The sequence below is a fragment of the Symphalangus syndactylus genome, chromosome 19, assembly GCF_028878055.3.
Source record: "Symphalangus syndactylus isolate Jambi chromosome 19, NHGRI_mSymSyn1-v2.1_pri, whole genome shotgun sequence".
NCBI lineage: Eukaryota > Metazoa > Chordata > Mammalia > Primates > Hylobatidae > Symphalangus > Symphalangus syndactylus.
Genome location: NC_072434.2, coordinates 33549849 through 33621937, shown reverse-complemented (window position 1 = coordinate 33621937; position 72089 = coordinate 33549849).

Below are 72089 nucleotides of genomic sequence, written 5' to 3'. Positions count from 1 at the left end.
AAAATAAAAGAATACAAGGATGCCTTAAAGCAATATACAGAAAAAGAAAAACACTTTTAAGAATGGCAACTAATGTGTGAGCAGATATCTCAAAAATAAAAAAGAAGTCAGTACAATGAAAATTTTTTTCATATATTGAGAAAAGTTTTATTTTAAATAACATAACCATTTTCAATAGCTTTCCACAAATGATTAAAAATTTAATTACAGACAGAAGCACATGAAACAATATTAATGCCAGGCTAAATATTATTAAGTAATGAAAAGCATATATAAAAAGCAAATAAGTAATATATACATTGTATATAATAATCTATGTATAATAATGAAATTATTGATTCAGAGAATACTCTGAGATGTAATCATGTATCATGTAAACACAATGAGCGATATTATATTATTAATAAAATAAATTCTCATTAAAAAGAGCAAGAACATACAAGAAATAAATATTATTTTGTAATAGAAAGCGAAATCTACACCAAGGAATTAATATACATTACTTTCATCAGTTATATATTTATCACTATTTTTCCTGTATTAATCCAAAAGAAATACCTAAACAAATACTAAAAACATCATCTAAATTCTAAATAGTAATATAATTAGAAGTAAATAATGAGAAACCCAGAAAATATTTCTATACTTGAAAGTAAAACATGCATAACTTACGCATTTGAACACAAATACAGATATTTCTGAACGCATCAAATTGAAAAGTGGGAAAAATTTAGAATTTAATGAAAACAAAACATCACATATGAATTATAGCTTAAAGAATTATTTAGAGAGAAATTCATCATCTTGAAAGGATAGAGTAAAAGAAGACTGAAAAATTAATGATCTAAACATCTTAATTTATGAAATTAGAAAAAGAAAAATGGTACAAACCTAAAGAACTTGAACCGATATAATATATATGATAATATTTATTAATATAGAGAAAATCAGGAAAACATAAAGAAGATTAACAAAGCTAGAATTTTTCTTGGAAAATATTAATAAAACATCATTTTTTTCTCAAGCATGCTATACACATTAGAATCATGTGGGTAGCTTTTCAAAACATCTTATGTCAAGGTCATATTCCATAGCAATCAAATCAGAATCTCTGAAGGATAAACCCAGCCCTCAGAATTCTTTCCATCTTCCCAAGTGATTGCAATAAGCAGTCAAATTTGAAAAACATGGAAATGGACACAATTCCAGTTTGGTATTAAAAGAAAAGGAGAAATGACAATGAGAGAGAGAGATGATGGAATGACGGAATGTAAAGAAAGAAAACGCAGTGTTCCAGAGATATGGCACTAAGGCATTATTTCAAATTATAAGCTGTCTTTTGAATAAGTTGATAGAATCTCTGAATGTATTAATTAGTATAAATAATGATAAAACAATTTAAAATATTCATGTACCAAAACCTGGATGATTCTTAAGTTGTCTTCTACAATGTCTTCAAAAAATAGGAAGCCCAGAGAAAGAAAGAAAGGAGAGGGGGGCAGAATAAAAGTGAGAGGCGGGGAAAGGAAATGTCTACAATCTATTTTGTTTTCAGATATAAATGTTAACAAGAACATCAGTTAAGGATAGCACAAGAAAGAAAAATAAATTAAATTTGTTTAACTTAACATTAATTGAATAGCACAAAATAAAATATCAGCAAACCAAATAATAATTATGATTTTTCTCAAAAGGCAAAAGAGGATCAAGGTAAAATTTATTAATATGGTACAACATATGGCAGGAATTGAAAGCTATTTTCTAGTATCCATCTACCAGTTCTTCCATGTGACTAAACACAACCTACTAAACTATTTGTCCTACACTTGTCACTAAATGCAGCCAAGTGAATTATTAATAATTCTAGAATTTGTCTTCAGTAGGTTTAGTGGGAGTTTAGAATTTATGTATTTCATTAACTGCAAGTAGAATATTAAATACATTTCTTGTGTTACCCAGAAATCTGGTTGTTCAGTAGGGCATTCATTAATAGTTGGTTTATGTAAAGAAAAAAATACAGTCTTTTAAAATACTTAGATTTATTAAAATATTTAAAACTGATTTCTCTAATTCAAAGAAAAAAATTTATTCAGTGTTTAAACGAACAAAGCAATTCGCTAGCCCTAAACAAGGCCCAAAGATGAGCGAAAATACTCCATTCCTCAGGACATGATACATCCTACAGGAGGGAGAAAATGCATGTGCATCCCTTATTGGAAAAAGAAGTAAAAACTGTTATCAGAGAAGTGAAAGTGCTCCTGGATCTTAGTAGTAATAGGTAATGCTCTTTGTATGGAGAGACCTCTTCATGGAGAAGGTGGCTTTAATATGGTCCTTTAAATATAACATTTAAAGGTCTGATTCATGCGCAAATGTCATGGAAACAGCTAATCTGTAACATGTTTGCCTAAAACATTATTTTGTTTTGCACATGAACACATTTATTTAGTGAACTTCATGTGCTGGCAATACTTTTTCCGTGACCCTTTTACTCACTACAGAATGTCTTTAAATCTTACTAAAAGGTTATTAATAATAAGTAAGTTATTTATCAGAGATGGTATATCTACAACCATCAGTTAATCATGGAAAATAAACTTATATATGCTCAGATGGTTTTATAAGTCAGAAAGGTGAATTATAGGCATTTAGGTAATTTTTAAGGTAGATACATAGCTGTAATTTTAAATTAATCTCATATTTTAATAATAGATGGGTTTGGTTTCATTATGTCTAAAGATTTCTCTTTATATATAAAAAGTGGCGCATTTAAAGAGGATGACTGATTTAACATATTCTCCACAGTGCACTTTACACATGCCAAAGATACACTACATGTTTCAGGACCTATTCTAGAACACCTTTGAAGAGACAATTTGAAATATTGCTTTTATTAATATTCTGTGAGATTTTGAGAGCTTACACAGACACTTAAAAATTGGAGTTGGTTACCCTCAAGGAAGAGCAGATGTTTTGACATACGTTGAGATGAGTACTCTGAACTAGAAATTCAAATCTCCTTCTGGAAAACTTTTTGTGCTAACATATGGTAGACAATGAATCTTAAAAACCATTGGCTATGGACTTGACAGAAAAATGGGATTAGTTAAGATTTATTTACAGAGATTAACCAAATTGAGCATAGAAACGAATGGAATTGGCTGTATTCCTCTGATTTTCAAATGATTGGCAAAAATTCCTTCAATCTTTCCAAAAAATTGTTTAAACTCACTGAATTTTACATGCAATATCTGCCTTTGTTAAATCATGTAGAATATTTTTCTTGCCTACAACATCATTAACAGTTCTAAGAATAATATAAATTTGTAGTTCCCAAATTGCAGGAAAAAATGCTCAAATTTGAATAATTTTACTCACTTTTCTTCATTATCATAAAAAATGATGGATTCACAACATAACAATATCCACATTTAAATGGCATCAAACAAAATCATATCCTTTCTATATTGCTGATGATAATTACATATGAAAATATCTCTCCATTTTTGTAGATTTACATTTATGTAATTTAAAGGTTTAAAATAAGAAGTGCATATTTGTCAGCTATTATTTTAACAAGCTAAAATTTATATAGAACAAATGTGCATTTAACAAGATGTAAAGCATGGTTTTTATTTTCTTTCCTGGAGATATGTCATGGGTATATGACAAAAATAGAAATCATAATCATGCTTCCCTTTGTTTAAATGACACTTTATTGTCCTTTCTTTCTTTTTTCTGTTTTTTTAAAAACTATTTTACACTAAATATTTTTTGGAAAGCGTTAGAAACACAGGATTTGTTTTCAGCACCCTCTCCAGGAATACTTCAAATTTAACTAATAATGGTTTCAACAATGGTTGATAGATAACAGATTCCCCTTACACTTAAGAAAAGAAATTACAGGTAAAACATTGGTAATCAGTACTCTTTGGCTGATGTACTTAAATAAGAAAGTGTACCTAATAGTAGAAGCTATTTTAGTATGAATCATAATGGAGTTAAATTATCCAAATATCTGCATGTTCCTGGAATTAATATTTTGTTGGTACACTTAACACTTTAATTCTATTTTTCTCTACAAAGCATTGAAAATGTCACTCTTGTTTGGAGTTAAGTATTTTTTTTAACTTTTAAGTTTGGAGGCACATGTGCAGTTTTGTTACATAGGTAAACGCATGCCATGGGGGTCGTTGTACACATTATTTCATCACCCAATTATTAAGCCTACTATTCATTAGTTATTTTCCCTGATCCTCTCCCTCCTGTCACCTTCTACCCTCTGATACGCCCTAGTGTGTGTTGTTCCCCTCTATATGTCCATGGGTTCTCATCATTTACCTCTCACTTCTAAGTTAGAATATGCAGTATTTGGTTTTCTGTTCCAGTGTTAGTTTGCTAAGACTAACAGCCTTCTGACCATCAGAGAAACTCAAATCAAACCACAGTGAGACACCATCTTACACCGGTAAGTGGGGTTATTACTAAAAACCCAAGAAAATAACAGATGCTGACAGAGGTTGTGGATAAAAAAGAATGCTTATACACTGTTAGTGGGAGTGGAAATTAGTTGAGCCATTGTAGAAGACATTGTGTCGATTCCTCAAAGACTTAAAGAGAGAAATACCATTTGAACCAGCAATCCCATTACTGGGTATATACCCAAAGGACTATAAATTGTTTTGTTGTAAAGACAAGTGCACGTGTATGTTCAATGCAGGACTATTCAATGTAGGGAATCAACCTAAATGCCCATCAATGATAGACTGGATAAGTAAAACATGGTACATATACACAATGGAATACTATGTGGCCATAAGATTAACAAGATCATGTTATCTGCAGGGACATGGATGGAGCTTGAACTAAGTACTAAGGAAAAATGTTTAAAACTAATCCTAAACTAAATTTTTGCTGTCTTAATAGATTACTGTAATAAAGAACATTGTAGTCATCATATTCTGCATATTCCAGGCCAAAATTTTCCCCATAGACATATTGTCTTCATTGCAGAATTTTTAACTTTTGAAGAGCATACATTCAAGTTTTCTGTGGTGCAGAATACCAGAATTACTTTGAAAACTGTTTAATCTAAGTATAATTGTTATCTCGACCAAAACTGCAAGCAAGAGTTTGTTTTGTTCTGTTTTGTTTCTGGATCCATTGATTATTATGACTAATCCTTATAGGTTGGCAATAAATATTTATTTTGAGTAAATGTGATGAGGTGATACTCAAAACTCTGAAGTCTCCTTGACAATTACTTTTCTAGACACATTCTATCAATCACTCATCTTCCAGTCCTCAAGTGTTTATGATCTGTGATTGACCTTTGACCAAGCAGTGAACATAGTAATATGTTTATATTAATTCACCTAATCATAAGGTGACTTTTTCATGGATTTGGGGGTACTTAAAAGTTTTATAGAATTTACATGTAGCTTTTAAATATAATTTTTCTAACTTCAAAATTCATGTGGTATAGTAAAAACAATTACTATGTCTAAGAGACACATTAATTTGGAATGTAAAATCTGCCACTTAGTATCTGTGTGATTTTTAGGCGATCGAATATACTTCTCCGAGTGATACAGTTTGTCTGTATCCCTACCCAATCTCATCTTGAATTGTAGCTCCCATAATTTCCACGTGTCATGAGAGGGACCTGGTGGGAGGTAATTGAATCATGGTGGTGGGTCTTTCCTGTGCTGTTCTCTTTATAGTGAATAAGTCTCTTGAGATCTGATGATTCTGTAAAGGGGAGTTTCCATGCACACAAACTCTCCTGCCTGCCAACATGTAAGACATCTCTTGCTCTTACGCCAGGACTGTGAGGCTTCCCAACTATATGGAACTATGAGTCAATTAAACTGCTTTCCTTTATAAACTACTCAGTATCAGATACGTCTTTATAAGCAGTGTGAGAACAGACTAATACACTGAGACTCAGAGTCTTCATCCATAAAGAGGAAATAACACTAACTCCTCAGAACTGTGGTATATGTACAATTCCTCAGCACTCAATACAGTTTGGTTTCCTGTTTCTGCTTCCAGGTCAGCATCTCTTCAAAAAATCCAATATTAACCCTCTGACATCCCTAATCTGAAAAATAAAAATTAAACCCTTTGTACATTTGAAGTAAGAATCCATTCACATTGTCTTTATTTTAATTATGTATCTTGGGATTACACAATTTGGAGATGATGTTAATGAATTTTCACACTGGATAAATGATCCAAAATGCAACCCATTTATCATGCAAATCAAATTATTTGATTTAAAATCCTCGCTGTAGAGCTCTTTAAGGGTTTTAGTGAAAGGTACTTGAAACATTACAAGAATTTTATTTTATTTAAATATTAAAACTATCTCAAAATATTTTTCACAACTAAAAAAATGTTAACCACATTGTATGTCACTTTGCTCTATTATTGTTACTTGTTTACTTGTATTATCTCTCTGTTAACAAAATTAAATTTCAAACTGGTAGAACTTTATCACAAATGAGGAAGTTTGGGTCATAGAAAAGAATTATACTTTCAACTGAACCGCTCAGGTAATTTTTTATATAATTGCAAACACAGCTTAGGAAATAATCAGTGAACTTAAGTACAGGTAATTAGGTAAAAATAATTCATTAAAAGCGAGGAAAATATATAAAAAGCAAAACACAAAAAAGATTTATAAAAATTACAGCATTCTAAGGATATAAAAAAACAAAGACACAAGTTTAAGTGAAATCTCTGAATGATGAGAGAGATTTCACTTTTTGCAAAAGCAAAAAAAAAGAAAAGATAATGGTTGAGAATTTTCAAAAATAGTAAAAGACTTTAAAATAAAATTCAATAACTTTAGAGAACCCCAAAGAAGAAAAACACAAAAACATATAAGAACAACAACCATGATACGGCCTATGCCAACTGATAAATGCAATGGTAAAGAGAAAAGCTTGAAGGCATCAAAATATTACATGCAGAAAACAAGGGGATAAATGTTTTCTTTCAGACAAATAAAAGCTGTGAGAATATATTGTCAGCGAATCTTAAGAAATATTAAAGAATCCTCCTTTCATAAAGTAAATATGACACCACGTCAAAATCTGGTTCTGTTCAATGAATAACGATCTCTGAAAGTGGCAAAAAAAGACAATAAATATATAGTTTTGTCTTATTTATAGAAATTCAGCTCTATAAAGAAAAAATAGTAAAAATTATTTAAGTGGTAATATTAGAAATAAAAGTAAAATGTATCACTAAAACAGCACAGAAAGAGAGAGAAGAATTTGGTTTATCCTGCTGAAAGTTTAACACTATTTTTTAAAGCTGTAAATAAATACTAGGCCAACAGTGAAGGGTAAGTGGAATGAAAAAAAGAATACGTAACCTAAAAGCTAGCATCTAAACTAGAAAAAGAGAATAGATAATGGATAAAAGAAATAAAAATGATAAGATGGCATAATTAAATTTAAACATGTCAATAACTGAGTTACGTATAAACAAGGTAAAGACTCAGTTAATGCTATTTATGTCGAATTTGATTTAATAAACCATAATCTATTTGTTGTTAATATTGAAACCCAATTTAAACATAAAGGCATGGAAATGTTAAAAGTAATAATGTGGAAAATATAATATGTAAATATGAAGCCAAGAGAATTGGAGTGGCTATATAAATATATAAAAAGTAGAATTCAGAATAAGAAATATTACCAGAAATTAGTCAGTTTGTGAAAAAGATAAAATAATTCTAACAAAGCTTTCAAAGACATGAAGCAAAACCTGATAGAAGTGAAAGAGAAATTTTCAAAAACCACAATTATAGTTATAGTCGGACTTATTTCTATTATTCTGTCTGAAATCTACAGACCAAGTAGACAAACAGTAAAAATTTAGAAGACCTGATAAACATAAGTTAACCTAAATGACATCTATAAATCTAACAAACAAAAACAAATGCACATAGAAAAAAATGCTTTTCAAATATTTGCTAAGATAGAACATTTTCTGGGCCATCAAACAAATGTCAACAAATTTGAAAGAATCGAAAATAGCCAAATTGTATTTTCTGAATACAATGGAATTATACTACCAATAAAAAATAGAAAGATATCTAGAAAATGCCAAATGTCTAGAAATAACACAAATACCTTTAAGGTACTCATGGATTAAATGGGAATTCACAAAGAAAATTAGAAAATATTTTGAAATGAATAAAAATGAAAACAACATACCACAGTTTGTGGGACATAGATAAAGTAGCACTTAACAATATTGTTTTAGTTCAGATCCTATAAAAACATTTCATAGACTAGAGGCTTATACACAAGAAAAAATTATTTCTCAAATTTCTGTTGGCTTAAAGTCCAATATTAGAGTGCTGGCATGGTCAGATGGCAGAGTTCTCCTTGTATCCTCCCATAGCAGAAAGAGAGCAAGCTAAATCTCTGGCCTGTTTTCTTAAACGGTATTAATCCCATTCATAAGGACTCAACCCATATGCCATCTCAAAGGCCACAACTCCAAATACTGTCATTTTGAGATTAGATTTTAAAATATGAATATTAGGAGACACAAACATTCAGTCCATAACAAAGATGATACAGCATTAAACGTTTATATTGAAAGAAAGAATGGTCTCAAATCAAGTATCTAACTATTCATGATAAGCAATGATTAGAAAGGGAGTCAACTAATTTCAAAGCAAATGAAAGAGAGGAAATGGTAAAGATAAAAGCAGAAAAAGTGAAATATAAAACAGAAAAAATAAAAATACTTGCTTTTTAAAAAATAATCAATGAAATTGATCATCCTCTAGCCAGAGCAATCAAGAAACTCAAAACCACAAGAAAAAATGATAAGTACTATTATAGAATGATAGATATATCATTAAATAGAATATATTTATTTATAATTTTTCTCATTTCTTCTCTTAGTTCTATTAAAATATGATTATATAGAGCAAAAATTACAATACTATTTTTAGTTTTATAACATAAATTGATGGAATATATATGGCAATAATAGAATACAAGGAGAAAATGAATAGGGAGATATAATAGAACAAGCTTGCTAGTTGTTTTGGAATTGTCAGTATTAATGTGAAGTAGATTTTAACACACAAAAAGGCATACTGTACATCATAGGGCAAATAGGTAGTAAATCAACAGAGGAAATAAATGGCACGCTAAGAAACATTTGTTTTATGTAAAAGAAGTTAATAGAAGAAAATAGTAACAGAGGCAAGAGACATAGAAAAAAACAGCAAAATGCCAGTGAAAAGTCTAATTGCTTCAATCGTGATGTGAAAAGACTAAAATTGTAAATTTGGATTAAAAGCAAGATCCCACTTTACCAATTAGGAAATACAGACATGTTTAGATTTAAAGATTCAAGCTAAAGTTTACCAACATATTACTTTTTTTTATTATACTTTAAGTTCTAGGGTACATGTGCACAAGGTGCAGGTTTGTTACATATATATATATATGTGCCATGTTGGTGTACTACACCCCTTAACTCGTCATTTACATTAGGTATATCTCCTAATGCTATCCCTCCCCCTTCCCCCCATCCCACGACAGGCCCTGCTGTGTGATGTTCCCCTTCCTGTGACCAGGTGTTCTCATTGTTCAATTCCCACCTATGAGTGAGAATACACAGTGTTTTATTTTTTTTGTCCCTGTGATAGTTTGCTGAGAATGGTGGTTTCCAGCTTCATCCATGTCCCTACAAAGGACATGAACTCATCCTTTTTTGTGGCTGCATAATATTCCATGGTGTATCTGTGCCACATTTTCTTAATGCAGTCTATTATTGATGGACATTTGGGTTGGTTCCAAGTCTTTGATATTGTGAATAGTGCCACCATAAACATACGTGTGTATATGTCTTTATAGCAGCATGATTTATAATCCTTTATGGGTATATACCCAGTAATGGGATAACTGGGTCAAATGGTATTTCTAGTTCTAGATCCTTGAGGAATTGCCACACTGTCTTCCACAATGGTTGAACCAGTTTACAGTCCCACCAACAGTGTAAAAGTGTTCCTATTTCTCCACATCCTCTCCAGCACCTGTTGTTTCCTGACTTTTTAATGATCGCCTTTCTAACTGGTGTGAGATGGTGTCTCATTGTGGTTTTGATTTGCATTTCTCTGATGGCCAGTGATGATGAGCATTTTTTCATGTGTCTGTTGCCTGCATAAACGTCTTCTTTTGAGAAGTGTCTGTTCATATCCTTCGCTCACTTTTTGATGGGGTTGTTTGTTTTCTTCTTATAAATTTGTTTGAGTTCATTGTAGATTCTGGATATTAGCCCTTTGTCAGATGAGTAGATTGCAAAACTTTTCTCCCATTCTGTAGGTTGCCTGTTCATTCTGATGGTAGTTTCTTTTGCTGTGCAGAAGCTCTTTAGTTTAATTAGATCCCATTTGTCAATTTTGGCTTTTGTTGCCATTGCTTTTGGTGTCTTAGACATGAAGTCCTTTCCCATGCCTATGTCCTGAATGGTAATGCCTAGGTTTTCTGCTAGGGTTTTTATGGTTTTAGTTCTAACATGTAAGTCTTTAATCCATCTTGAATTAATTTTTGTATAAGGTGTAAGGAAGGGATCCAGTTTTAGCTTTCTGCCTATGGCTAGCCAGTTTTCCCAGCACCATTTATTAAATAGGGAATCCTTTCCCCATTGCTTGTTTTTGTCAGATTTGTCAAAGATCAGATAGTTGTAGATAAGCAGCGTTATTTCTGAGGGCTCTGTTCTGTTCCATTGATCTATATCTCTGTTTTGGTACCAGTACCATGCTGTTTTGGTTACTGTAGCCTTGTAGTACAGTTTGAAGTCAGGTAGCATGATGCCTCCAGCTTTGTTCTTTTGGCTTAGGATTGACTTGATGATGCGGGCTCGTGAAGGACCTCTTCAAGGAGAACTACAAACCACTGCTCAATGAAATAAAAGAGGATACAAACAAATGGAAGAACATTCCATGCTCATGGGTTGGAAGAATCAATATCGTGAAAATGGCCATACTGCTCAAGGTAATTTATAGATTCAATGCCATCCCCATCACGCTACCAATGACTTTCTTCACAGAATTGGAAAAAACTACTTTAAAGATATATCTTCCTGAATGTCCCCCTAGTGACATGCATTTCAGTTCATTTGCACACTTGTCATTCTCATTAACTCTTTTTTTCCTTTTTAGATTAAAATATCAGAGACTAAAATGATCTGCTTGTATGCCCACCTCCCATAATTCATCACTATCTCCTCAAAATCACACTATCGTATTTTTCACCTAATGCCTGTAGTTCAAAGTGTTACTGTCAAAAAAATTAAATCAATACAGTTTTTCCACATAAGTTAAGAAGAAAGACTATGTGAAAGTGTAACTACTACATACGTAAAGTACAGCATGATGGTTCTTTTACAAAAGACTGTAAATTAAAGGTAGGGAAATAATAATTTTATTCTGAAAGCTATGAATACAATGTAAAGATACTGATTTGTGTAAAATACATCAGATAACAAGCATAATAAATACTAGGAAGATGTCATATTAGCAGCATTTAAGCTATTAATCTAATAAAACCTAATTATTGAATTCAGAATAGAAATATAGATATTATATAATAACAACACAGTTTTCATAAATAAGTATAATAATAAATGTGTAATAGTAATAATAATATCTAACACTCACTAAGTACCAGGTGATCTTTGAAGATTGTATACACACAGGTACAGACACACGTATGCGTATATATTATATGTGTTTAAAGTATATATACATTAATGCTATTCAAAGGATAGATAGTATCATTCATTATGGATAAAATTAAAAAACCAAAGCAAAGGTAAATGATTTCCTCAATGCCACAACGACAAGAAGATTAAGCCAGTATTTAAATACAGCCAGTCTACTTCTAGGGCCTGATTCTTTGCTAATATACTCAAACCCACCACAAATCAGCCTGCATAATAAATGATTAGATCAGCTATAATATTAGCAGCAAGCATGCACTAGAATAATACAAAATAATTTGGATTACATTATTTATTGGAAAATATAAGTGCTTATTTTCCTGAAAATCATTTTCTGTCACAATGATCAATCTCCACAAAGGAATTTCGCAACTTTATTAAAAAAACATAATGATGCTGTCAAATACACAAATGAGATGCTAACTATGAAGAATAAGTTGTGCTATTAACAAAAAGCAGCCAAAACCTGCCCATATATATGCTGGGCGGGACATATAAGCAAATCAATTTTATTTCTTATACATTGTAAATTTTACAACTCATTCCTGATACATATTTTCTCTAATTTGATTTGGAAATAGAGGGTAATCTCTGCATTTTGGGTTCCCATCTGTTCCCATAATCTGTTCCCATAATCATTTTACGGTATCTAGGAATCTTGCATAAATCACCATTTGGAGAAATATACTCTTAAAATATAAACTATGCCTTTAAAAATCATTATAATAAAATATTTTATAAATACTGGTGTAGTTTCTGCTATTCACATTTAAATAGTTCAAAAAATCTTAATACAACTCATTTTTATTCCAAATTAATGATCTGTGTTGAAATTTCTTCTTTGAGCCTAATTTACAAGGTTGTCATCGTATAAGTACAATTTATGTATTGACTTCTTAGGTTGTATGTTATTAAAAAATAATTTGGAGGAGATTCTATTTCATTTTGAAAATAGTTGTATCAATAAACTATAAGTCTATAATATAAATATTGTAGATTATATTTACATGGAGACAAAAGCTTTGTCAGGATATGGTTTAATAAAATTAATAATATACTATTATAATTATTATTCAAGTATATAATTATAATTATTGATTTTTCATTAATAAAAATCAATATATAATTATGTTATATAAATATTCATCATTTTCTGTACCCAAAATACTGAAAATAAAAACTATAACAGAAGAATGAATAGGCAATTGAGTGACAAAGATTTTATTTGAGATTTCAAAAAATATTTTGTGAAATATAAAATGCACATTTGAAAAGATCATAGGCTTTAGTGTCAGAGATCTTGGCTGGAATCTCATCATGGGTATTTATTATCAGATTGAGGTCATATTATTTAACCTCTCTAACCCTACTCTTTCTTTCCTAAAAAATGATAATAAGTTTTATATTGTAGGTTGTTTGAGAATTGAATTAAATAATGTGTAATGTGCATGATTATCAAATACTAGCATTTTTAAATGGACACTGATTTTTCCATTCCTAATTTCTGTACTACAAAATATGAAAAAAGTTACTTTTTATGAAAGAATTGTTAGAAATATATGAAATATGTAATCAACCATAGATAAAGTACATTTAAATTCCAAGTTTCTTTACAAAACCATGCCTGACAAGAACCCATATTATCTGTAATCACGTATCTTATTTGCAACTATTGTATATTATGCTTCAGTCACACTTAACTCTCACTTTACCTAATGTGTAATCGTCTTCTATTTGTTCTTGAGTCTGGTAAGATTTTGGTTCTCTTACATGAGCCTCTTTTTCCCTGTAATTAACCTGCCTTTATTTTTGGCTCACATATATCTTCTTCCAGAAAGCCAATCTTGACATTCAGGTTAAAGGTCTCTACATTGTATTCTCGTAGTATCCAGCATTTTCGTTACAACATCATGCTTTTAAAAAATTACTGGTTCAAGTATCTGTACCACTACTCACTAAAATAAAATTAAAATGGAAGCAAAGACTGAATTTATAGTTCAGAACTTAGTAGAGTACGTCCTCATAAAAACTTCAAGAATGTATGGACTAAAGACTGTCAAGATTGCTTTGCTGTTTCTGTTTTTTGTAAATAGGAAAATTTATGAAAAATATGTACTTAAAATACTTTAAAGAATGATTTGAATCTTAAAAAAGGTAACGTCTGGAAGTCATTCAAGGTGGAGAAAATGGCATCACAAAAGGCAAATACGTGGAATTATTTGAAAAACAGTTTTCTCTAAGGCCTTTAAATGACTCATATAATTGAATGAGTCTCCTTAAGCCAGATTCAAGGCTGTATCTATCATGCAGATATAATTTTGTAATCTTATTTTTGAAAGATATGAAAGGCCATTTTATATAATAACCTGTTTTTTCTTAGGGTTCAAAATAAAAATGACTCCTCTGGCTACATACACTATTAGTTAAAGATGATTAACCATAAAGCCTGAATTCATTTGGTTCATGTCCATGGATATTATTAAGTACTGGTTTTAAAATTAGTATATTATATGCATTTGATAAATTATGTTGCATAAAAATTCACCAACAGCATTTATATCAATACTATTTCTTCTAGGGTATAGTGGTTTGCTGTAACACTCCATTACTTTATTATGATTTCTCACTTGATCTTTATATATTAGGGAATGTCAGATTTTTCCTCTTAGATGAAAAGGTGTAAAGTTGCAAAAATGTTGAAGCTATTGGTTTAGGGACTGATTATTGCTAAAGATAGTGGAATAAGCCTCAAAGATCAAAAGTCAATGCATATCATTAATTTATTGTAATCTAGAGCTATGCCTGGAAGTATTTATTTTGTCATCATATTATTTGTCTCTCTAGATATAATTGATTCTACTATTTATTCTATTTTTTTTTTTTTTTTTTTTTTTTTGAGACGGAATCTCGCTCTATCGCCCAGGCTGGAGTACAGTGGCGCAATCTGGGCTCACTGCAAGCTCTGCCTCCCGGGTTCACGCCATTCTCCTGCCTCAGCCTCTCTGAGTAGCTGGGACTACAGGCGCCCGCCACCATGCCCGGCTAATTTTTTTGTATTTTTAGTAGAGATGGGGTTTTACTGTGGTCTCGATCTCCTGACCTCGTGATCCGCCCACCTCGGCCTCCCAAAGTGCTGGGATTACAAGCGTAAGCCACCGCGCCCAGCCTCTATTTATTCTATTTTTAGTCATAATATTTATGATACATGTACAAATGGGAATTGACTATATTACACATCTTAGAATATTTCTTTAATGTTTAGCCCATCTTTGAAAGCCTAGCCCTATTTTTTATTCCTGGCATATAGTAATAGCAAATGCCAATTACTATGCTAGGCAGTGGTAGTAGAGAGTTGTATAAGACATATGACTAGACAGGATAATTTCACAGTCCTTTGTAGCACTGGTCCTTAACCTTCTTGGCACCAGGGACCCGTTTCATGGCAGACAATTTTTTCACGGGCCAGGAGGAAGTGGTGGTTTAGGGATGAAATTTTTCCACCTCAGATCATCAGACATTAGATTCTCCTAACGAACACTCAGTCTAGATCCCTCACATGTGCAGTTCACAATAGGGTTCACATTCCTTTGAGAATACTTTTTATTTTATTTTTATTTATTTTATTATTACTTTTTTTCGGGACAGGGTCTCATTCTGTCACATAGGCTGAATGCAGTGGTACAATCTCAGCTCACTGCAACCTCTGCTCCCTGAGCTCAAGCAATCATCCCATCTCAGCCTACCAAGTAGCTGGGACCACAAGTGCTCAGCCACCACATCCCACTAACTTTTGTATTTTTGGTAGAGACAGAGTTTTGCCACATTGCCCAGGCTGGACCTTAACTCCAGGACTCAATGGATCCACCCACCTGGGCCTCCCAACGTTCTGGGATTACAGGTGTGAGCCACCGTGCTTGGCCTTGCAATGAGAATCTAATGCCTTCGCTGATCTGACAGGAGGTGAAGCTCAAATGGTAAAGCTAGCTGGTCCTCTGCTAACCTCCTGCTGTGCAGCCTTGTTTCTAACAGATCAGGGACTTGTAGCACTCTTTTGCCAAGACGGTTGAGAATCCCTGCTTTGTAGGATACAGATTAACAGTTACAATCCAGTGCTTTATGTGTCCTTATACAGGTGGCTACTTCGTGTTTTGTCTGCTACAGCCTTTAAAAAAAAATCTGAGTGGTGATGATATCAGTCTGTTCACATTATGTAATTCATTCCTTTGTACACCATTCTATGCATTGGTTAGACTTCAGCTGAAGAGTTTTAGAAACTGTACCAATTGTTTAAAATAAGCCCAGTGAACCTCAGCAACACAAAATTAACCAATGTAACAAACCTGTACATGTACCTCCTGAACCTAAAAGTTGAGAAAAATGAATAAATACTAAATAAATAAAAGCAAACCTATCTTGAAAGTGAAAAAATAAAAAAGCCCACATGTAACAAAAATATTACTTAGTAGTTAGATGAATGTTATTACCAAAATGTTAAATGGCATATCAATTATGTTTTCAGAGATAACTAAAGAAAAACAGCAGTTGTAATGATCCAGCTTTCTCAGATTAATTTTAAGTGAGCAGATGAATAATGTATTTATGCATAACCGACCTTCATATACAATTCCTTCTAAAATTTAAATCTCATTAACCCAGGTATATTAATTTTCTATTGCAAATTAACAAATTACTACACATTTAGCAGCTTAAAACATTATTCACTCATTATCTCAGATGGGTAGGTCCAAATTCCAACATGGCATGGGTAAATTATTTGCTCAGAGTCTCACAAGGTTGAAGGCAGAATGTTGGACGGGGCTTTTATTTTGAGTCTCAAAACAAGGATCCACTTCTAAATCAGTTTGTGTTCTTGGTTAAATTTAGTTTCTGTGTTCATTAGACCAGCATCTTTTTCACTATGCAGTGTTGGCTACAAGCCCTGCTCCTAGAAGATGCTTGCCTTTCTTCCCATGTTGCCCTCTCCATCCAAGATAAGCAAAGTACATCAAATTCACTTGTTCTACAAATCTCTGTCTCTCTCTTCTGCCTTGAAGAACCCCTGTGATTACATCGTATCCACCTGCGTAATCCAAGATAATTCCCCTATCTTAAAGCCAGATGATTAGTAACCTTAATTATATCTGCTGAAAGTCCCTTTGTGATTTAAGTTAATATATCCATGGGCACAAAAATAAGGGGAAAAGGTCATGGGGAAAAACGTCTGCCTATCACAGAAGCATATTGTCATTTGCATGGAAATTTGTAACTTGAAACTGAACATTTTTACAAGTTAAAACAATATACTATTCTCAAGCCATTTTTTGGTCTCCACAAGATATAGAAGATAAAGTCTTAATGCAGGTAGAATAAACATTATTTTAACATAATGATTTTTTTACAAGTGTACAACAATGAGGGATGCATGCAGTCTTACCAGTTTTTAAAAAAGTAGTGAATGGTATTTTTACAGCTGATATTTGTATTTTTATAAATCCGTAAAAAAGAGTCCTTAAAATTTTGTTTAGATAAATTTTACTATTAATGCAAACATAAAAATATTTGCCTCAATATTTTAGACGCTTTTTATATACGAAAATACAAAATCTACCCCGTAACACATACCATGTATGTGGTCAGAATGTTATTCAAATAATATCTCTAAATAGTGTGGCTGTTGTGGATTTGTATTACGTATTACATCAGTTAAGCAAACAATATTTTGTTTAAATACTTTTAAACAAAGGTTTAAAAATCTTTCATACATAGTATTTCATTTTAATTGCTCTATTCTAAATCACTGCTCTACTGATTATACCAATTCTCTTTTTTGCAATAACAAATAAAACACAATTAAATGACATTTTTAAGAACCCATTAAAAAGCTCCTATTTTGTTCTCATTGTATTCTCTATCAGCATTATAACTTTTTTTTCAAATTTATGGGAACAATTTTTAAAGTATTAATATATTATAGAATATTTTATTGCGATATAATTTGCATATCATAAAACTCACATGTTTTAACTTTACGATTAATTTTTGTATTTTGTGATCATCACCATAACTTTATTTTGGAAGATTTTCTTTATTTTCCTCCAAAAAAAATAAATAACATTACCCAAGAGTCATTCTTCCTTATCCCTCTCAACTCCCCCTCAAACACTAAAAAACTGTTATAACTTCGTAAATTTACCTACATTGGGCATTTCATATAAATTGAATTATTCAATATGTGGTCTTTAGTAACTGGTTTCTTACAGTTGTTCAAACATTTTGTAAAATATTTGAGTCCATCCATGCTGTAGTATCCATTGGTAGTCCATTCCTTTGTGATGAAAAAAAAAATAACTCCCTTGTATGAATGTATCCCAATTTGTTTATCCATTCAGCAGGTAATGGACATTTGGTTTGGTTGACATTGTGCTGTTATGAATAATCACATAAGTATTTATCTATAAATCATGTGGACATGCTTTGTTTCTCTTAGAAATATATCCAGGAGTGAAATTGCTGGGTTATATGGCAACTCTAGGTTTAAGATTTTGAGGAACCGCCTGTCATCCAAAGTGGCTCTACCATTATATGGCCTCATTAGTAATACCTGAGGAATCTTATTTCCTCACATCCTCACTAACACTTATTCCTTTTTAAAATTTATTATAACCACCCTAAAGATGTGATGTGGCATCTCATTGAGGTTTTGATTTGCTTTTCAATGATATTGAGCATATTTTCATATGCTTATTAGCCACATATATTTTCTTTCAAGAAATATCTATTTGGATACTTTGCTAAATGTTTAATTGGGTTATTTTTGTATTTATTATTCAATTTTAGGAATTATTTATATATTCTGGACACTAGTCCTATATCAGACATATTATTTGCAAGTATTTTCTCCTTTTCTCTGAGTTTTTTTTTTTCTTGATGGTATGCTTTGCAGCACAAAACATTTTAATTTTGAGGCCTAACATGTGTAAGATTTTTTATTTTATCATTTGTGCTTTTGCTGTCATATGTAAAAAAAATTGCCAAATTCAAGATTAGGGAAATATATTCTATGTTTTCTTCTAATAATGTTATAGTTTTAACTATAACATGTAGGTCTATATTTCATCTTGAGTTAATATTTGTGTATAATTTGAGGTAGTTATCTATACTAATTGCTTTGTATGTGGATATACACTTTTTCCAGAAACATTTTTGACAGGACAATTTTTTCCCTATTGAATTTTATTGGCACCTTTGCCAAAAACCAAGTGATCATAAATGTGGGGTCGGTTTTGGAACTTTTAGTTCTTTTTCGTTAATCTCATGTCTATTCGTATGTTATAGCACACCCACTTTATTGTTTTAGCTTTCAGGTCAGGTTTTATTTTTTTTTTTTTTATTTTTTTTTTTTTTTTATTTTTTTTTTGAGACGGAGTCTCGCTCTCTCACCCAGGCTGGAGTGCAGTGGCGCGATCTCGGCTCACTGCAAGCTCCGCCTCCCAGGTTCACGCCATTCTCCTGCCTCAGCCTCTCCGAGTAGCTGGGACTACAGGCGACCGCCACCACGCCCGGCTAATTTTTTGTATTTTTAGTAGAGACAGGGTTTCACCGTGGTCTCGATCTCCTGTAGGTCAGGTTTTAAATTAGAAAATGTGAGTCCTCCAGCTTTGTTTCTTTCAAGATTGTGTTGGATATCCTGTGTTCTTGAGATTTCATACGTATTTTTAAAAAAGACTGTTAATTTCTCCAATAATTCCAGTTGTGACTTTCATACTGATTGTTTTGAATCTGTAGACAAATTTGACAAGTTCTGCCTTCTTAAGAACAATAAGTCTTCTGATCCATGAACATTAAAAGTTTTCCGCTTCTTTAAATATTCTTTAACTTTTAACAAAATTTTGGAGTTATCAGTCAATAAAATTTAAGCTTCTTTTGATAAATTTATTTCTAGAAGTTTCATTTTTGCTGTAAATGTGAATGAAATTGTTTTCTTCATTTCATTTTTGGATTGTTCATTTGTAGTGCATTAAAATACAATATATTTTTGTATATTGATCTTGCATCCTGAAACTGCTTAAATATAATACTTACTGGTTCTGAGAGATTTTTAGTAAAAATACTTAGGATTTTCTATAGACCAGATCATATGACTTGTGAATACAGACATCTTCACTTCTTCCTTTTCAAACCCAATAGTACTTCTTTCTCTTTTCAAATTGCTCTGGCTTAAACCATCAATACAATGTTTTTAAGTAATAAAGTGGACATTCTTTCCTTTTTACTGATAGTAACAAGGAAATCATTCAGTTTTTTCCCATTAATTATGATGTTACCTATACTTTTTTTAAACATGCACTTAATTAGTTTTTAGCAGGTTTTCCTTATATTTCTACATTTTGTCATGTTTGTGCAATGAAAGTATGTTAGATTTTACTGAAGTGCTTTTATTTCATAGATTAATATCATTTGGGGTTTGCCTTTATTCCATTAAAATGGTGCATTACTTTTATTGGTTTTCAGATTACAATCTAATCTTTCATTTCTGGAATAAATCCCACTTGGTCACAGTAGTTTTACTTTCTTATAAGGTATTGGATTCTGTTTGCTAGTATTTTATCCAGGCATTTTTATATCTATATTGTAAGATATATTAGGCTATAGGGTCCTTTTCTTACTATGTCTTTTTCTGGTTTATGATTGGGTTAATACTGACCTCAAAAATCTGATTTGAGAAGTGTCCCCTCACTTCTGCAATTGTAAGACTTGTAAAAGAGATATTTATTCGTTTTTAAATGTTTGGCAGAGTTCACCAATAAAGGTATATTTTTATAAATTTTGATTTGAGGTAATAATTACCAACTCAATATCTTTGCTTATCATAGGTATAATCAATTTTTTATTTATTTCTATTCCGTTTTATTGATTTTTGTCTTTTTAGGAATTTGCCCATTTTATCTAAATAATCTATGTTTGGCAAAGTTGTTCATAGTATTGTTTTATGGAATGTATTTCAATCCATTGAGAAAAGAAAGAAGAAGAAGTATATAACTATACTGTCTTATACTTACCTATAATTATCTTTACTGGCATTCTCTGCTTGTGTGTATTCTAATTACTTTATACTGTCATTTGCTTCTAGCCTAAAGAACTTTCTTTACCACTTCTTCTAACATTGCATTCTTGAGTGTTTCTTTATTTGGTAATGTCCTTATTTCAGTTTAATATTTGAAAGGTAATTTTTCTGGACATAAGATTCAACATTGAGCATTTTTTATCCTTTTTTTTTCTTGCAGCTCTTTGACTAGGTCATTCCTCTACTTTCTAGTTTCCATCGTTTTTGATAAGAAGTGAACTAAAACAGGAACAAAAAAAAACAAATGCTGCATGTTCTCACTTATGAGAGGGAGCTAAACATTGAGTACATATGGACACAAAGAAGGAAGAAACAGACACAAGGGCTCACCTAATGTCGGAGGCAGGAAGGAGGATAGGGATTTAAAAGTTACTTATTGGGTACTATACTTATTACCTGAGTGGTAAAGTAATCTGTACACCAAACCCCTGTGACATGCAACTTACCTATATAACAAACATGCACACATACCCCTGAACCTAAAATAAAAGTTAAAAATCATAAAATAAAATAAAATAAAATAAAATGTGAAGCAGGCTGAACATGGTGGCTCACTCCTGAAATTCCAACACATTGAAAAGCCAGAGCAGGAGGATCGTTTGGGGCCAGAAGTTTGAGGCCAGGCTGAGCAACATAGCAAGACTTCATCTCTACAAAAAAATTTAAAAATCAGCCGAGTGTGGTGGTGTGGGTCTGTAGACCTAGCTACTGAGAGGCTAAAGCAGGAAGATCCCTTGATCCCAGGAGTTTGAGATTGCATGGAGTTTTTCTCTGTTGCCCAGACTGGAGTGCAGTGGTGCAATCTTGGCTTACTGCAAACTCCACCTCCTGTGCTCAAGTGATCCTCCCACCTCAGCCTCCACAGTAGCATGGACCATAGGCACATCCCACCACACCCGACCTTTTTTTGGTGGAGACAGGGTTTAACCATGTTGCTGAGGCTGGTCTCGAACTCCTGGGCTCAAGGTATCCGCTCACTTCAGCCTCCTAAAATGCTGGTAATACAAGAAGAAGTTAAATAATTTAAGAGAAATATTAAACAGTGAAATCATAGCTAGTTTGTAATTAATGATGTAAACATTTAACTGTAGCACCTTGGCTAAATTAGTTATACTTTCTGATTTTAAACATCTTTATAGGAATGAAAATGCTGACTTTGCATCGTGTTATGGTAACGATTCGTGTAAATGTATGTAAAGTACAGTAACAGTAATGTTCTATCCCTTTTAACTACAAAAACAACCTCCTAAGAGAAACACTCTTTCCTGCTTTTACAGATGAGGACGCCAACTTATAAAGTTTTGTAAACTACCTGGTTTTAAGAGATGCATCCAGAATTTGAATTCAGTAATATTAATCCCAATTTCTGTTTTGTTGTTATAAACTGAATCGAGAAGTACCCTTTTAGGTTGGTGCAAAAGTATTGCAGTTTTTGCTATTACTTTTAATAGTAAAAACCACAAATACTCTGCACCAACATAATGTTACCTGTTTTTAAAACATAGGTTCTGAAATATTGTTACAACCCTAATGTTACTTTTAAATTTTGACAAGTCTTGTTAACTCATTTAAACCTTAATTCTCTGATCAGTATTATGGGAAACATAATCTTCCCATGGAATGTTATGAGTAATCCCTTACATGTGTTTTCTGGGTGATAACACACAGTAAAATAATAATTGGTATAGATAATTGAGTAAATCAAATGAAATAAGAAATGAGGGACTTATCATGGTCAGATTTACATGATATTTAGTCTATGTTCTCAAAAATGTAAGATTTTAATTTAGTAAATTAGATTTTCGTATACCCCTAAAAATTTACAACTATGTTTATGCGCGTGATAAGTCATCCTGAAAAATTCCAAATATTGCCCTTAGAAATGTTATTTTTAAATCAGTTATAATTCTAAGTAATAGAAAATATTAAAAATTTTATAACTTTCCTGGAAGTATTAATTATATTGATTGTTTCTTATCAATAAATATGAGCTTTCTATAAATATTTATTTTTTGTAAAGAGCATATGTTTTGAGGGAAAGCATATCAAATGAAAATTTGTATACTGAATTTGAAAAAAAGTTGTTTGCAAAAAATATATTTTATGGAAGTCTCCTTAATCCAGTGGAAATTCATGTCATGACATAATGTTCTATGTTATTTCCATTATTTATTTATAATTTACTGTTATAAATTATATATCATAAATTATACATTATAAATAAAATATATTTATATATTAAATATATACAAATTATATATTATAAATAAAATATAATTGTTATATTTATAATTTTACAAAGCATTGGCTTTTGCCTTCTAACAGCAGAAACAGATTATCATAAACAATAAAATATGATTCAGCAGGGTAGGTGAAAGTCTTTGAGAGATTTATAACAAAGAAATCTTCTCAGAAGATAAAAAATAATAAAGGTCATGAAAATGTTTTACTTTACAATAATTTAGAAACAGAATAATATTTAGAATTTTATCATGAGCAAACAAAAGTATTTTTATGTTATTGCTCTAAAAGAGAAATATACTGAGATCTGTAATGCTTTTGTTACATTATTATTTTTATTGATCCAAAGGCCAATGATATCAATAATTTTTCTATAATATTTTCTAATATTTGTAATAGATATAACTTTATTTGAATACTAATTGATTGATATTTAAAAATAGTCACAATACTAGATTTTTTGCAAAAGTGAGAATGTAGGTTTTACTTACCTAAAATTTATCATGGGTAATTTTTATAACACTTCTTTATTTTATTAATTTTTAAAAAACCTACATCCTGATTTCTCTGGCAATCATTTTTACCAGACTCTTAATTACAGTATTAGCTATTAATTCAGAGCAAAAGTAATTACCTTTGCACTAATCTAATAACTTGAATGAAAAGTATGGAATTATGGTTTAATTTTAAAATCAAAGTGTCTCCTTTTTCATGGATTTAAAACATTGTCTTTAGCTTACAGCTTTAGAAAAGGTAAAATTGTTTGATGGAGAAAATTGAGAAATATGCTGTAACTAAACGATTTCTCTATGACAGCAATTACTTGAGTCTTAAAAAGAAGCCTAATGGAAAGAGTACAGTTTGCAGCCAGGCACACAACAGTTTGAATTGAGCTCTACCCTTAGAAATAATGTGGCCTTGAGCAATTACATTTATCTATAGCAAACACTCAATTCTTATATCACACCACTGCATTCTTTGAAAACTCCAAATGGGCTCTGGATGGAATGATGAGCTTTACTCTCTTGTTTTGCTTCACATATTCTTCTGTCCTGTTTTTTATTGTTCTGTCTTCAGTACTACAGTTTTGTTTGCTTTTATTTATTTTTATCCCCTTATAGATCTATATTCCTCATAACATTTTTTTTGCCCCCAACAAGATATCAGGAAGCACCATAAATTTCCATTTGGAGTCACAGGTCAACAGACACACGTTAAATTGTTCAGAATCTACTAATAGCATAAACATTAATCAGATGTACCTCTAACATTCCCTGGGCTGTGCAAGGGCACAAACTGAGGCCAACATATGTCTAAAAAAATTCCATAAGATAAGAAATTTAAAGTAATAAGTAAAGCTATTAAACTATTAAAATTGATTTTTTACTTAGATTTTGACAAATAGACTTTTATTCCACCAAAATAGACAAATATGATTAAAGCTATGGTTTTATAAAACTATATGTCTGAAACATATCAAATGACTAAATGCAAAAAATACTGCATATGTCTTTGTGGTCTGTTGACATACTAACAGTGTTTGTACTAATTAAATAAAGATATGCACAATTTATAAATCTGTGCTATTTATTTCACAAAATTAATTTGTTTGCCTATTCCCAGAAAATTCTTAACTTGTTCTAATCATAATTTTTGTACAATATATTAATAGTAATGACATAGAGATTTAAAACTGTAATAGCTTTCTAAGGGTAAAATATATAAATATTTTTTATGAAAAAATTAGTTAATGTAAGTGTAAAATCTCAAAACTTCAAATATGTTGCAAGCTTTTAAAAACATCTTTTTTTCTCCAAAAATGTTCACAATTTTGCTTTAAAATTAATAGGTTAATAGGTTAAAATACAAGTTATAATTAATATATATCAGATTTTAAAATCAAATTTATTTAGATAGTCATGATGTGTTAGTTTGCTAAGAATAATGGCTTCCAAATCCATCCATGTTCCTGCAAATACATAGTCTCGTTCCTTTTTATGGCTGCATATTATTTCACAGTGTATCTGTACCACATTTTCTTTATCCAGTCTATCATTGTTGGGCATTTAGGTTGACTCTATGAGTTTGCTATTGTAGATAGTGCTGCAATGTGTGCATGCATCTTTAAAATAGAATGTTTTATATTCCTTTGGGTATATACTCAGTAATGTGATTACTGGGTCAAATGGTATTTCTGCCTCTTAGTGTTTGTAGAATTGCCACACTGTTTTCCATAATGATTGAACTAATTTATAATCCCACCAACAGTGTAAAACTATCCCTTTTTCTCTACAACCTCACCAGCATCTGTTGTTTCTCAAATTTTTTGTTTGTTTGTTTGTTTATTTGAGATGGAATCTCAGTTTCCCAGGCTGGAGTGTGGAGGTGCAATTTTGGCTCACTGCAACCTCCACCTCCTGGGTTCAAGTGATTCTTATGCCTAAGCATCATGAGTAGCTGGAATCACAGGCATGCACCATGATGCCTAGCTAGTTTTTGTATTTTTAGTAGAGACAGGGTTTCACCATGTTGACCAGGCTGGTCTCGAACTGTTGATCTGCCTGCTTTGGCCTCCCAAAGTGCTGGGATTACAGGCATGAGTCACCACACCCGGCCTGTTTCCTGACTTTTTATAATAGCCATTCTGATTGGCATGAGGTAGCATCTCATTGGGATTTTGATTTGAATTTCTCTGATGATTAGTGATGTTGAGCTTTTTTTTTCATGTATTTGTTGGCCACATGTATGTCTTCTTTTGAAAAGTGCCTGTTCAGGTCCTTTACCCACGTTTTAATGGGCTTGTTTGATTTTTTTTGTAAACGTATTTCAGTTCCTTGTTGATTCTGGATATTAGACCTTTGTCAGATGGATAGATTGCAAATTTTTTCACAGATTTTGTAGGTTTTCTGTTCACTCTGATGATCATTTCTTTTGCTGTGCAGAAGCTGTTTGGTTTAACTGGACCTCATTTGTCAACTTTTGCTTTTGTTGCAATTGCTTTTGGTATTTTTGTCATAAAATCTTTGCCCATGCTTATATACTGAATGCTATTTCCTAGATTTTCTTTTGAGGTTTTTATAGTTTCATGTTTTACATTTAAGCCTTTATCCATCTTTAGTTAGTTTTTGTATATGATGTAAGGAAGTGATCCAGTTTAGATTTTCTGCATATGGCTAGTCTGTTCTCCCAGCACCATTTATTAAATGAGGAATTATTTCTCCATTGTTTATTCTGGTCAAGTTTGTCAAAGATTAGATGGCTGTAGGTAAGTGGTCTTATTTCTGAGTTTTCTATTGTGTTTCATTGGTCCATGTGTCTGTTTTTATACCAGTGTCATGCTGTTTTAGTTATTGTAGCCTTGTAGTATAGTTTGAAGTCAGGTAGCATGATGCCTCCAGCTTTGTTCTTTTTGCTTAGGGTTGACTTGGCTTTACGGGCTCTTTTTTGGTTCTATATGAATTTAAATATTTTTTTTCTAATTCTATGAAAAATGTCAATGGTTGTTTAATGGAAATAGCATTGAATCTGTAAATTACTTTGGGCAGTATGGCCATTGTCATAATATTGATTCTTCTTATCCATGAGCGTGGAATGTTTCTTAATTTGTTTGTATTCTCTCTGATTTATCTGAGCAGTGGTTTGTAGTTCTCCTTGAAGAGGTCTTCCATTTTTCTTGCTATCTGTATTCCTAGGTATTTTATACTTTTGTAGCAATTTTGAATGGGAGTTTATTCATGATTTGGCTCTCTGCTTGCCTGTTGTTGGTTTATTAAAAATGCTAGCGATTTTTGCATGTTGATTTTACTTCCTGAGACTTCGTTGAAGTTGCTTATCTGATTAAGAAGCTTTTGGGTTTAGATGGTGGGGTTTATAGATATAAGATCATGTCATCTGCAAACAAAGATAATTTGACTTCCTCTCTTTCTATTTGAATAACTTTTCTTTCTTCCTCTTCCTTGATTGCTCTGGCTAGGACTTCAGGACTTCCAATACTAGGTTGAACAGGAGTGGTGACAGATGGCATCCTTGCCTGTGCCACTTTTCAAGGGGAATACTTCCAGCTTTTGCTCATTCAGTCGGATATTTGCTGTGGGTTTGTGATATATGGCTCTTATTATTTTGAGATATGTCCCTTCAATAACTAGTTTATTAAGAATTTTGAACATGAAGAGATGTTGGATTTTATCAAAAACCTCTTCTGCATCTATTGAGATAACCATGTAGTTTTTTTTTGTCTTTATGTCTGTTTATTAGATCACATGTATTGATTTGCATGTGTTGAACTAAACTTGCATTCTGAGAACAGAGACAATTTGATTGTGGTGGATAAGCTTTTTAACATGCTGCTGGATTTGGTTTTCCAGCATTTTATTAAGGATTTTTGCATCGATATTCATTAGGGACATTGGACTGAAGTTTTGTTGTTGTTGTTGTATCTCTGCCAGGTTTTTGTATCATAATGACACTGGCCTCATAAAATGAGTTAGGGAGGAGCCTTTCTTCTTTGATTTTTTGGAATAGTTTCAGAAGAAAATGTGCCAGGTCCTCTTTATACCTTTGGTATCAATAATACATGGCATAAATTTAAATACCAAGGACATATCACTAGTTTATCAAATGCATTAAAAATATAAATTCTGTGTCAAAGATGTAATTAAAATTTAATGTTTCATATACTGCTTAGGTTCCATGCCTTGTATATTTCCAAATCTGAATTAAATGGCAGCATTAAAAATTTTTTTTGGTGAGAAAAAAGAAATAATGAGATCTATATAAAGATTGATTATTGACTATAGAACTTTCTTTAACTACATTTAACTTCGTTGACCAAAAATAAGGTAAAAGAATAATATTGTTAAATGCTCAAAAATGAAAACTAAGATAAATAATAATTATTTCAAATGATTTTATGATCACACGTTTTTAAAAAGTAATTACATACCTAAGCTGGATTTTCTAAAATACGTGAGTTAAAAAAAGTATTTTTTATATCTTTATGAATTGCAATTTTCAGAGGTATTTACATATAATCTTTGTATTTCTAGTGCTATTTTATGTAATTGAAGCAACTTGCACCTTTTTGATGAAAACATTACTTATTTATTTAATTTTATTTTTGATTTTTACCTCAAAAGGCTCAACCAGCCCTATTTTTCAACTTCTTCCAATTACAAGCTTCAAACTTTATCAAATATAAGTTATTCATGTCCTTACTTCAAGACTCATTTACTGTCTTTCTTCGCTTTTGTTTCCTAGATTCTAAATCATTAAGAATAGTTCAGGGAATCTTGGTGACTCTCATTTTACCAGTAACATACTCTGAATATAGACAGGAACCTTTAGAAATAGCTCAGATATAATTTCAATATCACCAGCAATGCAATTCATGACAGGCTGATGTCTACCCACACACAGTTAAAATGTTACTAGCATTATCCTAGAATAAGTGCTGCCTTATCAGACAAGCTTTGGAAAGGTTTCATATATATACACACAAAGTGATATCTTGTGTATATATATGAGATACATATATTTATATATAAATTTGTCTGTTTTAGTTTTAAAACACATAATTAATGACATTTATATATTATTTATTTCAACTACTAAAATGCCTGTTGTTTATTTATTAAATATACAAAGAGCAGTGAACTATTCTTCAACAATTATTTATATCATTTAAATCTCATAGTGGCCCTATGAAAATTGTGTACCTATTGTTCTTATTTCAAAGAGGAAAAAATTGTTAGATGTGCTTAAGCAATTTGTTCAAATATTGCAACAGTTTAAAGGCAATGAAACTGAAAAACTTAAGGTGCCATTATGGTGTCCTCAAAGTGTATTTTTTAAAAAGTATCTTCTTAAAACTGAAATAGAAAACTTACAATTTAGATGTAAGACATGAGTTAAAATTAAAGCATTAGTTAAGGAGCTAGAAACGAAAACTGAGAGATCTGTTTACATGAATGGAATAAACAAATACAATGTTATACAAGATCTGAAAATATAATATTGATGTATACAGTCAATACTGAGAGAGGAAGCTTTCAAATAAGAAATCAAAGAGTTGAAAATTATGGAGTGAAAACATGAACAAAAACAACTTCAGCCTTATGAAATTATTTGAAACATCAGTGGAAATTAGTTACCTTCAAAAGTTCTGTAAAGAATAGAGCCATTCTCAAATGACCTAAAGCCATAGGCAAGATAAAATGTGAAAAAGCTAGATTGAGCTGGATTGTCCTCAGGAGGTGTTTCTTCACTCAAAAGATAAGGAAGAGTACATCCACAGCTAGTTTATATAGTCATCAAAGGAAAAATAAATGCTTAATGATAAATGATACTATATTGAAAGTGGATTATTAGCTATAGCATTATGTTCTAGGTATTAAGAGTGAGAAGTTTTTATTTTTGGTTGACATTCTATAAGCCTACTTGTAATACATAAAGCGGAGAACAGGGATACACCACTTTCTAGCCACAGGATTTGTTAAGACATAACAAGAGGTTATTATTCCATCTAATTTTGCAAGCATGTCATTTTATAAGACTTTTTTCTTCACTAAAATTGGTTTGTCTTACCTTTTAAATGTAGTGACAATTGTTATATTAGATGCAAATTTATCGTGATGTATACTTTTAACATCCCTCATTTGTATGGATCTTTCCAAGATCCCAATTTTTATTTATATTTATGTAAGTATCCTTTTAATTTTCTTTTTCTAAAAATACGTGCCCCAAAAATGTAGGCTTTGGGCATCAGGAAACCTGGATATAACGATTATCACATTACATTTTTAATTGCTTTATCTCCACAGTTAGTAATAACCAGAAATATCTAAATACTCAAACCTCCACTGTTCATGAAGTGAAGATAACACAACCAATAAAATGTTTAGAGCCATGAGTAATTAATTGGCTAATGACATGCACTAGAACTTTGTAATGAAGGAAATAATAGGTAGAAATAGCCATAATTATAAGTTCTAGTAATAAAAAATAATAAATTTCAAGTAAGCTAAACCAGAAGCACTATTACATTTTGCCAAATGTATACTTCTAGAATATGGCGAATATTTTTTTCACTCTGAGTAATTTTGATAAATCATGTATTTTGATAGGGAAATATGTATCTTTTTTCCTTCTACAAAATCTCAGAGACAATAGCTATTAGGATAAATTAAATTAATTGTATCCTTCGTAACTAAATATTTCACCTACAGAGAATTTCTAATTGGTTTCGTATATCTTAAGAACAGATTGTCCATTGGCTGTAATTGTTATCTAAATTGATGGCCAACATCAAATACTCCCTTACACATGAAAGTAAAATCCTTGAGAAGCAATATTTTAACTAAATTTGCACTGTTCATGAGTAGAAAAAAATCAATTCAGTTTTCTGAGCAGAACATAAGAATTCTTCCAAAGAACTGTTAAATGTGACACATTCGTATAATTAATGTTTTATAAAAGAATTTCACAGCAGACACTTGAGGCTATGCAGCTTTATTATCTCTGGATATAATGTACCACATTCCTTGCTTATTACTTTAGGTTTCAGCTCTTCTTGTAATGCAGACTATTACCTTCAGGCCATGAACGTTGTGCATAGATTGCATAGGCTTAAAATCCCCATGATCAACCACTTTTTTTGATTTTTCAACTGAATTTTGTAAAACCTTCATCATGCTTGATACTTCATTTTTCCTTCCAAATGTCTGTTAGTCCTAGATTCGTAATTTTCTCATATCTGGATCTGTCTGTCTTTCCATTTCTATAGCTTATCTCCCTGTTTAGCTCCTTATTAACTCATTCTTAGATAATAGAAACTGACTCCTAACCTGTAGGTCTATCTCAAGTATCTTTTATCTGTAATACATCATATCCACAATCTCCCTGATGCATGACTTTCCTCTATTTCTGAAAATAGAATGAAACAATAGCAATAGTAAAACATGTGTAGTTCTTTATTTCCTAAATAGAGACACTTTTAAGTTCCAAAACCCAAATTGTCCACAATATGAATTAATTTGTATTTCAAAAGTTATCTTGCAAAGCATCCATTAAAAAATCTTTGGTCACTAAATATCTGCAGCATGTTTTATGACATGCACTAGAGCAGGGTGCCCAACCTCCAGGCCATGGACGTGAACCAGCCTGTGGCCTGTTGGGAAGCAGGCCACACAGCGAGAGGTGAGGAGTGGGCAAGGGAGCATTACCACCTGAGCTCCACCTCCTGTCAGATCAGTGATGGCATTAGATACTTTTTTTTTTTTTTTTGAGACGGAGTCTCGCTGTGTTGCCCAGGCTGGAGTGCAGTGGCACAATCTCGGCATTAGATTCTTATGGGAGGGTGAAACCTATTATGAACTGTGCATGCAAGGGATCTAGGTTGCACATTCCTTGTAAGAATCTAATGCCTGATGATCTGAGGTGGAACAGCTTCATCCTGAAACCACCCCGTCCCTCCCCCATATGTGGAAAATTTTTCGTCCATGAAACTAGTCCCTGGTACCAAAAATAGTGGTGACCACTGCACTAGAGCTTTCTAATGAGGGAAATAGTAATATTTTCACGTATACATAAACACATTGACTTCTACTCGCGGGATACTCTTCTGTTATTTGACTTGTTCACTTCAAGGTCTACCTTCTATCCTACTTTCTTCTCGATCTCTAAGCCATTCACTCTAGATCTGAGAGGGGTTTTCACTGTAACTCTTATAGCACTTATAAAGAGAAAATAATACTCCAGTTAATTTCTTAAAGTTGGTGTCAAATTTAAACTTTTTAAAATAATACTGCAAAGCAGGGTTACTGATTATCAGACTCAAGGAGCACACCCATTTTATGGAGGATAGAAAAGGTTATCACTATGCCAATCACCAGGAATAAGAGTTCAAACACATTAGCCCACTCGTATCTTGGGTAGCACTTTTACTACTTGCCTTAATCCAGTAAGATAGAATACTAACAAACAATAAGTCATATAAAACAGATCTATTACTTAAAGATAAGTAGGCAGGCAGGGATAACAGAAGCATAGACTTTATCTCAAGATAGTCCCCGAAGGCTCAGAAAAGCTGCCCAGGATAGATAGAATCTCATCTTTGTGTATCCTACATGCTCTGCAGCTGAGGGACACAAAAGCAGTCTGCCCTGGGTTTTATGACCTGAAGGAAGGGTCACTTTCTGGACAAGCATTTTAGGACATTGTATTTTAGGAGGGATGGGATCAAAACCTCGGCTCTTTCAAATAGTTCCTCCTTATTTCAGAATTTTGCATTTCTTGAGCATCCTACCGTTATTCTAAGTACTATGAGCAGGAAGATGGGAGGAAAGCTTGGTCACCTAGGGCTATTTGAGAACTGTACTGCAAATATATTTATGAAAATAACATAAGAAATCTCATTTAAAATTTTATTTTGGTTTATAACAGTTTGCAATGCATGGAAACTGATATTTAAGTTTTAGAGTTGTACAGATATAAGTCTAATTTTTTAACCTCCTCTCATGGTAGCTTAAGGAAAACCAGGATTAAAATGGAATCTCCTAAATAGGAAAAATTGAGAAAAGACCAAGAAGTGAGTGTCAGTTATACAGTTAATAATTTCTTATTGTAAAGCAGAATCACGTAAGTCACTGCACAAAACCAAATGACAGAGAAAAATTACAGGCAACTTTAGAGATCAGGAACAAGATAGGACTCAAATACATCAAGTATAAGGTGAATGTAAGAGGATACTGGCACCCATGATATTAAAGGCTTTTATTGCTTTTACCTACATGGTTCCTTGAAGGACCAATAAAAATTAAAATTAGTAGATAGATGCTTTTCTCAAGGAATAATAACAAATACAAGAACATACATATGTGAACATTAGCATTAAAATAATTATTGATATAAAACATATAACTGAACATGATTTTTCCTGTATATTAAGTATGAGATATTGTAATTTATTGGAATATTTTTATACACCCATTTGTTCTTTGTTGACAGGACAGAAAACTGAAAAAAAATCATTGTTAAACCTATTTTGAAGTTAAAATTTATTATAATCACAAAATGTTTCCCAATTTGATTCAGAAAGAGGAATAATTTATGAAGAACCACTTATATGCCAGTCTTATGCTAGATAACTACATATATTTCATTATTTAATATCCACAAAATACCATGATGTAGGGTAGAGAAGAGTTGCTCATTCTGCAATATATATTTTTCACATTATTACTCAAATATAACAATGAGAATTTTATTTTTATGGTAGTGTTTTGTTTTTTGAAAAATATAAACCGCTTTAAATAAAGTCCAGAATGGTATACCTTTCCCAAGAGAAGCAACCATAACTGATGAAACTTATTTAAAAAACAAATATTTAATACTTCTGAATGTCCTAATGACAAACAGTAAATACATAAATACTTATTGAAGAAAATGCACTAAACCTTGACAAGACCATCAAGTGGCTGTGGCCATTGTAACACACTGCTCTTTAAATATAGCCATATAGCTTATGTTGGTGGACTCCCTGCTCAAGTGTGTGTAGGCAAGATCACAGGACTCTCTTGCCATCCAGATACCAGTCTAGGGCTACAGTATCTCTCCAGGAGTGGCAGGACAACAGCATTTTTTATTCTCCTCAGCTCTGTATTGTAGAAGCTCTTTTTCAGCCAAGAGAGGGCGAGAGATTTGGAACACCTTTTGCCCCCTGATGCTCCATTTCTAAACAGGAAGCTCTACTCTAGGCACAGCTAACCAAGAGCACTGAGGCCCAACCATCCTCATTTAACAACATTCATATGGCAGAGTTTTATGTCAAGAGAGACAAGCTGAGACAGCCACAAGCTATATTCTTCCCCAGTACCATCATTATAAAGCAGAGATGTATCTGAGACAATTATGCCATTAGATTCCCCCATGCCCCAGGTACACAGCAGTGGTGCAAAAGTTTTACACAATTTAAAAAGGAAAGTAGTAAAAATAGAAAGTTGTGAAGAACACCCCAAGAGAATAAGTTTTATTTAGAAGAGATCACATGAAATTTAAGGCATAAGGACACTGTTGAAAACAATGCAAATTTTGTAAGCAATTAATAGGAGGCTGGTGGCTTCATGAGAGCAACAAATGTCAACGAGCTATATTTTTAAGAGACAACCGGGAAAAAACAAAAAAAAAAAAAGCAAAGAAAAAGGTGAGAAGAAGCCACTTGGAATATATGAAGACTCATAAAATGACCATAAAGACTATCCCTGAAAACATTCAAAATTTAATTGTGTCAGACTTTGGGGCAATTTATCTTCTAGCACGTAATTTATCTTATACAGGGACCTGTAATCAGATTAACAGCTGATATGTCATCTAAATTTATGGATGCCAGGAAAAAGTAGTATAACAAAAAGCTGAGCCATTCTTGTGCCACAAACACCACCCCAGGCACAATGCCTCACAATTGAGGGGGAGGTGGATTTCTATCTCCCAGCCTCGCACTGAGTAGTGAAGGGTATTGTTCACATATCTCACACACCAAATTTTATGGTTGCCAACTGAGGGACTAGCTTCTAAATCCACTAACTCTGGGAACCAATGGCAAGGGGCATTCATGCATCCCCTGGGACCCACAGAACAAAGAAGACTTTTAAACCTTAAATAAAATTAAAAATACAGCTTACCAAAACTGATGGGATGAAGCAAAAGTTGTACCAAGAGGAAATTTTACAGATATAAACAACTACATTAAAAGAACAAAGATCTCAAGTAAACAACCTAACTTTTTACCTCAAGGGACAGAAAAATCAGAAACAAAACTGAAATACAGCGTAAGTAAGAAAATAATTTAAAAAAATAGTACAAAATAAATTCAATAAAAATTGAAAAAAAAACAGTGAATGAAACTAAGCATTGTTTTTTTTTTTTTGAAAAAATAAATTCAATTGATAAAGCTTTATCCAGACCAATAAAATATACTCAAAATGAAATTGGGCATTACAATGGATGCCTCAGATACAAGAAGTATAAGGAACAGTGCCGAGCACTTATGTGCCAACAAGTTTGACAACCTAGAGAGATTGCTAAATTTCCTAAAACATACAACCTGAATCAAGACACAGAAAATGTGACTAAAGCAATATAAAACAAAGAGGTTAGTTATAATAATAATTTTTTAAAAAATATATCTCAAGAAAGAAAAGCACAAGATGAGATGGCTTCATGGGTGAATTCTAGCAAGCATTCAAAAAAGAAACAATAGCAATTTCTCTTAAATTATTCAGAAAATTGAAGTACAGAGAATACTTCCAAATGAATTTTGAGGCCAGAATTGCCCTGATACCAAAGCCAGATAAAGATGCCACATGCACACAAATTTAGTAAAATTGAAGGATACAAAATCAACATACAAAAACCATTGTGTTTATATAAACAACTATCTATTCAAAAAGGAAATCAAGACAACAATCCCATTTAAGATTGCATCAAAAATAATACTGATGTATTAATTTAATGAAGAAAGTGAGGAAAATGTACATTTAAAGCCATAAAACATTAATGAAAGAAAATCTAAAAGGACAAAAATAAATGGAAATATACCACATCTTCATATTGGAAGAATTAATATTGTTAAAATGTTCATACTAAGCAAAACAGTATACTGAGCAAATGTAATCCCTATGAAAATCCCAATAACAATTTTTACAGAATTTTTTTTTTAAATCTCAACTTCATATGGAACACCAGAAGGCCTTGAAAAGGCATAGCAATCTTGAGAAAGAAAAACAAAGTTGGAGTCATCACACTTATTAATTTCAAATTATTTTATAAATCATTTTATTAGTTTGTTCTCATGCTGCTATGAAGAAATATCCAAGACTAGGTAATTTACAAAGGAAAGAGGCTTAATCGAGTCACAGTTCTGCAGGGCTGGGGAGGCCTCAGGAAACTTACAGTCATGGTGGAAGGGGAAGCAAACACATCCATCTTTACATGGTGACAGGAAGGAGAAGAATGAGAGCTGAGTGAAGGGAAAGCTCCTTATAAAACCATCAGACCTCGTGAAAACGTACTCAGGAGAATACCATGGGACAGACAGCCCCATGATTCAATTGACTCCCACCAGGTACCTCATACCACACATGGTGTTTATGGGATTACAGTTCAAAATGAGATTTGGATGGGGAAACAAAGCCAAACCATATCACCTAATTGTGATTAAAAAAAAAAGTTACGTTACTGGCATAAAAACAGACATATAATCTAATGGAACACAAGAGAGAGTTCAGAAATAAACCCAAGCCTATACAATCAACCAATTTTTTACAAGAGCACCAAGAATACACAATGGGAAGAGGACAGTCTCTCCATTAAATTTTGCTAAGAGAACTGGATATCTACATGCAAAACAAAAAATCTAGACCCTTATCTTATACCATATACAAAAATCAACTCAAAATTAATAAAAACTCTAAATGTAAAGCCTGACATCAATACTCTAGAATGAAATATATGGTAAGGCAATATATTAGGACAAACTGCATAAACTATAAGTATTATAATTACTTTTTATTAGTATAGGCTATACATATACCCTTTCAGAAATTTTTAATTTTAGAGCACAATATTTTTCATTCCTAACCAGCTCATGCTATGACATAGCTTTGATATTAATACCCTCCAAATCTCATGTTGAAATTTGATCTGCAATGTTGGAGGGAATGCTTAATGGGAGGTGTTTGAATCATGAGGCCAGATGTTGCATGAATGTCTTGGTGATATCCTTGAAGTAATGAGTGAGTTCTTGCTCTACTATTAGGTTCTGTGAGAACTGATTTTTAAAAAGAGCTTGGCATCTCCCTACCCTCTCTCTTGCCTCCCCTCTCATCATGTGATCTCCGCACACATTAACTCCCCTTTGCCTTTTGTCATGAGTGGAAGCATCCTGAGGCCCTCACCGGAGCTATGCTTCTTGTATGGCATGGAAAACTATAAACCAGGACAGGTGCAGTGGCTTACACCTGTAATCCCAGCACTTTGGGCAGATCACTTGAGATCAGGAGTTTGAGACCAGCCTGCCCAACATGGTGAAACCCTCTCTCTACTAAAATCAGCTGGATGTGGTGGCACACACCTGTAATCACAGCTACTCAGAAAGTAGATTCAAGAATTACTTGAACCCGGGAGGTGGAGGTTGCAGTGAGCTGAGATTGTGCCATTGCACTCCAGCCTGAGTGGCAGAGTGAGGCTCTGTCAAAACAACAACAACCACAACAACAACAAAAACAAACAAACAAAAAAACAAAAAAAAAGAACTGTGAGTCAAATAAATCTCTTTCCTTTATAAATTGATTAATTGCCCAGATATTCCTTTATAACAACACGGAGTCAGACAAGTTACTTCACATATTATAAGCAGCATTGACATGTGGAAAGGTTATCATTTTGCTGCAAATATTAAAAAGATTTTTAGGAAAATTTGAAAATCTCAAACTGTGTCAGAAACATTAGTGATTCACTATTACAATAAAACAGAAACTACTCACATATAGATTATATGATTATAAATATCTAGGTCGATTTCATTCTTGGATCAAATTTTACTGTTCTATTTAAAACATAAATTTATCACTGGAAACATTCTTTTCTATAAGAAAACTAGAATGGTTTACTAATATATTTTGGGGGCATATTTGATATTTATTAATAAAGGTTCTCTGTGAAGTAACGTGATATTAGATTATTTTTATAGCAAACTCAGTTTTTAGCTTCTCAACAAATTGCATATGCTAGCCCTAAGGAAAAATTTTTAAAATTCTGTCCATTTGGATTTTTCACCCTTATTTATCTCCTAAATACATATTTTTCCTTGAGTATCAAGAGTCTTAAAACTTTTACTACTAAAACATTTTTTGCTAAAGTAATTATAAGTAAATACAAATTTGTTTAAGAGCTATAAATATTTTATAAGTTAAGAATTATTATATAGCATTAGTTCCTTCCATTTTATTAAATATATTTGCATAAGTATATAAAAGAAATAATAAGGAAAAAATAAGTAGAAAGTATTAAGTGCAGCCATGTATTTAATTCAAGGATATTGCTATGGCTCTTACAAATCCAAATGAAAAATATTAAATAAAGAAACACCACCTGTGCATAGAAAACAATTTTAATAATTAAAGTGAATTACTTTTCCCTATGATTACAAGTGTTTTGTTGTTGTTATTCGTTTTACAAAATATGTTAAGATAACCAAAGAAACTTTTTTAAAAGTCTCAGCAGTTATGTTTTTAACTCAAAGATAATGAATAAAACAATTTTTAGTTTATGTTCTAAGCAATGAAACAGTCTAACGGTTGAATCACAGTAATTACAGAGTTGCTGGATTAAAAAAAAAAAAAAAGTATAATTGAAATCACTACTTTTCTCCCAATTTTACTTGTTTGGAATGTATAGAATAGGGAAACTTTAAAATAATATGGCTTTAAAGTCCTCAAAAATAGGGTTAATAACATTCAATTTTATGTGTTTTCTTAATCATATTTATAATTAACATGTCTCCTTTGGGCCCATCATTTCATTACTGTATAATTTTTGACCAATCATATTGTCTACTCTTGAGTCATCTCATTTGGGAAGTAATTTGGACCAACAGCAGAGGTTCATACCTTGGAGTACTGAGCCTGACTGCTGCTGTACAAGTAATTTATGAACCCATGTATAACTTCACCAATGTGTGTGTGTGTGTGTTCCTCATTACCTTGTGTAATTTGTGGGGACTTGTCTAACACACACTTACTAGAGTATATCTTCCATACAACACAATCACATAATGTCCAGTTTTAGGTATTTTTGTTGTAAATTCCTTCAAATGTTTTTGTCATCTCAGCTGGCATTCTTCTTCCTAGAATTAAACAAACAAAAATCATGTGACCAAATAAATACACATTTAAGTAACCAAAAATTACACAGATTTGTTTAAATGGAAATAAAAAGTCTAGAGAAAATGTTTTTCAAATGTATTTATTTTAAAACGACATCTAAAATTGTATTTATTGTGTGCAACATGATGTTTTGCAGTATAAATATATTGTGGAATTGTTAAATGTAGCTAATTGAAAAGTGTACCCACACAGTTAAAATTTTTGTGGTTAGGTTCCTAGGTATTTTATTCTCTTTGAAGCAATTGTGAATGGGAGTTCACTCATCATTTGGCTCTGTTTGTCTGTTTTAGGTGTATAAGAATGCTTGTGATTTTTGCACATTCATTTTGTATTCTGAGATTTGCTGAAGTTGCTTATAATAACATTCAATTTTATGTATTTTCTTAATCATATTTATAATTAACATGTAACCTTTTGGGCCCATTATTTCATTACTGTATAATTTTTGACCAATCAAAATCTCCTAAAGCTTAAGGAGATTTTGGGCTGAGACAATGGGGTTTACTAAATATACTATCATGTCATCTGCAAACAGAGACAATTTGACTTCCTCTTTTCCTAATTGAATACCCATTATTTCTTTCTCCTGCCTGATTGCCCTGGCCAGAACTTCCAATACTATGTTGAATAGGAGTGGTGAGAGAGAGCATCCCTGTCTTGTGCCAGTTTTCAAAGGGAATGCTTCCAGTTTTTGCCCATTCCTCAATGATCTAGAACTAGAAATACCATTTGACCCAGCCATCCCATTACTGGGTATATACCCAAAGGATTATAAATCACGCTGCTATAAAGACACATGCACACGTATGTTTATTGAGGCACTATTCACAACAGCAAAGACTTGGAACCAACCCAAATGTCCATCAATGATAGACTGGATTAAGAAAACGTGGCACATATACACCATGGAATACTATGCAGCCATAAAAAATGATGAGTTCATGTCCTTTGTAGGGACATGGATGAAGCTAGAAACCATCATTCTGAGCAAACTATCACAAGGACAAAAAACCAAACACTGCATGTTCTCACTCATAGGTTGGAATTGAACAATGAGATCACTTGGACACAGGGTGGGGAACATCACACACCAGGGCCTGTCATGGGGTGGGTGGAGGCGGGAGGATAGCATTAGGAGATATACCTAATGTAAACGACAAGTTAATGGATGCAGCACACCAACATGGCACATGTATATATATGTAACAAACCTACACATTGTGCACATGTACCCTAGAATCTGAAAGTATAATTAAAAAAAAGACAAAAAAAATTTTTGGTTAGGAAAATTAACATCACTCTCTTAGCATTTTTCAGTATGCAATATATTGTCATTAACTATAATTACCATTCTGCACCATAGATCTTGCCAACCTATTACTCCTATCTAACTATAAATATGTATCAATTGACCAAAATCTACTCAATCCCCACTCTTCCCTACCTATTGCAGCCTCTAGTAAACAAAGTTATACCCTCTGTTTGTATAAAGTCAACTTTTTAAGATTTTTCATATAAGTGGGATCATGCAGTATTTTTCTTTCTGTTCCTGGCTTATTTCATTTAACAAAAGTTTTCCAGGTTCATCCATGTTGTCACAAATGACAGAATTTCTGTATTTTTTATGTCTAATCATTATGCTGAGGAGAGAGTTCAAGTCCCATGTTTATTGCAGTAGATAAGATATATAATCAGCGTAAGTGTCCCTCAAAGGATAAATGGACAAAAAATGAGGCACATACATATCTATGCACATACAATTGAACACTAATAAGCTATAAAAAAAGAAAAAATTCTATAGGAACTTAAATAGTAATATCATATAAAGGCATCTTTTGTTGGAGAACATTCAAATGCTTGCCTTTTTAAGGAGGATTTTCAGTCTGGAGGCCTTTCACATAGCCATATGCATTAACTATGTACAGGAGTTTAGTATAAGTAAAATTTTCTGCAAACCTAATGTCAGGTGATGTGAAATCCAGGTGAAGCTCAGCTTTCAATATCTCAATCACAGTAATACAGAAAAAGAAAACTATTCAAACTTGGAAAGAAACACAGTAGTATATTAATGGTGAGGACGGGTTTATGTGTTAACTTTAGTCTCTTTATTGTATTCCTCATTTCTTGTCTAACCTGGGGGCCCAATTCCATAGATATTTTTCAAATATATAGATCATGGAGCATTAGATAGTTTATGATAGTAATTGATAGGCAGAAATGTAAAAATGTACAAGAAGGCTCTGCAGAAACTGTGGTAGCATAGTAATGTTGTAGCAATTCAAAATGATAACTTGCTATGATTAGAATTTTCAGAGTGGCATCAGCCAAGTGGCTGAGTAGACTTACCTTATGCTCATATTCCTTATAAAAAAGGACCAAAACAGGAAACAAACCATGATATTTTTATTAGAGTGACTGAAGAAGTACACTGGAGAGAACTAGGAGAACAGTGAAATCTCAGAGAACAGTGATCACAACAGCCCAGGATAGGACCATAAAGAAGGGAGCAAGGTATTCTTCTTCTGCCACACTGTCTCTCTTGCTGGAATTGGCTTGAAGTCAGAGGGGACTTCTTACCGAAGATCTCTAGATATAATAGACATCCCTAGTGGCTTCTGTTGCCATGAATGCTAGCAATTTCTGCTTCATTAGAAATCTCAAGCTCTCAAAGTCCCCAGATACTGTTTGGAGAGTAGCTGGGAATTCATGCAGCTACATTGCCTCAAAGTAGAAGTCTGCCTTCAGCACCCCTGACTCCCACATCCTAAGCTGCTATGGCTCAGTGTCTTCTTGAAACTGAAAGCACTACTAGAGTGAGTCCTATCCTAGGGGCTAACCCTCTCCATACCTAAGGTTTCACTGTAATTTTCCTGGATTCACACGAGTTTCTGCAATACCACCTCCCCAGCTGCCTGGAGCCTAGGACAGATGTAATGACCAAGACCCCAGCCTCTAAACCTATGCAACATACCACTACTCCAGTGAACCGGTGGGCCTGCACAGTACAGAAGCCACTAGTCAGCCCAGCCCGCTGCACATGTACATGTCTACTTAGCCCAACACCAGGTCCTATGACTGGCATAGCCTCACCACAGTTTGCTTCATATACACCCAGGCCTGACACATTCTCATCCACTCATGTACATACCAACAGCCAGTCTGGTGGCTAGACAGACTGTGGCAAGGTCAAAGGGCTCCCACGGCATCTGCATCCTCCTGCATCTGGTTTAACAGCCATCTGGGGCAGCCTCATCCCTGCAGGGAAACTGTCACAATGCCACATGGCCCAATCATGCCTACTCACCCTCACTCTTAGCCTGACAGCTGTCTGGGAATGATCCTTCTCCTGAAGACAGACCACAAGAATGTCACCAGGCACTGCTATGCCTGAACACACTCAGCCCAACATCCAGTCTGGTGGCAATCCTGTCCCCCAACAGAGATAGTCACACAGTCTTCAGGTTGGCTATGCCAGTGTGTGTTCAAGCCTGGCCCAGCAACCAGCCTGTGGACAGCAACAGCCTACCCAGAGGGCCACAAAATAGCCTTTTGGCCCTCTGTGCCTGCAAGCACCTGACATGACAATCAGCCTAGCTTCTGCTCCCAATGGAACCATGCCACTGCCATCACAAACTCCTAAGCATCTTAGGTCATTGGGGCAATTATAGTCTTCACTGAAGATTACAGCTAATGAAAATGCACAGAGACCTCACTACTGAACCCACTCAGAACGAAAGTCGATGCATTATATGGATAGGAACATCCAGATTACAAAGCTCAAAGGTATATAATTGGATTCAACCCAAAATAATCCTCTCTAAGGCACATTATACTCTAACTATCAGGTTAAAGACAAAGAAATAATTCTAAAAACAGCAAAACAATCAAGTCACACATGAAGGAATTTCTGTTAGACTCACAGAAGATTTCTTAGCAAAAACCTTACAGTCTAAGAGAGAATTAGGTATTATATTTAAAGTACTAAAGAAAGTCACCTAAAATACTGTATCCAGCAAAGCTATACTTCAGAAATGAGAGATTAATGAAGATCTTTCCAGACAAGTAGCAGCTGAGGGAATTCATCACCACTAGACCAGCCTTAGAAAGAATGCTTGAGAGCGCTACAACTGAAACAAAAGGATGATAATAACTAACATAGAAACATGTGAAAGCATAAAATTCACCAGTAAAGGAAAATTTATAAATCTAACTCAGAATAATCTAGTAATAATTCTCAAACTATCAAAAGTTAAAGGCAAAGAAATAATTCTAAAAACAGCAAGAGGAAAACATCAAGTCACACATAGGAAATTTCTATTAGACTAAGAGAATTTTTCTCAGCAGAAACCTTACCATCCAAGAGGTTTTGTTTTGTTTTGTTTGTTTTGTTTTTGGTCAAAAATTTTCCCTTTTAAATATTTTATCTCAATAGTTTTTGAGGAAAATGTGGTTTTCGGTTACATGGATAAGTTCTTTAGCAGTGATTTCGGAGATTTTGGTGCAACTGTCACCCAAGCAGTGTATCCTATATCCAATAATTAGTCTTTTATCCCTCATCCCCTTCCCACTCTTCCCTTCAGTCCCCTAAATCCGTTATATCATTCTTATCCCTTTGTATCCTCATAGCTTAACTCCCACTTATAATTGAGAACATACAATATTTGGTTTTTCATTCCTGAGATACTTTATTTAGAATAATGTCATTCAACTCCATCCAGGTTGCTATGAATGTCATTATTTCATTCTGTTTTATGGCTTAGTAGTATTCCATGGTGTATGTATAAGACATTTTCTTTATCCAGCCATTCTTTGAGGAGTATTTAGGTAGGTTCCATATTTTTGCAATCACTAATTGTGCTGCTATAAACATGCATGTGCATGTGTCTTTTTCATATAATGACTTATTTTCCCTTGGACAGATACCCAGTAATGGAATTGCTAGATCAAATGGTGTTTTTACTTTTAGTTCCGTAAGGAATCTCCTTACTGTCTTCCACAGTGGTTATACTAGTTTACATTCTCACCTGCAGTGTAAGAGAGTTCCCTTTTTACCACAGCCACACCAACATATACTATTTTTGGATGTTTAAATTATAGCCATTTTTGCAAAAGTAAGGTGGTATCTTATTGTGGTTTTAATTTGCATTTCCCAGATAATTAGTGATCTTGAACATTTTTTCATATGTTTGTTTTCTGTTTGTATATCTTCTTTTGAGAATTGTCTATTTATTTAAACATCATGCCATCCAACAATTTTAAATGCACACCCTTCTCAACTGCATATGGAACAGTATCCAGGAGAGATCACAACTGGGTCACATAACAAGCCTAAACAAATTTAAGAAGATCGAGATTATACAAAGTATCTTTTCAGACTTTCATGGTATAAAATTAGAGATCAACACACACACACACACACACACACACACACACACACACTCAACCCCTACAGGTTTACTGTGTTATGTAAAATGTTCAATATTCCAATATGAAAGTTTAAGTCAAAATGCCTAAAAACAACAGGTACAGTTAATGACTAAGAATAAGTAATTGAAGCAACACAAATGTAAATTGAGTTTGAGGGAGAAAATAGTATACAGTATTTTTGCAGAACAAAACTTAGGTTGATCTTAGCATAAAATCATCCATTATAACTACAAGATTATTTATGTTATCCGCATTGAAATCACAAAGAAAAAATATAGCATATATACAAGAAATAGGAAGGAAACAAAACGTAGACCCACAGAAAAATAATAAATTACAGAAATAAACCGTAAAAAAGGGATTAAAAAAATAGGATCTACCAAACAAGCAGAAAATACTTAACAAAATAGCAGGACGAAGTCACTATCTATCAATAATAACCTTGAATGTCAACAAGCAAAATTATCCAATTAAAAGATATAGAGTGAATGAATATAAAAACAAGACTAAACTATATCATGCCTACAAGTAACTCACTGCATGATTACAGGTAAACATGAACTGAAAGTGAAGAAAGGAAAAAAGATATTCCATGGAAACAGAGCCAAAGGGAACAGGGTTAGCTATACATATTTGAGATAAAACAGACTAAATCGAAAAGAATAAAAGAGACAAAGAAGGTCATTATGCAATGACAGATAAATTCAGCAAGAGGATATAATGATTCCAAATATATATGTACTTAACACTGGAGCAGCCAGCTAAATAAAGCAAATATTATTAGATCTAAACAGAAATACAGACTACAATACAATAATAGTAGAGGACTTTAGCACTCTACTTTGAACAATGGACAGAACATAGAGACAAAAATTCAACAATCATCAGACTTAAACTGTACCATGGACCAAATAAAGCTAAACAATATTTACAAAACATGCCATCCAACAATTGATTCTTCCCACCTGCATGTGGAACATTATCCAGAATAGATCACAACTTAGGCCACAAAACAACAAACAAATTTAAGAAGATAGAGGTTCTATAAAGTCTCTTTTCTGATTTCGATTGTATAAAACTAGAGATCAATGCAGAAAAACTTCAGAAACTTTACAAGTACATGGAAATTAAAAAATATGGCCCTAAACCATAAAGAAACCTCAATGAAGAAATTAAAAGGAAAATGAAAAATTTCCATGAGACAAGCAAGAATGGAAACAGTATACTCACAACCATAAACATACTAAAGGCAGTTGAGAGAGAAAATTTTATATTAATAAATCTCTAAACCAAAAATAAAGATTTCTAATAACCTAATGAAACATGTCAAAAAAGTAGAAAAACAAGAATTAAGCCCCAAATTCTTCTGTAGAAGAAAATATATAATAAACGTACAGTAGAAATAACCAAAATAGAGACTAAAAAATTTCAAAAGATCAACAAAATAGAGTTGGTTTTTTGAAAACAAAGTAAATTGACAAAACTTGAGCTAGACTAACAAGTGAAAAAGAAAAGAGCAGATTCAAATAAAATTAAAGATGAAAAACAGAGACTTCACAACTCATATCATAGAAATACAAAGGATCATAAGAGACTATTATAAACAACTATAAGCCAAAAAATTGATAACCTAGAAAAAAATGAATAAATTCATGAGGACGACTTACCAAGTTTAAATTTGAAGCCGTATAAAATCTGAGCAGACCAATAACAAGTCCAGAAATTGAATGAGTAATAAAACATCATCCAAACTTTTCAAACATCTACAGCCAACTGATTTTCCACAAAAGTGCTGAAAACAAAGATTGGAGAAACGACAGTGTGTTCAATAAATGATGCTGAAAATATTGGATATCCGTATTTAAGAGAATGAGACTAGAGCACTACCTCCAACCACATAAAAAAATCAACTCACAATAGATTAACTGTTTAAACAAACAATCAGAAGCTATGATAGTACTGGAAGAAAACAGGTAAAATACTCCATGAAATTGGGATGAGCATGGATTTTATAAATAAGATATCAAAAGTATAGACAACAAAAAGTAAAACTATACAAATGGAATTACATCAAATTAAAAAGCTTTTGTAGAGACAAGGAAACTCCTAATGTAGTGAAAAGATAACCTACAGAATGGGAAAAAAACTTGCAAAGTCTAAATCTGACAGGGAGTTAATATTCAGAATACATAAGAAAATAAAACAACTCAACAGCAAAAATAATACACTTTTGTAAATGATGAAAGGCCTTAATAGATATTTCTCAAAATAAGAACAGATAGCCGATAGGTATAAGAAAAAATTCTCAACATCTTTCATTAACACGGAAATGCAAATCAAAGACACCATGAGATAACACCTCACTTCAGATAGAATGGCTATTTTTAAAATAAATAAATAAAATGAGTGCTGGTGATGATATAGAAAAAATGGTAGACTTACACACTGTTGGGATTATAAATTAATGTAGCCATTATGGAAAATAGCATGGAGGTTCCTTAAAAAAGTTCTATTTTTAAGAACTACCATATGATCCAACAATCCCGCTCCTGTGTATATATGCAAAGGAAATGAAATCAGTGTGTCAATGAGATATTTGCACTGCCATATTTATTGTAGCACTAGTTACTATAGTCAAGATATTGAATGAACCTTTGTGTCCAACAGTGAATGAATATATAATATAAAGAAAATGTGGTATCTACACAATGAAATAATATTGAGACATAAAAAAAAATGAAATCTTAACATTTGTGAAAACATGAAGAAAATGGATGACATTAGTTAAGTGAAACAAGCCAGATGCAGAAAGACAAGTACCACATAATCTCATTCACATGTGGACTATAAAGAAAAAAAAGTTGATATGATAACAGTAAATATTAGAACAGTGAGTACCAGAGACTAGGGAAGGAAAAGAAGGGAGGATAGGAAGAGTCTGGTCAGAGGCTACAAAGTTACAATTACACAGGGGAAATAAATTCTGGTGTTCTATTTCACTGTGCCACGACTGCAGTTAAGAGTTGAATAGTGTGTAGTACAAAATAGCTAAAAGGGAGATTTTGGATGTTCTCACCACAAAAAGTAATAAATGATTGAGGTGATCGATACACAAACAACCCTGAATGGAGCATTATGCAATGTAGATACGTAAAATAAAATCACATTGTACCTAATAAATATATATAATTACAATTAGTCAATTAAAACCTGGAAAACTTTTTAGAAAATAATTCTATAGCATTTTAAATGAGTAGTGACATATTTTTCAATGTCATTGACAATAAGGATTTCAGAGCAATTTCTGATTTTTAAACTGAACTTTTGCATCTGCAGAAGTTGAATAAACGTTTAAAAATTGACTCTAAATAAACGTGTCAGATAACAATATTATCTGATGCTTTAAGGCAAATTTGATTAGCAGTTACTTCATTCTGATCTTGATAAATCACATTGAAAGCAGATGTGCTTTTCAATAAACCTAAATTTAAATTTTTAATCCTTTTTTTCTTCTAAACTGTGTATATCTTCAAAGGCATTCAATTTTATATAAATAAAAGTATTTAATTGCATAAGCTAAAGAGTTTTTAGTTTAACTAAGCATTCTAAACTACAATGAGACCAAATTTGAATGTGAATTGCTATACCTTTGAAGAATAGCTATATCATTAATCTGTAATCAGCCATTGACATATTCATTTGTTCAAGGGACCAGCTGTTGGTAGGGCAATTTTCATAAAATTAGAAATCAATGTTATAGCCATATGCAGTGTTTGATTCCACACAGAAGGGAATTAGTAATAAAACTAGAGTTTGGTACTTCATAAAAAGATGACATTCATGTAACCTTAACCCTTTACACAAATAAACTTGAAGTTAAGAATGCTTTATTTTAGAAATGGTTATTTTCACTTTCTAACATATGTTCTAAAAGTGTTTATGTTTTGTAGAAAAGTAATAGCAGAAAAATATAAATGCAAATATAAAAATGAGCTAATACATGTGTCCCTATTAGGAGTACCTGTGACTAGAAAAAAAATAAAATTTGTAATAAAGGTAAAACTCCCCATTATGGGTTATTTTGTGATGAGAAGATACTATAATTATCATAATACAAATTGAGTTTTCATCCAAAATACTAAATTTAATGATTTGGGTATATATACAATGTTAACTGATTTATATAATTTATGCAAACCAAAGATAATGTATCTCAATAAAAAATAATTTAGCAATAGAAATTATTTTGATCAATTGAGTCAACATCAGGTGATAAATTATGTGTATTGTTATAGAAAATAAACACATTTTTACTGGCTAGTTTTACTGCCTTCACTGATGAAATAATAATCAGATGCTTGTAAAACGGCCAATCAGTTATCCAAATATATTTTGTAATAAGTATGAATACACAGTGTCATCATATATATATGTATCATCATATATAATCATATATATCATATATAAATATATATAATTTAAAAGCTAGTGCTCTTGTCTGCACCATCGTCTTCTCCCCTTGAGGTTCAGTTCCCTCATTTGTAAACTGGGTATGATTGTAATACCTACCTCACAGGTTTATTGCAAGAGCTACAGAAATTATTGCATGGTAGAGTGCAATTGATTTTATAATTCTATTCCTTTGCAAAATGTTATCAAATTAAAAAAAATCTATGGTATCTACAATATTTTTCTTCATAGAATTATTAATGAAGGAATATACATTGTTTAGGTTACATGTTGTTTGAAGTAATTTTATTTCAATACAAAGTATGAAAGAATATATACCTCTGACTTTGTTTTTGTTTTGGTGGGTGTCAGGAACTCAGCTCAGCTGGAAAAGAGTTGAGCCACCAGCGAGTTGGCTGCTGTCAGAGTAACCAATTAAAGCAACAAGCTTAAAAATGGAAGAGAATCAGAGAATCCTTTAATCCATATATATATGGATATATCTTAATATATACATATTAATACATCTTAATCCATATATATACGTCTGTATATATATGCATATATATATATGCATTTATAAATGCAGTAAATCCCATTGATTAAAGGATACATATACATATTAATACATATATATACATATTAATATATCTTAATCCATATATACATCCATATATATGTATACATATATATACATTTATAAATGCAGTAAATCCCACTGATTAAATGATATATATACAGATGTATACATCTGTATATATATATCATTTAATCAGTGGGATTTACTGCATTTATAAATGTACACAAAAATGTTAACTGTTTTAAAGCGGCAACGAGTCCATCTTGTTGTGTCTATCCATAGCCTATATCCCAGCCACAATGCAGCTTTATTAATGAGACAACAGATCAAGCCCTGGGATAGATGGGGCAGGAAAATATTAACACTTATATTGTATATAATCCCTTTCCCCTGTTTTTACAGATCCTTCTGAAGTGGCAAATTTAAGAAAAATATTACAGGAAGAAAAATTTTCATATCTGGTGCCTAGCTATAAATAAGTTTTTCCAAAATCTTCTAACAAAAACTTTTTGTTTCAATCCTGTGATTTGGTAATTTTAACTTCCTTAATAATACTATGATAGTAAATTAAACAAGCAAACAAACATAAATATAGGTGTAAATTATTCATTTATTCCATGCAGGTAAAGGGTTTGTTTCTTCTCCTAGAATTTGAATACACTTGTGACTGCCTGGATTGATAAAAATATGGCTTTTCTGAATTACAACAAACTGTGTTCTATACTCCACTTAAATATAAAACCTACGAGATAAGGGATATTTTCTGTCTTGCCTCACAGCTATGTATCTGTTAATCAGCCCAGCAACTGGCAGATTTTAGATACTGAATATAAATTTATTGAATAAATAAAAAAGCAAGTAGGTGAGGATCATACATGTGGCTCTCAATAAGAAAGCATTTCCCTTTTAAAAAACTGAAACATATTTATATTTCCAATATAGGTGATTCTTGCAAAAACATTCAAATTTATATATTAACGTTAAGCCAGAATGGTATTGATATAGGAGTGAATGGGAATGGAAGAGTGTGGTCCCTTTAAATGATATGGAAGCCGGAACGGAAGTGCAGGACAGAGGAGGTCATGGTCTCTGGCTAGGGCTCCGCCTTCGGGGACCTAGGTGAGGACAGGCATTTCCTGCCCAAATACTGCATTTCCCAAGACCACCCTGGCCCACCACGCCCCCATCCTGGGCCTATAAAAACCCAAGACCCTAGCGGGAAGACACACAAGTGGGTGGACGTCGTGAGCAACTTATCGGCGGCAAAAGACTCAAGCGGCTGGTTTTTGAGAGCACGCCAGCTGAAGAACACACCTGCGCTCTGGCAGGCCATCCACAGGTGGGACGAGGCCGTTTACTGGGGCTATTGGGGGAGAGCTGGGGCCATCTAGTGGCCCAACTCCAGGGGAAAACCATCTCCCTTCTGGCTCCGCCATTAGCGGAGAGCCTTGCACTCATTCTCCAAGCCTGCATATGACCTGATTCTTCAGGTACACCGAGGCAAGAAACCCCAGGATACAGAAATCCCTCTGTCCTTTTGATAAGGAAGGGGGTTTAATTGAGCTGGTTAATACAAGCCGCCTATAGAAGGCAAACTAAGAGAGCACCCTGTAACATACACCCACTGGGGCTTCAGGAGCTGTAAACATTCACCCCTAGACACTGCCGTGGGGTTGGAGCCCCACAGCCTGCCTGCCTGTATGCTTCCCTAGAGGTTTGAGGAGCAGGGCACTGAAGAAGTGAGTCACACCTCCATTGGACGTCCTGCTAGGGGGACAAGGAAACCTTTCTCATTTCAGTATGTTATTTTAACATCCCATTTGTTTCAAAAATGTCATTGAATTTTACAAAATCTATTGTATCTACAGTGAAGATTTTCCTAGACATATTAATGAAGCAATATACATTATTTACTTTACATGTTGTTACTAAAAGAAGCAATAGTATTTCAATACAAACTATGAAAACGTGTATACCTCTGAATTTGTTTTTGTTTTGGTAGGTGTCAGAAACTCAGCTCAGCTGGAAGAAACTTGATGTACCAGGTATCAGAGTAGCAAGTAAAGCCACAAGCCAAAAATGAAAGAGAATCCTTTAAGTGCTTATCGTGATGGTGTGAGTAATGGTCCAAAAGAAACGCCGATTCCTTCTGTTCCATTTTTACCTGTGGATTGTGGATTGAAATAACCATTGGACCATGAGGAGGGACTCTGAAGAGAGGTATGTGACAGAGTCGGGCCTAGGGGTGGAAAACTGCTGGGTGCTGAATCAGAGCGGGGAAAATCGTCTTTCTTTTCTCCCTCCTTCACCCATATGGAGGCCTCAGCAGAGACGTCTAAAGAGACTCTTGGCAGGCCTCGAAGAGCCTCTAGAAATGAAGGTGCTGGGATATTTCATAGGCTAACATTCACTTGATAGAAAACACTGGGGATAAAGGAAAATTTAAATGACACCATGAAGAAATCATTAGACAAACTGAGAAAGTCGAATATTCTACAGGACAAGTCTTTTCAACAAGATAATGTCTGGGGGGAAAAAAAAGACACTTTGTGTTGGTTCTATTCTAGTTTAAAAGAAATTTGAGAGACATAATAGCCAGTGCAGTGAGTGATTCTTCAGTGGATCCCATTTTGAATAGCTGTAGAAAACATTTCCGGGACTGAGTATCAGATAGTATCAGCAAGTTATGTCACTTTTGTTAGATGTGATACTAATAGTGCAGTTATTTGAGAAAATGTCCTTATTTCCAACATACGAAATATTTAGAGTTAAATTATTGTGAAGTAATTTATTTTACAATACTTCAAAAAATATAAACTATGGCAAAAATATTAACAATGGCTAAATCTAGGTTATGGCTACATGATTCTTTTTATATTTTGTTCAACTGAAAGAATATAAAAACAGAATGGTGGTTTAAAAAAAAAGAAAGAAAGAAATAGAGGTGCTGGAGATAGGAGTTTAAATATGGAAAGAGTGTGATCTGCCAGTTTGCCTGAGTCCTTGACTGCGACTCTCTTTAGAGACTGCAATGCGCTGACTGTGCACCAAGTCTGTTCCAGAGAGGGTGACTGTTTTCCTTGAGGACTGTCAGGTAGAGCCTCTGCAATTGCCTGTGGCTGGGAGTGAAAAATTATGCAGGTTTTTCACCAAGAGCCACACTCCTCAGTAGTGAGCCAGGCCTGTTAGATTTCAATGTATTTTTCTACTTATGCAAGAATATCAAATTGCCTTTTAGTGTAGTCTTAACAATGACTAAATCTTTATTTACATGTCAAATACAGTATCATTTTTTAATGTTTAGTGGCCTACCTGTTACTTTTAAAATAACTGACAGAACATCAGGAATTCAATTTAATGGCTGATGCACTTGAACAAAAATAAGTTTGGGACAAGATGTTATATTTCTTAGCATTTTGCTTTACAGTGTATCACAATTTACAAAATTATCAAATTGTAGCACTTTTTAGTCTTTTAACTTTAGAAAGGTGAGATGTGTCAATTAAAAAAAGAGGAATATCTAAATGTTGTCCAAAAGAAACTGATTGAAAATCCATTTTGATTGATCTTAAATTTTAAAACCATAACCCTCTCTATACAATGTCAAGTATTTCTGCCATTAGTTTTATTTATTTATTTTGTTAATATTATTTTAGACTCGGGGTTACATGTGCTTGTTTGTTATATGGGAATTACATGCATAATGGAGGGGGTTGGGCTTCTAGTATCTCCATCACCTAAATATTCAACATCATACACTATAGGTAAATTTTCAACTCTGGACTCTCCTCCTACCTCCCTCCTTTTGGAATCCCCAGAGTCTATTGTCTCCATCTTTATATGTATGTGTACTCATTGTTTAGCTCCCACTTATAAGTGAAAACATGAGATATTTGATTTTTTGGTTTCTGTATTAGTTCTCTTACAATAACAGCCTAAAAAGCTTCATTCATGTTGCTGTAAAGGACATTATGTCATTCTTCTTTATTGCTGGATAATATTCCATTGTGTATATATACCACATTTTCTTTATCCAGTCCATTATTTGTGGACACTTAGATTGAATCCATGACTCTGACATTGTGAATAGTGTTGCAATAAATATATGATGTGCAAGTGTCTTTTTTAATATAAAGATTTCTTTTCCTTTGGGTAGATACCCAATAGTGTGATTTTGGGGTCAAACAGTTCTATTTTTAGTCATTTGAGATATGTCCATATTGTTTTTTGTAGAGGTTGAAATAATTTATATTTTTACCAACAGTGTCTAAATGTTCCCTTTTCTCTGAATCCTCACCAACATCTGTTATTTTTTGATGTTTCAGTAATAACCATTCTGACTGGTGTGAGATAGTATCTCACTGTGGTTTTAATTTGCATTTCTCTGATGACTAGTGATGTTAAGCACTTTTTCATATGTTTGTTGGCCACTTGTATGTCTTCTTTTGAGAAATGTCTGTACATGTCTTTTGCTCAGTTTTTAGTGGGCTTTTTATTGTTGTTGTTATTGAGTTGTTCAAGTAACTTGTAGATACTGGATATTAGTTAGAGGCATAATTTGCAAATATTTTCTTCCATCCTGTAATTTTGTCTTTTTAGTCTGTTGACAGTTTCTTTTGTTGTGTAGAAGACTTTTAGCTTGATTAAATCCCATTTGTCTATTTTTGTTTCTGTTGCATTTAATTTGGGTCTTCATCATAAATTCTTTGCCTAGGCCAGTGTCCAAAAGAGTTTTTCTTTTTTTTTTTTTTAGGATTTCTGTCGTTTCAGATCTTACATTTAAGTATTTAATTCATCTTAATTTTGTGTATGGTGTGATATAGGGGTCCACTTTCATTCTTCTGCATATGCCTAGCCAGTTTTCCTAGCATCATTTTTTGCATAGGTTGCCCTTTTCCCATTGTTTATTTTTGTTGACTTTATTGCAGATCAGTTGGTTATGGGTATGTGGCTTTATTTTTGGGTTCTCTGTTCTATTTATCTATGTGTCTATTTTGCACTAGTCACATGCTATTTTAGTTACTATAGTCATGCAGTATGGTTTCAAGTCAGACAATGTGATGTCTCCAGATTTTATCTTTCTGCTTAGTAGTGCTAGAGTGTTGATTTCTTTAAATAATTTATCAATTTCTAAATAACTTCTAAACTGTAAGGTAGAGTTCCCACTATGGTTATTATATCCGTGGCAAAGACAATATCACAACTCTGTAGACAATTTAGTGTATATTAAAATCATAGCAAATCTATATTTCAGATATAAATGTTCGTGTAATTTACATTAATAGCTTAAAGATACCCTTGTTTTCTACTAGGCAAAAATAACATTCAAAAATACAGTCCACAATTTTTGCAGTAAACATTTACCTATTTTTGAAAACTCTAAAAAAAGAAATTTTCTTTTTTTCTGCTGTTGTTCATATTATCAAATAGTAATTTTTTACCTGATCGTGTGTGTTTAGTTTGTCTGCATTTACCATTCATTCAGCAAATTATTTTTGAGTGTCCACTATGGGTAGGTAGAGTTCTAGGTGTTGGAGAGTTTACAATGAAGAAGACAAACTAGAGATATGCAGTTCTCTGACCATAACTGGCAAAATGTTTTCCTCTAAACTGTGAGCCTGATATTTTATATCAGTTCAAATTAGATATCTTAACAGCAGGAAGACTGAGAAATTGAAAAAAAATACTCATTCATCAGTTGCTATTAACATTGGCAAGAGTTATCTTTTTTTATTTCTCATGACTTCCAGATGTAAGTAGCAATATGACATTACTGAGCACTGACAGATACAGTATTGAAGTGATTTTTAATTTGATGAAGGTGGAAAGTGATGATATGACTTACGTGGCAAGCATATATTGTCCTCAGTAACCATTTTATATATTGTTTAAGTTCAGCAGGATTAATCATTTTAAAAGGTTATTGTTTTTCTTGTTTTATTATCTATTCCATTCAGCTATTTCTTAATAACCATATTGTATGTCACTATCCGTAGCAAATCATTATTAGTTCTAGTTTAGCAGAAACAATATTTAATTTAAAATTATTTCCTAGAAAATAGTAAAATATCCACTTTCAATAGTGAGAAAATTCCTGTCAAATAAACCAGCTGGATACTTTAAGTACCACCAATGTGTTAAAGTTGGCATTTTCAAATTTTTAATTAATTGAAATTGACAAATATACATTTCATATATTTATGATGTACTACATGATGTTCTATAATATGAGCTAATGCAAAGATGCTCATATTGTGCCCACATTCCTTTTTTCAAACTTATATTTGGTTAATGCACATTATCATAAGTTATTTCGAAATATTGAGAAAAAAATCCCACCAAGTGTAAAATTTTATGATAGTTCAATAAAAGTTAAAAGGTAAGTTGTTAGGTGCGGAGTCAAAAGGAAATAAATAATTTTATCATCCTTAACATTAAAACTCAACAAACAAATATTTTTGAGTAAATACAATTGCTAAATATTACACATTATTTTCTATTTGTACTTAATTGAATTCTCATTAAAACCATGTGGGATGGGTTGTATGTCATTCTTAATTTTGAGATGAGTGAACTTCAACTCGGAGTGGTCAAGACACTTGCCGTCTATTACACACAATAAAAGGGTTGAAGCCTCTTTTATCCAATTTCTGTTGGTACTCAGTACTATTTTATGTGTAAACATCTGCTCAGGACCTTAGATACTCAAAATGATGGATAATCCATGCCAATGTAAACAGCTACAGTGTACATATTTCTCCAACTTTTTTTGCAGCTTTTTTTCTGCTGTCGAGGTCTATTCTGAACTGACAAGAAATGGCAGGCATTATAGTTCAGAGGAATATACTCACCATAAAAGAAAATAATATATCTGAGTTTTTATTGTTGATACTGGTTTAACTGTTTTATGTTTTAATTTTAGTATACATTTTTCCTTGAGCTTAGAGCATGTATTTCCATTACATAGTTGTAACTGTATGTTATGGTTAAATTGAACAGCATTTATTATGCAGTTCAATTGCATACAATTATTCATTATGGAATAAGATGCTAAAAGATAAGAATGTTCTTCCAGGTGTTAAGAAAATTGATAGCAGTGGTTTGCTTGTTTTCTTTCCGGTATCTGTTTATCAATGAAAGTAGGAGCTAGATATAGAAATACATAAGTAACACATTGTCTTTGTCTTTAAGTAAATTAACATGTAGAGTGGTAGATAGACAAATAGCTAGGCAAATATAAATCAGAGTAAAGAATACAACAATAGGTGGGATGCTATTGAAATACATAGGCTGGAAAACAACTTATATCTAGGAACGCATAGAAACATCGACCAAATTCTTATTACAAGGTAGATATTATAGTAGTCATTCAGAAAAATGGTTTTGAAGAAAACGGAATAGCATGCATACAGTATTGGAAGCAAGATAAAATATGACTAATCTTTGGAATTCCAAGAAATTGTGTGTGATTGGAGTACAGATCATGGAAAGCGAGAGTTGAAAGTTGAGGAAGAGGGATTCATATTTTTAGGGTAGAGAAAGCAAATGTAGAAGATTGAGAAACAGGTAGCGAAGGGCTTTATATTGTGCTAAACAGTATGGCCATTTTCCTATGAGCAACAGGGAACTTTTGAAGAAGTTTAAAAATAAGAGTAACATAATCAAATTTGAATTAAAAAATTACTCTGATGCAAGGTGGAGAATACTTTTGTGAGAGATAAAACTGGGAGCAGAGAGTAATTAATAGGCTGTTGTAATAATTTTAATGAAAGAGAATGCCAAACTTAATCAAGGTAGGAATAAAGGATGTCAAAAAATGTAATGGAGGCCAGGCACAGTGACTCATGCCTGTAATCCCAGCCCTTTGGGAGGCTGAGGCAGGCGGATCACAAAGTCAGGAGTTTGAGACCAGCCTGGCCGACATAGTGAAACCTCGTCTCTACTAAAAATACAAAAAATTAGCGGGGAATGGTGGCGGGCGCCTGTAATCCCATCTACTTGGGAGCCTGAGGCAGAAGAATTCCTTGAACCCAGAAGGCAGAGGTTGCAGTGAGCTGAGATCGCACCACTGAACTCTAGCCTGGGCGACAGTGCGATACTCCGTCTAGAACAAAAAGAAAGAAATGTAATGGACTTGAATGATATTCATAACATAAAGCTCTACGTATGTGGTAATATGATTGAAGTAAAGAGTATGGTGATCAGAATCAAGTATCATGTTCTGATTTTCAATTCTGAAAACCCAGTATATATTTGTTTCAATGACTAAGGTGAGGATCAAAGGAAGAAGAGAAAGTTAGTGGAATGGGATAGACAGAATTTTCTACTTAGCATACTATATTTGGGGAACCTCTAGAACATGTAGTACCGCGTATTTAGGTGAAGCTCAGGACAGAGTTTTAAGCTGGTGATATACGTTATGAATAGTTAGTGATATCCTATGGTAAGTCCTATGCATAAATGATTTAAAGTCACAAATTACAGCAAATTTTAAAGCAATTGAGCACCAAATGCAAATCCCTCTTAAGAGAACAACTAAGATTTACCTTAATAACACATAACTATATGACAAGAAGATGAAGACAATAGAATAGAAATGTCTGCAAAATTTTGCCTTCGTAGTGAAATGCCTTTTTGTTTTTTAATATCACAAAGAGACCCTTACTAGACTTCAGAACCCAACTCAAAATCACAAGTCTTAAATTATATATGCTATGTTCCAGACATGAGTGAAACAAACAAACAAAACAAAAACCACAAAAGAGAAATACTTTCATGGAAAGATTTAATTTATTTCATTAAACCCCATTGACTGTAATCTGGAATATGTCTATATATAGAAACTATATATCTGTGTATTTAATAAAGATATTAAAAATTATTAGTCAAAAGCTGAAAAAAAAATTGTCCTAATTCAGATGGATAGTTATTTAAAACCAAAGTTGAGAGTTGGGTAGAGAATTTAGAAAGGAAAGCACATTTTAAGTTTTGTCTCTGAATTCTCAATGTCACATCTTCATTTAATTATTGTTATTTTAATTCAAAATATGGATTCCATCAAAGGCCAAGGTATAAAATGAGCTTAATAAAAATGTTTAATTTGAAAAGAGCAAGGGAATAATAATGAAAAAGTAAAGAATACTATATTACTGATTTATGGCATATAGCAATTCAATATTGGATACTAGCTGGAGTGTATGTGTGTGCATGTGTGTTTTGATACATTGTGTTTTTATTTTTATTCATCTCAAGATATTTTAAATTGTGCTTTTTAATTTCTTTTTTGACCTATTGCTTGTTCAGAAGCATATCGTTCGACTTCCATGTATTTGTAAACTTTTCCAAATTTCTTCTGTTACTGTATATTAGCTGTATTCTATTATCATCAAAAATAAGGCTAGGGATGGTGGCTCGTGGCTGTAATCCCAGCACTTCGGGAGGCCAAGGTGGGTGGATCACTTGAGACCAGAAGTTCAGGAACAGCCTGGTCAATATGGCAAAATTCTATCTCGACTAAAAATACAAAAATTAAGTATGGTGATGCATGGCTATAATCCCAGCTACTTGGGAGGCTGAGGCAGGAGAATCCCTTGAACCTGGGAGGTGGGGTTTGCAGTGAGCAGAAATTGTGCCAATGCACTCCAGCCTGGGCAACAGATACTCTGTCTCGAAAAAAAAAAAATAAAAAAAAACTGCTTGATATTTGAGTTCACTCCTGAGACTTGTGTTAGCAGGCCGCCTAGCCTTTCTGCTAAGGCACTAGTAGATGTGATGCCTCCCAGACCATTTGGTGGATAGTTTTGATAACAGGCACACAACCAAATGGGTAGGCAGCCAAACACTTCAGGGAACGTGGCCATTTCCATGTCTGAACCTAGAAGCACAATCGCATGTGTGTTTTCACTTTCAAAAAGACCCTCCTCCATGGTCCTGGGCTCCACCAGGGTTTTACAACCTCCTACCTCAATCCCAAGGATCTCACCAAAACACAAAAATACTTTTTTTTTTTTTTTCCCCATGGATGAGTGCAGAATTGTTGTTCTTAGAGGATATAAATAGGTGACTGAGTATTCTGCTATCTGGCCCTCTAATAACTTTGTAATAACTTTTTAGCATTCTTTTCAGTTATTCCCATTATTTCCATTTCTATTGTCTGAGTTCTCTCCTGCTGTGTGTCATGTTTTTTTACCTTCCTCATATCTCTAATAGTTTCATTTCATGCCTGATATTGGGAATTTTGTGTTACTGAAGGTTAGATTTTTTGAATTCTTTTAAGAAAAGTTGCAATTTTATTGTTAGGCAGTTATTTGAACATAACTTCACATTTTGAGAGGTTTCTTATTTTTCATTTTGGGTAGATCAAAGAAGCATTGATTTTGTGGCTAGTTTAGCATTCTTACTATGATGTGACTCTTCTGATATTTTTATTAAATATCCCGTGTATTCAACCATGTCTATGCACTTTGGCTTTGACATCTCCAACAATTTCTGGTCATTTTTGAGTTATGAGAATTTTTCAGCTCCTAGGCAATTGTTATTTACCTGGAAGTTAATTTGTGCCTTACATTTCAGAATTACTTGCTGCATATTCACAGATTATTAATCAGCCAAAGACTGTAGTGGACACCAGCATAGATTTTTAGATAGTTCTTCTGAACTGTTCCTTTTTGGTGGTACTCTACCCCACACACTTTAGCATTTTAGCCTCCATGGTGGCCTAAACTTTGTCTTTACTTCAACAAAACAGCCAGGCTCTCTTTATCTTCCCATCCCTGGAAGTCCAGAACAATGATTTCTTTCTCCCAATAATCATAATGGTGTGCTTATTTTTTTTTTTTTATTTTTTTTTTTTTTTGAGACGGAGTCTCGCTCTGTCGCCCAGGCTGGAGTGCAGTGGCGCAATCTCGGCTCACTGCAAGCTCCACCTCCCGGGTTCACGCCATTCTCCTGCCTCAGCCTCTCCGAGTAGCTGGGACTACAGGCGCCCGCCACCACGCCCGGCTAATTTTTTGTATTTTTAGTAGAGACGGGGTTTCACCGTGGTCTCGATCTCCTGACCTCGTGATCCGCCCGCTCGGCCTCCCAAAGTGCTGGGATTACAAGCGTGAGCCACCGCGCCCAGCCGCTTATTTTTGTAATGTCTGAAAATTACTGTTTTGTATTTTAGTGTCCAAATTTCTGGTTATTTAAAGTGAGAGAATAAGTAAATACTCTTATAAAACACTTTAGAAAAAAATGGAGAAAGAAATAATTTAAAATAATTTAAATTATTTTGTCTTACCAATATATGATAAAGTAAGTCCAAGTAGATATATTAGTGGGTGATTATAATTAATTAATTGTATTTGTAATTATAATTAGTTTTACTTCTGAATTCCAAGTAAATAGAAATTTACAGTACCTATATTTTTGTAGTAAAGTGCACGAATATTTCTCCTCAGTCTGTTAGTGACCAATTATGATAAACAGATGCATATGTTTTTATATTGCCTGTTTGGACACCACATGTGGTTGTTCACTCATCATCTGCCTGTCAGTATTCTCCACACATCTTTTATCACCCTGGTCTCCTCCTTCAACAGTGCATGGAATCATACATAGAGTCACTGAAAATGTACTATAGGTGGGAAAAATAAAAGAGTGGAGATGCCTCTGCTTAGCTCAGAAATTTATTATTCTCTCAGTTATTCCGTATATTTTATATAGCATTAACTGAGAAAATGTTGATCTCAGTAAATGAAAACTAGTAAAAAGTAAAATATATTTTATAATTTTGACTATGCAGTATATAAAATTATTTAACTTTTGAAATGTTTTAACTTTACCAAATGTTTAGCTCTACTAAACATATGGTATTATTTGATGTCATTAATAGGAATAATATAATAAAGTTCATAGGTTTTTCTATAATATGATGCTATTACTTATTTATAAAGAAATCTACACACATTTTCAAGAAAGATATGGCATGAACTTTCATGGATATAGGCAAGAAACAGGTGGCCATATAATTCAATATTAGAAAAGGCTAAACTCTTAAACAATTAATGTGTGCCCTAACTTATAGATTACATTTTTCAGAAATCAAAATTGAAGACATGCTAAATAATATTTTTAACTACTGACAATAGATTTAAACAAAATGTATATTTATGTCTATTTTCCTTTTAGTGTTTTCCTTGAAAAGCTCAGGAGAGAGCAAATACAAATTTTTTACAACTTTTATGGAAATCATAGAAATGTCTGTCTTCATGAAAGTCTCCTGATATTTGTAGTTTAATATTTATTGGGCATGTTAGGTCATATTCAATTATTCATTTTAAATAGTAGTTTATTTTGATTTTATCCCAAATAAATATTTAAAGCTAGACAATTTGCAAAAATTTAATGTATCAATCATTAATAATACATCATATCTTATTTTTTCCTTTTAATTAACATTTTTCAATAATTTTTACCAGCATTTATTCTATTTACTAAGTTGACAAAAATTATGACTTTTAAAAATCTCATAATATACTTTCAAAAACACAGATGTAAAAAATAATAAATTGCTATTCTTACCCTGAAGTAATATTCTTTGTAAAAGTACAATTTTCTTTATTGTTTAAGGTTTTGGAATGTAAGATATAATAATGCATGAATATCAATTTGGAAGTATTAGTGGCTCCTGGCAATCTTGATAATGAGTTATGTTTCATTGTTCTCCATAATCCAGAGAAAACCTGAACACTGAAGCAAAAGAATGGAACTCAATACCTGTTCATATAGATAGGATCTCTTTTTCCTCTTCTCTGTAACAGTAAATTCTCATGTAAAAACCTACTGTAGGGGCTGGGTGCAGTGGCTCATGCCTGTAATCCCAGCACTTTGGGAGGCCAAGGCGGGTAGATCACCTGAGGTCAGGAGTTTGAGACCAGCCTGGACAACATGGTGAAACCCTGTCTCTACTAAAAATACAAAAATTAGCCGGGTGTTGTGGTGGGCGCCTGAAATCTGCTCAGTAGGCTGAGGCAGGATCACTTGAACCTGGGGGGCAGAGGTTGCAGCAGTGAGCTGAGATCACGCCATTGTACTCCAGCCTGGGCGACAAGAGCAAAACTTTGTCTCAAAAAAAAAAAAAAAGCTGCTGTAAGTTTAGTATCATTCTTCATATAATCTTTTAACTGAAAATATTTCATGCCCTTTCTCCTTTTCACATTACAAGCAGACTATTTGCACTTCATATAAACTGAGGGTAAGCTATATTTTCCTCTGAGGATACTGAAGTTTGTATATTAATATCTTTGCATAAATATTACCAAATTAATGAAACAGTTTTATAAATTAGCAAGCATTTAATTAATAAAGCAAAAAATCTTAGTAAATTATACAATGACAATCCCATAAAACATTGAAGAGGGATAGTGATTGTATAGTAAATGCGATTTTACTTTTTGTTTTTACTGAATATGAATGAAATTTTACTGTATTATACACTCATTGTTTCATTTCATCAATATCCTGCAAGTAGAGAAGTAAAAAATCTAGTTTACAGTTGGTTTGTACTGTTTTTTTTTCTTGCATAAATGTCCTTTCTGTTTTGTTTTCAAAATCAGCATGTGATACTTGTATTGAGAAGTAAGCACTTTTTTTTTTTTTTTTTTTTTTTTTTTTTTTAAGACAGAGTACTGCTCTGTTGCCCAGGCTGGAGTGCAATGGCACAATCTTGGCTCACTGCAACCTCTGCCGCCCAGGTTCAAGTGATTCTCCTGCCTCACCCTCCTGAGTAGCTGGGATTATAGGGGTCCACCACCACGCCTGGCTAATTTTTGTACTTTTAGTAGCAGCAGGGTTTCACCATGTCAGTCAGGCTGGTCTCAAACGCCTGACCTCAGGTGATCCACCCGCCTCAGCCTCCCAAATTCCTGGTAATACTGGCGTGAGCCATGGCAACCAACCATGAGCAGTAAGAACTTCTATATTATTATATTGAGGAATATGTTTTCAATTGTAATAGTTTTATAGTTTGCAATTAAGGCTTTGTGTGTTTAATTGTTATTAAATTTTTTATTATACTTTAAGTTCTGGGGTACATGTGCAGAACATGCAGGTTTGTTACATAGGTATACATGTGCCATGGTGGTTTGCTGCACCCATCAATCCATCATCTACATTAGGTATTTCTCCTAATGCTATCCCTCCCCTAGCCCTCCACCCCCTAATAGGCCCCAGTGTGTGATGTTCCCCTACCTGTGTCCATGTGTTCTTATTGTTCAACTCCCATTTATGAGTGATAACATGCGGTGTTTGGTTTTCTGTTCTTGTGTTCGTTTGCTGAGAATAATGGTTTCCAGCTTCATCCATGTCCCTGCAAAGGACATGAAGTCATCCTGTGTTACAGCTGCATAGTATTCCATGGTATATATGTGCCACATTTTCTTTATTCAGTCTATCATTGATGTGCATTTGGATTGGTTCCAAGTCTTTGCTATTGTGAAAAATACTGCAATAAACATACATGTGCATGTGTCTTTATAGTAGAATGATTTATAATCCTTTGGATAGATACACAGTAATGGGATTGCTGGGTCAAATGGTATTTCTAGTTCTAGATCCTTGAGGAACCACCACACTGTCTTCCACAATGGTTGAACTAATTTACACTCCCACCAACAATGTAAAAGCGTTCCTATTTCTCCACGTCCTCTCCAGCATCTGTTGATTCCTGACTTTGTAATGATCTCTATTTTAACTGGCGTGAGATGGTATCTCATTGTGGTTTTGAGTTGCATTTCTCTAATGACCAGTGATGATGAGCTTTTTTTCATGTGTCTGTTGGCTGCATAAATGTCTTCTTTTGAGAAGTGTCTGTTCATATGTTTTGCCCACTTTTTGATGGGGTTGTTTTTCTCTTGTAAATTTGTTCAAGTTCTTTGTAGATTCTTGATATTAGCCCTTTGTCAGATGGATAGATTGCAAAAATTTTCTCTCATTCTGTAGGTTGCCTGTTCACTCTGATGATAGTTTCTTTTGCTGTGCAGAAGCTCTTTAGTTTAATTAGATCCCATTTGTCAATTTTGGCTTTTGTTGCAATTGCTTTTGGTGTTCTGCCCATGCTATGTCCTGAATGGTATTGCCTAGTTTTCTTCTAGGGTTTGATGGGTTTAGTTCTTATGTTTAAGTCTTTAATCCATCTTGAGTTAATTTTTGTATAAGGTGTAAGGAAGGGATCCAGTTTCAGCTTTCCACATATGGCTAGCCAGTTTTCCCAACACCATTTATTAAATAGGGAATTATTTCCCTATTGCTTATTTTTGTCAGGTTTGTCAAAGATCAGATAGTTGTAGATGTGTGGTGTTATTTCTGAGTCCCGTGTTCTGTTCCATTGGTCGATATCTCTGTTTTGGTACCAGTACCATGCTGTTTTGGTTACTGTAGACTTGTAGTATAATTTGAAGTCAGGTTGCATGATGCCCCCAGCTTTGTTCTTTTTGCTTAGGACTGTCTTGGCTATGCAGGCTCTGTTTTGGTTCCATGTGAAATTTAAAGTGTTTTTTTTTTTTTTTCCCAATTCTGTAAGGAAAGTCAATGGTAGCATGATGGGGATAGCGTTGAATCTATAAATTACTTTTGGCAGTATGGCCATTTTCACGATGTTGATTCTTCCTATCCATAAGCATGGAATGTTTTTCCATTTGTTTGTGTCTGCTCTTATTTCCTTGAGCAGTGGTTTCTGGTTCTCCTTGTAGAGTTCCTTCACCTTCCTTGTAAGTTGTATTCCTAAGTATTTTATTTTCTTTGTAGCAATTGTGAATGGGAGTTCACTCACGATTTGACTCTGTTTGTCTGTTATTGGTGTATAGGAATGCTTGTGATTTTCACACATTGATTTTGTATCCTGAGACTTTGCTGAAGTTGCTCATCATCTTAAGGAGATTTGGGGCAGAGACAGTGGGGTTTTCTAGATATACAATCATGTCATCTGCAAACAGAGACAGTTTGACTTCCTCTTTTCCTGATTGAATGCCCTTTATTTCCTTCTCTTGCCTGATTGCCCTGGCCAGAACTTCCAATACTATGTTGAATAGGAGGGGTTAGAGAGGGCATTCTTGTCTTGTGCCGGTTTTCAAAGGGCATGCTTCCAGGTTTTGCCCATTCAGTATGATATTGGTGGTGGGTTTGTCATAAATTGCTCTTATTATTTTGAGATACGTTCCATCAATACCTAGTTTATTGAGAGTTTTCAGCATCAAGCGCTGTTGAATTTTTTGAAAGGAATTTTCTGCATCTATTGAGTTAATCATGTGGTTTTTGTAATTGGTTCTGTTTATGTGATGGATAATGTTTATTGATTTACATATGTTGAACCAACCTTGAATCTCAGGGATGAAGCCAACTTGATCGTGGTGGCTAAGCGTTTAGATGTGCTGCTGGATTCTATTTGCCAGTATTTTATTGAGAGTTATTGCATCAATGTTCATCAAGGATATTGGCCTGAATTTTTCTTTAATTTCTTGTGTCTCTGCCAGGTTTTGGTATCAAGATAATGCTGGCCTCATAAAATGAGTTAGGGAGGATTCTCTCTTTTTCTACTACTTGAAATAGTTTCAGAAGGATTGGTACCAGCTCCTCTTTGTACTTCTGGTAGAATTTGGCTGTGAATCTATCTGGTCCTGGACTTTTTTTTTGTTGGTAGGCTGTTATTTGTTACCTAATTCCAGAACTTGTTATTGGTATATTCAGGGATTTGACTTCTTCCTCGTTTAGTCTTGGAAGGGTGTATGTGTTCAGGAATTTATCAGTTTCTTCTAGATTTTCTAGTTTATTTGCATAGAGTTGTTTCTAGTATTCTCTGATGGTAATTTGTATTTCTGTGGGATTGGTGGTGACATCCCCTTTATCATTTTTTATTGCGTTTATTTGATTCTTCCCTATTTTATTCTTTATTAGTCTGGCTAGTGGTCTATCTATTTAGTTGATCTTTGCAGAAAACCAGCTCCTGGGTTCATTGATTTTTTGAAGGGGTTTTTGTGTCTCTATCTCCTTCAGTTCTGCTCTGATCTTAGTTATTTCTTGTCTTCTGCTAGCTTTTGAATTTGTTTGCTCTTGCTTCTCTAGTTCTTTTAATTGTGATGTTAGGGTGCCTATTTTAGATATTTCCTGCTTTCTCTTGTGGGTATTTAGTGCTATAAATTTCCCTCTACACACTACTTTAAATGTGTCCCAGAGATTCTGGTACATTGTGTCATTGTTCTCATTGGTTTCAAAGAACATCTTTATTTCTGCCTTAATTTCGTTGTTTACCCAGTAGTCATTCAGAAGCAGGTTGTTCAGTTTCCATGTAGTTGTGTGGTTTTGAGTGAGTTTCTTATTCCTGAGTTCTAATTTTATTGTACTGTGGTCTGAGAGACTGTTTTTTATGGTTTCCGTTCTTTTGCATTTGCTGAGGAGTGTTTTACTTCCAATTATGTGGTCAATTTTAGAATAAGTGCGAGGTGGTGCTGAGAATAATGTACAATCCCTTGATTTGGTGTGGGAGAGTTCTGTAGATGTCTGTTAGGTCCACTTGGTCCAGAGCTGAGTTCAAGTCCTGGATATCCTTGTTAATTTTCTGTCTCATTGATCTAATATTGACAGTGGGGTGTTAAAGTCTCCTACTATTATTGTGTGGGAATCTAAGTCTCTTTGTAGGTCTCTAAGAACTTGCTATATGAATCTGAGTACTCTTGTATTGGGTGCATATATATTTAGGATAGTTAGCTCTTCTTGTTGCATTGATCCCTTTACCATTATGCAATGCTCTCTTTGCCTCTTTTGATCTTTGTTGGTTTAAAGTCTGTTTTATCCGAGACTAGGATTGCAACCCCTACTTTTTTTTTTTTTTTTTTTTTTTTTTTTTTTTTTTGCTTTCCATTTTCTTGGTAAGTATTCCTCCATCCCTTTATTTTGAGCCTATGTGTGTCCTTGCACATGAGGTGGATCTCCTGAATACAGCACACCAGTGGGTCTTGACCCTTTATCCAATTTGTCAGTCTGTGTCTTTTAGTTGGGGCATTTAGCCCATTTATATTTAAGGTTAATATTGTTATGTGTGAATTTGATCCTGCCATTATGATGCTACCTGGTTATTTTGTCTGTTAGTTGATGCAGTTTCTTCATACCATGATGGTCTTTACAATTTGGTATGTTTTTGCAGTGGCTGGTACCGGTTGTTCCTTTCCATGTTTAGTGCTTCCTTCAGGCAATAGATCTATAAGACATCTTTGAAACACTTACTGGATCTACTTAATCTAAAGGAACCACATTAGAGAAACTTGACCAAAAGAAAATGTATTAGTAAAAATTAATACAAATAACATATGCTAATTTTAAATAAAAGTATATGTTAGGCTAAGCATGGTGGTTCATGCCTGTAATCCTAGCACTTTGGGAGGCTAAGGAGAAGGGAATGCTTGAGCTCAGAATTTGGAGACCAGCCTGGGCAACATAGTAAGACCCTGTCTCTACAAAACAAAAGATAAAAATAAATTAGCCAGGTGTGGTAGAACATGCTTGTAGTCCCAGCTATTGAGAAGCTGACATGGAAGGATCACTTGAGCCTGGGAGGTTGAGACTGCAGTGAGGTGTGCCCACACTACTGTATTCCAGCCTGCGTGAAAGAATGAGACCCTGGCTCAAAAGGCAAAAAAGAAAAAAAAAGTGTATATTTCCTATCTGAACCTGTATAAGACTTAATTTTCCAAATAAGACATAATTTGCTGTCCTCCAAAATGAACAGAAAATATCTCTGATGTTTTAATATAAACTTTAGAAATTTATTTCGATTATTTTTTTCACTTATGTTGGTTTGCAATATTCAAATTCCTAATGTTATATGCAGGATATTTAGGTCACACATGGTTTTATTAACACAAATTAAGTAGTGTGAATGGCTAAAACAAAATATTTCTATACATGTGGTGTATTTTATAACTGACAATTACATAGTGCTGGATTTTTATTTGTAAATATTTACAAATAGAAGTTTTTCATATTAATTATAGAAAAGGAATTTAAAGGAAAAAATAGAACCAGGAAATCCATTATAATTTATTGTTCCATGTAAATATATATGCTATAAATATTTGTGAAGAGTATTATAAGAGTTAGAATGATTTACTAATAGTGATCCTAAAGCATGTGTGTTTTTCATCCAAATTAAAAAATCTCTCAATGTAACTGTGATGGTTAATATTGAGTGTCAACTTGATTGGATTGAAAGATGCAAAGTACTGTTCCTAGGTGTGTCTGTGAGGGTGTTGCTAAAGGAGATTAACATTTGAGTCAGTGGACTGGGAGAGGCAGACCCACGCTCAATCCAGGTGGGTAGCATCTAGTCAGCTGCCAGCACAGCTAGGATAAAAGCAGGCAGAGGAACCCAGGAGGCCTAGACTGTCTAAGTCATCTGGTCTCCACCTTTTTCATGTGCTGGATGCTCCCTGCTGTTGAACATTAGACTCCAAGTTCTTTGGTTTTTGGACTCTTGGACTTACACCAGTGATTTTCCAGGGACTCTCAGGCCTTCAGGCACAGACTGAGGCTGCATGATTGGCTTCCCTACTTTTGAGGTTTTGGGGCTCAGACTGGTTTCCTGGCACCTCAGCTTGCAGAGTCCCTCTGTTGTGGGATTTTAACTTGCGATTGTGTGAGTCAATTCTCCTAATAAACTCCCTTTTGTATATTCATCTATCATATTAGTTGTGTCCCTTTAGAGAACCCTGACTAATAACAGATTTTGGTACCAGAAGTGGTTCTAGAGGAACAGTTTAAAGATGGATTCCTTTAGTTGGTTTTGAGATTTCTGGAGTTGGCCGCTTAATATTATTAGACCCCAAAATGCTAAGGACTCTACTTCTAATAGTATGGAGAGTAATGATAATCCTTGGTGTGAACTGTTTAGAGAGTTATGCAAAATAAATGCATTTGATATTCCTGATTCACCACTTGTGAGAGGCAAGGAGTTTAGAGACTCTATACATAATACCTTTGACCGTATATGGAGAACCAAGGCATATGATAAAGTTCGTTGATTGCTCCTAAGTTCACTGGACAAAGTGATAAAAGAAAATGATGAACTCAAGAATTCTAATTTCTGGAAACACTGAGTCTCAAATCTTCTAACATTGCTCTGAATGAGAGTCTTATTTCCTGTAGAGAAAGAACTGAAATTGTGGAAAATCAGACACAAGCTCTTATCATGTAAGTGGCTCACTTGCAATAAAAGATGCACACACAGCCTCGCCAGGTGTCTACTGTTAAAGTGAGGGCATTTATTGCAAAAGAATGGGAGCCTGTACCTTGGAATGGGGACTTGTAGGAGGACCCTGATGAAGCTAAGGACACTGAGCTTGTAAACTCTGATGAGCCTTTTATGCCAGAGGAAACAGCTTCCCCATCCCCAGTGGTGTCAACATCCCCTCCCTGACCAATGCTGCCATCAGCCTTTCTACTTTTGTCTGAGATTAACCCTGAACTGCTTGAGGCAACAGTAATGGATTCCCTGAGGAAGTTGCCAGGCAAGACAATGTTGATTCTGCTCAGAATCCACCCCCAACACTTCTGTTTGCTTCTAGACCTATAACTAGACAAAGGTCCTGACAGGCCTCTAAAGGTGAGGTTCAGAGTGTGACCCACGAGGTCCACTATACTCCACAAGACTATACTGTACTACAAAAGAACTGCTTGAGTTTTCTGATTTATATAAGCAGAAATCTGGAGAACAGGCATAGGAATGGGTATTAATGGTGTGGGATAATGGTGGAAGAAACAAAGTTGGATCAAGATGAATTTATTTATTTGAGCCCCGCTAAGCAGGGATTCTGCATTTAATGTTGCAGCTCAGGGAGATAAAAAGGATTCTAATAGTTTATTTTATTGGTTAGCTGAAATATGGATCAAAAGATGGCCCACTGTGAGTAAGTTAGAAATTTCTGATCTCCCGTGGTTTAATGTAGAGGAAGAGATCCAAAGGCTTAGGAAGATTGGGATGGTGGAGCAGATTATCACATTAGACCTACTCATCCCAGCTGGGAGGATCCAGAATACATGTCCTTCACTAATAATTTGTGAAATAGATATGTGAATGCACCTGCATTCTTGAAGAGCTCTGTGATTGCTCTTCTCTGTATGTCAGATCTTACAATGGGAACTGCAGTCACTCAACTATAAAATTTCAATGCATTGGGAATAATTGGATCCCTAGGAGGCAGGAACCAAGGGGCAACACTCAACCATCAAAGGAGGGTGGGCATAGTTATAATAGACAGCAGAAGCAAAGTAGCAATCAGAATAGTCTGACTCATGCGGAGCTCCAGCATTGGCTGATTAATCAGTGTTCCTAGAAGTAAAATTGATAGAGAGCCTACTGCATTCTTGCTTAATTTATATAAGTAGAAAACTTCCAGTTCGAGTGGTCAAAAGACTCATTTGAATTTTAAAAACAGAGAATCATGGCCCCCTCAATCAATTTCCAGACTTGAACCAGTTTACAGACCCAGATCCCCTTGAATGAAGGGGAGGCTGTGTCCCCTTGAGGAAGAACCCCACTACACTACCGACAATTTATGTTATTAATCTTTCTCCCATTTTTCCCCAAGGAGACCTATGACTGGCTTTTTACCAGGGTAACTGTGCATTGAAAAAATAAAAATGATCAGACCTTTCAGGCACTACTGTACACTGGCACTGAGCTGACATTGATTCTAAGGGACCAAAAATGTCATCGTGGTCCTCCAGTTAAAGTAGGGGCTTAGAGGTCAGGTAACTAGTGGAGTTTTAGCTCAGGTATGACTTACACTGGGTCCATGGATCCCTGGACTCATCCTGTGGTCAATTCTCCAGGGACAAAAATGCATAATTGACGTAGACATACTTAGCAGCTGGCAGAACTCCCACATTGGCTCCCTGACTGGTTAGGGCTATTATGGTGGGAAAGATCAAATGGAAGCCACTATAGATGCCTCTACCTAGAGAAATAGTAAATCAAAAACAATATTGCATCCCTGGAGGGATTGTGGAGATTATTGCCACCATCAAGGACTTGAAAGACACAGGGTTGGTGATTCCCACCACATCTACATTCTCCTATTTGGCCTCTGCAGAAGACAGATGCATCTTGGAGAATGATAGTGGATTATGATAAGCATAACCAAGTGGTGATTCCAATTGCAGCTGCTGTACTAGATGTGGTTTTATTGCTTGAGCAAATTAACACATCTCTTGGGACCTGGTGTGTAGCCATTGATTTGGCAAATTCCTTTTTCTGCATTCCTGTCTATAAGGTCCACCAGAAGCAATTTGCCTTCAGCTGGCAAAGCCAGCAATATAACTTTAATGTCCTACCTCAGGGATATATCAACTTTGTGTAATAATCTTGTTCGGAAAGCTCTTGATCGCTTTTCTCTTCCACAAGCTATCACCCTGGTCCATTACATTGAAGATACTATGCTGACTGGATACATTAAATGAGAAGTAACAAACACACTGAACTTATTGGTGAGATATTTGCATGCCAGGGAATGGGAAATAAATCCTACTAAATTCATGG